General features: G+C 34.7%; 3 protein-coding genes, 1 non-coding gene and 3 pseudogenes across 9 annotated transcripts; 2 read left to right on the forward strand and 5 right to left on the reverse strand.

Annotated features, from left to right (window-relative positions):
- Positions 1–4238: 4238 nt before the first annotated feature.
- LOC123904801 lies at positions 4239–10111 on the reverse strand (annotated as a pseudogene).
- On the reverse strand, positions 6500–7211 carry LOC123911320 (annotated as a pseudogene).
- Positions 10112–17147: 7036 nt separating the features above from the next.
- LOC123911322 (putative pentatricopeptide repeat-containing protein At1g12700, mitochondrial) lies at positions 17148–31543 on the reverse strand. 5 transcript variants are annotated; one of them, XR_006810456.1, is made up of 3 exons: positions 29626–31543; positions 18843–19015; positions 17320–17446 (listed from the first exon to the last, which is right to left on the reverse strand). XR_006810456.1 is itself a non-coding variant. In XM_045962724.1 (2 exons), the coding sequence occupies exon 1, from the start codon at positions 31288–31290 to the stop codon at positions 29632–29634; it is 1659 nt and encodes a 552-aa protein (XP_045818680.1). In that variant the 5' UTR covers positions 31291–31543; the 3' UTR covers positions 17148–17446; positions 29626–29631. The 5 variants fall into 5 exon arrangements, 2 of the variants coding, with proteins under 2 accessions (XP_045818680.1, XP_045818679.1); XR_006810455.1 differs by having other exon boundaries at positions 17343–17446; positions 18815–19015; XR_006810454.1 differs by having other exon boundaries at positions 17343–17446; positions 18776–19015.
- Positions 31544–32386: 843 nt separating this feature from the next.
- LOC123909781 lies at positions 32387–34230 on the forward strand (annotated as a pseudogene).
- On the forward strand, positions 33087–33157 carry LOC123912036. The gene has a single exon (XR_006810894.1). It is a non-coding gene; the product is annotated as a small nucleolar RNA snoR60 (small nucleolar RNA).
- Positions 34231–50405: 16175 nt separating the features above from the next.
- LOC123904594 (protein DETOXIFICATION 34-like) lies at positions 50406–55851 on the reverse strand. 2 transcript variants are annotated; one of them, XM_045954237.1, is made up of 7 exons: positions 55499–55851; positions 54075–54700; positions 53895–53951; positions 52092–52330; positions 51874–51992; positions 51086–51172; positions 50406–50684 (listed from the first exon to the last, which is right to left on the reverse strand). In XM_045954237.1, the coding sequence occupies exons 1-7, from the start codon at positions 55757–55759 to the stop codon at positions 50637–50639; spliced, it is 1437 nt and encodes a 478-aa protein (XP_045810193.1). In that variant the 5' UTR covers positions 55760–55851; the 3' UTR covers positions 50406–50636. The 2 variants fall into 2 exon arrangements, with proteins under 2 accessions (XP_045810193.1, XP_045810194.1); XM_045954238.1 differs by having other exon boundaries at positions 50510–50684; positions 55488–55626.
- A 13223-nt stretch (positions 55852–69074) lies between these two features.
- LOC123909549 (scarecrow-like protein 8) lies at positions 69075–71317 on the reverse strand. Its single transcript, XM_045960409.1, has one exon. It carries the CDS (start codon positions 71128–71130, stop codon positions 69178–69180), a length of 1953 nt encoding a protein of 650 aa, XP_045816365.1. The 5' UTR covers positions 71131–71317; the 3' UTR covers positions 69075–69177.
- Positions 71318–72089: the final 772 nt, after the last annotated feature.

Below are 72089 nucleotides of genomic sequence, written 5' to 3' on the forward strand. Positions count from 1 at the left end.
CAAATTATTAGCAAGGTACAAAGAGGAAGACAATGAATTGCAACAATTCATCTGAAAATCCTGTGGAATTCGTACATCTTAATAAACCGGCTTTCTAGCATCACCTTTGTGAGTGAATGCAAGCTTGCTCCAGCAACCCTTTTTGACCAGGAAAATGACTTGATTTATGTTCCGCTACCCTTTCCGGCCAGGAAAATGAAAAACTGGTGTATGCCAATCTTGCTCTGGCAGTTGGAGTTTAAATGCATCTAATCCTAAAGTTGCAAGACAAAAAATGAACCAAATACCTCGCAACTAGCTAAAGGTGCAGCCTACTAAACACAAACCATTGTTTATGGGGTCTAATATTTGGACCTGGTCCTCTGCAGCATATGCAGAGATGGTAGATCAACTCTACCATAGCTGCTCCTAAGTAGATGAATGAACTGTAGAGGGTCTCCATTATCTACAAATTGCTTCATGTGTGTCAGCTATACTCTTTTATTTACATTGTAATTACCCTTCCATATTCTGCAATATAACAGTGTTACAACATCTTTCATTTCATTGAATTTATTAAATATAAATTGAACTCTGACAATGCCAGTGAAACACAATTGTTGTTACTAAGGAACAAAAAAAGTCAAACACAATTGTTGTTATAAATATCATTTTGAAACTACCAAAGTATAACTTTTAAATAAGATTAAAACAAATGTAATAGTGAGTCAATTGCACTAACCTTTTTCTTTATAACTAGGAAAAGAAATAAAGATTAGATGGTAGTTTTCAAATTCAAAATAACAAATTGTAACTTGAAAGCATCTCACCCAGTTTCGCTCTTATAAAAGAGCTCTAGCAATCATTTTACGATGAAGTTTCACTCACCGCCTTCTCATTTTTCAACAAAGCACGAATAAGAGTGAATGCAAGCTTGAAATGGGTTGAGTGAATGCAAGCTTGCTCCAGCAACCCTTTTTGACCGGGAAAATGACTTGATTTATGTTCCGCTACCCTTTCAGACCGGGAAAATGAAAAACTGGTGTATAAGATCCAGATAAACCACTTGTGCATCCTTAAGTTTTCCATTTCTTCATAGTCCATCAACAAGTACAGTGTATGTATACATATCTAGCTGAATTCCTTGGTAATTGATCTTCGCAAATAATTCAATCGCCTTGTGAAACTGATGGTTTTTGCACAATCAATCCAATATAGAAGTGCAGGTGATCTGATGGGTTTTATGTGAATAAAACTGTAATAAACGATAAAGAGGTTTGTATTACTCTGAAAAGAACGGAATACAAGCAAAGGAAAATAGAATGTGCTGATAGCTACGGCTATCAACCCTAAAAAGCGCTACGGCTTCCCAATCACAAAGTGTGACCCTAATTCTCTTTTTCTTACGCAAAATCAGAGATGATTCTCACCAATCCTAATACTCCTCTTATATAGTAACTAACTCTGATTCTATCCCTCACATAGCTGCCACCTCAGCATCTTTTATTAAATCTTTACCACGCTTCCTCCTGTAAACCCTCCACACTTTGGGCTTATTATCATTCACATCAAGGCCCACTTCAGCATCTCTAACAATTCCCTCCTCCTCAATAAAAGTCTTGTCCTCAAGACTGAAATCAGGGAACTGCCCTTTGAGAAACACATCGTCCTCCCAAGTAACATCATCATTGGGTTTGTTTTTCCATTTAACAAGACTCTGAGATACAGATACTCCGCCACGTGTGATAGTCCTAGCACCAATAACCTTTTCAGGATAATTATCATCATCAGGACCAATTTCTAACTCTTGTGGGAGTTCTCCCTGATTCCCTGCACAGAATAATCTCCAATGGCTTTTTTAAGTAGAGAGACATAGAAAACTGGATGAATACGAGATTGTGCAGGTAATTGTAACTTGTAAGCAACTTCTCCCATCTTAGCAATGATTTGAAAAGGCCCATAAAACCTCGCAGCCAACTTAGGATTAATTCTTCTTGCCACAGCACTTGTCTATGAGGTCTTAGCTTCAAAAAAACCCATTCTCCCACAGCAAACTGAACATCTCTTCTCTTAGAATCAGCATACTTCTTCATTTGTTGTTGTGCACGCAACAAATGACCCTTAAGCTGATTTAAGGTTTCATCCCTTTCGCTTAATTCTAAGTCGACAGCAGCTACCTTTGTTTCATTACTCAAAAACCTTAGTAAGCTAGGAGGTGATCTGCCATATACCACCTCAAAGGGTGCTTGCCGATAGATACATGGTACGTAGTGTTGTACCAATATTCTGCCCATGGAATCCAGTGAGACCAATTCCTTGGTTGCTCCGAAGCAAAACATCTCAAGTAACTCTCCAAGCATCTGTTCAAGACCTCAGTTTGACCATCCGTTTCCGGATGATAGGCAGAACTCATCTTCAGTTTGGTACCTTGTAACTTGAACAACTCCATCCAAAAATGACTAACAAATAAAGGATCTCTATCACTAATGATAGAACTTGGAATACCATGGAGCCTAACAATTTCTTTCACAAATAGTTCTGCTATAGATTTTGCAGTATAAGGATGCTTCAAAAGAATGAAATGACTATACTTCGACAGCCTGTCAACAAACACTAACACTGCTGTATAGCCCTTTGATTTAGGCAATCCCGTTATAAAGTCCAAGGACAAGTCTTCCCAAATGGCATTAGGAATGGGAAGAGGTTGTAAGAGACCTCCAGGCGTTGTAGCTGCATATTTTTGCCGCTGACAGATGTCACAAGATCTTACAAAATCCCTGACCTGTTTCTGCATGCCTATCCAGTAGAGATTTTCTGCTAACCTTATATAGGTCCTAAGGTACCCAGAATGACCTCCGGTAGGTGTATTGTGAAATTCTTGCTGCAATAAAGGAATTGAAGGAGACATTGGAGATAATACCAACCTACCATGATAAAATAAAGTATCCTGATGCACAGTATAACCAGGCTTAGCATCAGGTGAGATCAATAATTCAGCAACGAGCTTCTGAATATCTGAATCTTGATGAACTTCCTGCAACAGTTTCTGACCTTCTAACCATTTAGGATAAGATACAATAGCATTCAGCTCCCCATCTCCATAACATCTAGACAAGGCATCAGCAGCCTTATTGTCACCTCCTGGTTTGTAAAGAACATCAAATTGATACCCAAGCAATTTAGCAAGCCAACATTGTTGGTCAGGTGAGGAAATCCGTTGTTGAAGAAAATGTTTTAAACTCTTATGGTCCGTATAAACAGTGAATTGTTTACCCAAAAGATAGTGTCTCCAATGCTGAATAGCCAACACTAATGCCATAAGCTCTTTTCATAAACAGATTTTGACAAATTACTGTCACACAAAGCCTTGCTAAAATAGGCTATGGGTTGCCTATTTTGCATCAATACTGCACCAAGCCCCCTCCCAGCTGCATCACACTCCACTTCAAAAGGAAGAGAAAAATTGGGCAGAACTAACACGGGGGAAGTAGTCATGACGGTTTTGAGCTTGCTGAAAGCTTCAGCAGCTGCTGACCCCCATTTAAAATTGTAATTCTTTGTCATTTCAGTCAAAGGTTTGGCCAATTTACCATAATCTTTGATAAATTTCCTATAGTATCCTGTAAGACCCAAAAATCCACGTACACCCTTCACATTTTTGGGTTCAGGCCAATCCAATATACACTGAATCTTGTTAGGATCAACAGACACCCCTGCACCAGAAATTATGTGTCCTAAATAGTCAATTTCTTGACAACCAAACTTGCACTTAGATTGATTTGCAACAAAACTATTAGTCAACAGAATATGCAACACTTGCTTTAGATGAATTTCATGATCAGACAGATTGTTGCTAAAGACCAAAATGTCATAAAAAAATACCAATACGAATTTCCTCAAAAATGGTCTAAAAAGATCATTCATAGTAGCTTGAAACGTGGCTGGGGCGTTCATTAGCCCAAATGGCATCACTAAATACTCATAGTGTCCATTATGGGTCCTAAAAGCAGTTTTATGTATATCCTCATCAGCTACCCTGATTTGGTGATAACCAGAATTCAAATCAATTTTAGAAAAAATGGTGGCTCCATATAACTCATCAAGCAATTCTTCTACTACAGGAATAGGATACTTATCTGGTATTGTCGCCTTATTAAGAGCTCTATAATCCACACACATGCACCAACTTCCATCTTTTTTCTTAACCAATATGACAGGACTTGAAAAGGAACTCATACTAGGACGAATCACACCAGCTTCCAACAATTCAAACACTTGCCTTTCAATTTCTTCCTTTTGATGGTGAGGGTACCTATAAGGTCTCACATTAACAGGGATATCTGAGAATAATTTGATATGGTGCTCTTGTGTATGTGTTCTTGGAAAATGCTTTGAAACTGACTCAAAATAATCCTCAATCCGGCTTGATTTAATTCTGCTCCATTAACTTGCTGCTCATCTTTGGACCATTGCCACACTTCACCCCTCCTCTCATGTCTATCTTCAAGGAAACTATTGAGAAAACCTTGTTGTTCTTGGTTTCCTCCCAGACCTTGTAAAGCCACCATCTCATCGTTATGCCAAAATTGCATAGAAAGAGCCTTCCAATCTATCACAACCTTCCCAAGTGTACTCAACCAAGAGACTCCAAGTACTACATCCAGCCCTCCTAAATCCAAAACCAGTGCATCTACAACCACAATCATAGTTCCCAAGTTAATACTCACACCTTTGCACACTCCCTGAGAGATTACCTTGTGCCCATCTCCAAGCTTAATGTTCTTGGCAGAAATAGGAGTGACTTGCAAACCCAAAGCAGCAGTGATTTTGGGTGAAATAAAGTTGTGGCTAGCACCACTATCTACTAACACAACCACATCCACATCTTGTAGCCTGCCCTTAATCTTCATGGTTCGATACTCACCCATACTTCCTAACACTCCAATAATCTTGCACTCAGCATCTTCTTCTTCATCACTAGTTGGGACTTGAGCTTCCATAGACACAATTTCACCTTCCTCATTCAATTCCTCACCATCCCCCAAAATCAGGACCCTAATAGATCTTTCAGGGCATTTGTGAAGAGTCGGATGGAACTTACCACCGCATTTGAAACAAAGCCCTTTTGCTCTTCTCTCCTCCACCTCATCACTGTGCATACTCCGAACTCCCTTCCATCGCTCAAAATTATTGTTACGACGGTTGCTTTCCCTTTTATTCCCAATAGAAAGTAAAGACGAAGAAGAATTTTGTGCAGAACCTGTCGAACCCGTTTTCTGATTCGCGTTGGACTAACCCAAATTAGTGGGTCGGGTTAAATCCTTGGAATTGTAATTTGTCCCGCTACGATATTTGGGTTGAGAAGCCCAATCTTTTCAGCCCAATCCATCTTTAGTGAATGTCTTCTTCCCGTAATAACGTTCACCATTATCATCTTCTTCCCTCATCTCATCTTCGACGTCCCTGGCCATTCTCATCATCTGCATTCTCACTCATGAAATAACCCAAGTACTGCTCCTCAGGTAATCGCCCCACTTGCGATGATAGAAGCTCAAAAGCTTCCACATAATCTTCTACACTTCCGGTCTGTCGTAACGTCGATAACTCTTCGAACGGATTCTCTAAACGCTGACCGCCATAGCGCGCGATCAGGGCTTTCTTCAGCTTCTCCCAAGAGAGATTGTCCTCTGTTTCAAGCAGCAAGTTGAACCAATGAATCGTCGAACCCTCCATACTCAAACGTGAAAGCTTAACACGCATCTCATCAGGAGTGTTCTGTACATCAAAGTAGATCTCGGCCCTTGTGATCCATGCAACAGGATCGTCACCCTCAAAAACTGGTAGTTTCACCTTTTTACCAGCTAAGCGTGATTCGTTGTAAGATGAACCTCCAGTGGACGTTTCACTCTCTGCTGAGGTTTTCTGCTTTCCCAATTGCTTGCTCATCTCACTGATTGCAAGACTCTGGATCTGCATCTGCGCAACCAACGATTGCAGAGTAGTTTGCACTTCATCAACGCGTCCTTCTAATATGTCAACACGATCTCCCATTGTTGGTTTGTTTGACTTTATTGGCATCTACAATCAGAACAGTGTGGGTTTTGATCCGGCAGGTCGGACCAATTGATGGGTTTTATGTGAATAAAACTGTAATAAACGATAAAGAGGTTTGTATTACTCTGAAAAGAACGGAATACAAGCAAAGGAAAATAGAATGTGCTGATAGCAACGGCTATCAACCCTAAAAAGCGCTACGGCTTCCCAATCACAAAGTGTGACCCTAATTCTCTTTTTCTTACGCAAAATCAGAGATGATTCTCACCAATCCTAATACTCCTCTTATATAGTAACTAACTCTGATTCTATCCCTCACTAGCTGCCACCTCAGCATCTTTTATTAAATCTTTACCACGCTTCATCCTATAAACCCTCCACACTTTGGGCTTATTATCATTCACATCAAGGCCCACTTCAGCATCTCTAACATGATCACATCAGCAGGTTGGCGTCTATCATGCATCTCATCAAGAAGGTACCAAACATTAGAGATTATCCCCGATTTGCAAAGTCCATCAATAAGTGAATTGTATGTTACAATATCAGGAAACTTGTTTTTTAAATACATTTCTTTGAAGAGATTCATTGCTTCATCCACCATTTTATTCTTGCATAATCCATTCATCATGACAATGTAGCTACTAACACTAGGAACTACTCCCCTTTGAGCAAGAGTGTTGAACACATATTTGGCCATGTTCACTTCATTAACCAAGAAATACCCCTCCATTAAAGAATTATAAGTAACAACATCTGGTTTCACACCTTGTTTTATCATAACAGCTAAGACATTTGTAGCTTTTCTGACCTCTCCTTCCTTAGATAAACCATCAATCAGTATAGTAAAAGTAAGAACATCTGGGCTGATGTTTTTCAACAACATTTCATTTAACAAACCAACAGCTTCTTTGAATTGACCCACATTATAAAGGCCATATAGTAAATATGTGCAAGTGACAACATCAGGAGTAACAAAGTCAGGTTGAATTCCTTTAAATTCCATTTGATGAGAGAGGGAAATAGCAGTGTGAAAATGTTTGTTTTTAACAAGGGAACTTGAGATCTTACCGAATTCGAATATGGGTGGGGTAGGGTTGATACAGAGCATTCGATTGAACGAAGAAACAGCTTCATCAACAACAATATTGTGATTGTGATGTAATTGGGAATGAGCTGAGAGTAAAATCGGCGACGATTGAAATTGTTGTGAGTGGAAAGATCGATAGCACCGCCGACGCCGTAACTTAACACTGAAAATGACATTCTAACGGTTTTGAGTGAAGAATGAGATGCTGCGAGTGACTCAGGTTTCTGCTGCAACTTAGTTTTGGATTACAAGGAAATGAATGAATAATTGGGAGCGACTCAGGTTTATGCTGCAACTCAGTTTTCGATAAGAAGGAAATCAATGGGGGGATGGGTTTCATTTAGGTTAATGTTGCAACATTTAATCAACACATAACTAATACATTGAGTTCAAGTGGTTAATATGTAACTATTCTATTTTCAATCAAAATTGTTTAGTATTTATCAAACAAGAAAAATTGTTGCGGATAACTCTTTAGGGCATGTTTGATCCGTTAATAATACGAGATTAGGTAGGATAATTTTAGATTAGGTAGAATTTCAAGTCTCTCAAGACAAGTCAGGTTTGTTGGATGTTGGAGCAAGGATTTTAAACTACTGCAACATTGAAAGCTCAAAACTCGAAGAGAACTCAAACCTTGCAGTACACACTCGGGGACAGACTCAGGCTTATAACAACATGAAATGTGTAGTTCTTGTATGGAACTGAGAGTGTTGAGTTCATTTGGTAGTACCTTGAGTTCAACAAAATGTTTGATGGAAAGTATCTTGAGATTATACATCATATGCGGCAATTTCCGTCAGGAAAGATGGAAAATAGTTCTTATATTAACAGTTTCCCAACAAGCATAAACAATCTCAACAGATGGAAGGGATGACAATGCAAGCTTGGGCATACCCTTTATGATGAAGATTCATAAATATAAATCCTTGAAAAATATAAATTGAACACTAACAAATGACAAGGAATAAAAAAAATCCTTGAAAAATATGATGCAGATTCATAAAAAAATTGGGAAGAAAAGTATAGTTATTAAAGAATGAAAAAAATCTAACACAATTGTGTTAACAAATATCATAAAGAAATCACCAAAGTATAACTTTTAATTAAAATTGAAACAAATGTAATAGCGAGTCAATTGCACCAACCATCTTTTATAAATACGAAAAAGAAATAAAAATTAGATGGTTGTTTTCTAATTCAAAATAACAAATTGTAGCTTGCAAGCATCTCACCTAGTTCGACTCTTATAAAAGACCTCTAGCAATCATTTCACGATAAAGTTTCATCGCCTTCTCATTCTTTCCATTTTTGGACAAAGCATCAATAAGAGTTGTGTAAGTTATGCCGTCAGGGGTGCAACCATTATCTTCCATTTTTGACATTAAGGACAATGCTTCATCAATCAAGCCCTCTTTACAAAGCCCGTTAATCATAACAGTATACATCGTCACATCTAAATGGTAGCCTTTAATCAAAAGATCCTGATAAACCACTAGTGCATCCTTAAGTCTTCCATTTTTGCATAGTCCATCGACAAGTATAGTGTATGTATGCATATTTAGCTGAATTTGTTGGTCTTTGATCTTCGCCAATAATTCAATTGTCTTGTCAAACTGATGGTTTTTGCACAATGCATCCAATATAGAAGTGTAGGTGATCACATTAGCAGGATGGCCTCTATCATGCATCTCATCAACAAGATCCCAAGCATCAGGGATTCTCCCCGATTTGCAAAGCCCATCAATAAGTGAATTGTATGTTCTAGTATTAGGAGCTATGTTTTTTAAATGCATTTCTTTGACGAGATCCACGGCTTCATCCACCATTTTATTCTTGCATAAACCATTAATCATGACACTGTAGCTAACAACATCAGGAATCACTCCCCTTTGAGCAAATGTATTGAATACATATGTGGCCTTGTTCACTTCTTTAACCAAAAAATACCCGTCCATTAAAGAATTATAAGTAACAACATCTGGTTTCACACCTTGTTTTATCATAATAGCCAAGACATTTTTAGCTTTTCTCAAATCTCCTTCCTTAGATAAACCATCAATCAATATATTAAAAGTAACAACATCTGGGCTGATGTTTTTCAACAACATTTCATTTAACAAACCAACAGCTTCTTTGAATTGACACACAATGCAAAGACCATATATTAAAGTATTGCAAGTGACAACATTAGGATAAATATTCTTGACAATCATTTCAGAATATAAATGAAAAGCATCACTCACAAGCTTATCCTTGCAAAGACTATTAATGACTATACTGTACATTACCACGTTTGGTTTAACCATTAACTCTTCAATCCTTCTAAGCAACTGTAGGGCAGCTGTTGTTTGTCCTTTTTTACATAAGCCATCAATCAAGATTCCATAACTAATTTGATCAAGCTGAAATCCCTTTGATATAACATCGTCATGAAAATCCAAAGCTTTAATAACCTGACCACTAAGACACATGCCTTTCATAAGTGTATTTATTGTTATCGTATCAAGCTGATAACCTAGCTTGAGAATTTTTGCTAATACAGAAAATGCAAAATTGAGTTGACCAATGCGGCAGAAACAATTGAGTAAGATGCTCAAAGTAACAGAGTTAGGTTGAATTCCTTTAAACTCCATTTGATGAGAGAGGGAAATAGCAGTGTAAAACTGATTATTTTTAACAAGGGAAGTTAACATCTTATTGAATTTGACGATGGGTGGGGTAGGGTTGATACATAGCATTTGATTGAATGAAGAAATAGCATCATCAACAACGAGATTGTGACGTAATTGGGAATTGGAATGAGCTTGAGAGTAAAACCGTCGACGATTGAAATTGTGAATTGGAAAACAGAAATTGTTGGAAGGAAAGAGAGTGATAGCAGAAACAGCACCGTTACTTAACACTGAAAATGACATTTTAACGGTTGAGAGTGAAGAATGAGATGTTGCGTTGCGACGGTGGTAGTGATTCAATTATGGTTATGGCGAGTGCTTCCATGGACTGCTATTTCAAATGGTCCATCATGGACCATGACATTATAACATGAGCTCACGTAAAACCATCCGCATCTAATCAATCTGCCATAGCCCTCTCTCCAAATTTTTCACTTTTTGACTACTTCGCATTTACTTATTATTTTTATTTATTTTTTTCAAAATATATTTTGATCTTACAAACTATTCAATCTCGTACTATATATAAGAAACACATTGAGAAAAACATACATATCAATGAGACTTATTTATTTAATTAAAAATTCTAAAATGTTATGAGTTATTCCAAAACTAACTTTGGGAATATGTCTGTATAATTAATGCATAACATTGAAATATGTTACATTTTATAAAGAATAAATTTAAAGAGTATTTTTTATAAAATTTACAAAAAAATTCCAAAGTGTTCGTTATATATAGGATCGGAGGGAGTGATAACTTTCTAAATTTATTCCTTATTTAAGTTTTATTAATTTTTTAGTCCTTGAAAAATTATCTGCACTCAATTTTTGTTCTTACTATTAAAGGAGTGTGTAATTTTACTCAAAAACACTTAGATAAGATGACGCGGGTTTCTTCTATCTTAACCAATGTCCTGGGTTCGATCTCTAGCTTGGGCATGTAGCGGTGTTAAAACTCTTAGGAAGAGTTTGCTACCCATTTGGGTCCACAAGACTCGAGAGATTTGTCTCTGCAATTACGCGCAGATGATAACCGATTTACACCAAAGGAGTGAGTAATTTTAAATGATTTTTTTTTGCTTGTATGTTAAAAATATAATAAAAAAATGTTCAAGAAAAAACGAGCTTAAAATTTGATTTTTATGTCATAATTTTTGTTACTTTTATTTTTACTTTTACCTTTTAAAACATTCGCATTTAATTCTTCTCATGTTAAGAAAATCTAATTTTAATAAATAAATTTTATATGATACTTTAAAGATGTTTATAAAAAAAATATTCAAAAATTTAAGAGTTTAATGCTAATTAAACAAATTTAGTGTTAGCATGGACTAAAGCTATCTGGGGACTCATCTCCCTGTACCCCTAGTTTTTTTTTTATTTCCGTAATACCCCTGTTTTCAAAATAATTTCGGTAATACCCCTCTTTAGGGACAAAATCTGTCACGTGCAGGTACAGGCTGATGGCGGAATCAAGGCTGACGCCATGCATGCAGGAATGGCGGAAATGGCAGACCTGCCATGTGCAGGTGATGGCGGAAAAGAGGAATACGCCATTGACCAGACTTGTTTTCCGTGCCTACGTTAGACAGCAGGTTAATTTTTTGTTTTCAAAAAAATGTAACATCCATAGTGACATACATTTTCTTGTTTTTTGGATCAAAACATTTATATCCCTTCTGGGTTGGGGAGTATCCAACAAAAACATATTTTATAGCACGTGGTTCAAGTTTTCCAACATTCTTATGTTCATGTACAAAGGTTGTGCAACCAAAATTTTTTAATGTCAAATCATTTGAAACACGAGTATTAGGAAAACATTCTTTGAAAGTATCAATTGGAGTTTGAAAATTGAGAACTTTTGAAGGCATTCTGTTAATTAAATAGGCAGCAGTTAAAACCGCTTCACCCCACAAATAGTTTGGTACTTTACTTGAGAAAGTAAAGCTCTAGCTACCTCCAATAAATGTCTATTTTTTTCTTTCTGCAACTCCATTTTGTCGGGGAGTATTAGGACATGAACTTTGATGTATAATTCCATTTTCAAGAAATAAATCACTCAAATTAATGTTAAAATATTCTTTGTCATTATCACTTCCAAAGATTTGAATATTAGTTTGATATTGGTTTTGCACCATTGTACAAAAATCTTTTACAGCCTGACAAACATTAGATTTCCCCTTTAACAAGTACACCCAACATACCCTTGAATGGTCATCGATAAAGGTGATAAACCATTTCTTAAGAGATAGTGTACTTGTACGGTTAGGGCCCCAAACATCACTGTGAATAATAGAAAAAGGTTTTGTTGGTTTGTAAGGCTGTATTGCAAAATGGGAACGATGATGTTTTGCAAATTCACATGCTTCACATTTAAACAAAGAAATATCCTTATTACGAAATAACTTTGGAAACAGGTGTTTTAAATAGGGAAAACTAGGATTAGGGGTGCTCGCGGTTCGGTTTGGATCGGTTTTGAGGCAAAAACTCATCCGATCCAAAAATAAATTCATTTGCGGTTTGGTTCGGTTTTGGATGACAAATAAAAAAAATCCGATCCAATCCGATCCAATATTATGCGGTTTAATTTGGATCGGTTTTTGGATATCCAAATTATAAATTGTAATTTTTTTTAATAAATATAAATATTATAAAAATGCTACAAAATAATAGTTTGACATTTTTGACAAAATAAATATTAAGTTTGATGTAAAATATAACATATAATATATTGAAAATTAATATTTTGGAAAGACAATTATCAATTATATTCGAAACATATAAAAAGTAAAAAAAATTAAATTAAATTAAACTAACATATAGTATTAACAAAATTTAAAATAGATTAAATTAAACTAACATATAGTATTAACAAAATTTAAAATGAAAAAAAAAGGTTAATGCAATATATATTTATACTAATAAAAAGATAAATAAATATGAAAATATATATATATGCGGTTTGGTTCGGTTTGGATTGGTTTTAAGAAATCAATCCGAAATCCGATCCGATCCAGCAGTTTTCACAAAAGAACATCCAAACACATCCAAAAAACTTCGGTTTTTTGCGGTTTTCGGTTTTTTTGGATCGATTTTCGGTTTTTATTTGGATTGGTTTGGATTTGAGCACCCCTAACTAGGATGACCTAATCGTAAATGCCATAACATAATATTGTCATCATGATTATTCAAAACAGAAAAAGACTCAAAGCAGGAACTTATTGTTTCAGAAGGTAGTTGTGAGGCAGATCCAATGTCAAAGTAGTAGAGTCCTCCACTCTCTTCAGCGCTGCCAATCATCTTTCCCGAGTTCAAATCCTGAAAGACGCAATGAGATCGGAAAAAATTAGTTTGACAATTTATATCTTGGGCTAAGTTACTAACGGACGTTAGACTACATGACAAGTTTGGAACATGAAGGACATTTTTAAGAGTTAACATTGGAGACAACACAATTGACCCTTTGCCGACGATGGCTGAAAAGGAGCCATATGCGACTTTTAATTTTTGATTACCTGCACATGGACTATATGAAGAGAACAAAGTGGATTCACCTATCATGTGATCAGAGGCACCTGAATCTACTATCCAAGTATGATTGGGACTGACATGAAGAAAACAGAGTTACCTTTTGTTGCTACAGAGGAAGGAGTTTGAGACTCGAGGAGTTTGAACAGTTTCTCTAGTTGTTCCGTAGTGAATGGACCCTGAGTTAAAGTAGATTGTCGTCCTTGATCAGAATTACTGGCTTGGAATGCACGACCACCTTTCTTCTTCTTCTTCCAATTAGGAGTCCAGTTAGGAGGTTTGCCTTTGAGCTTCCAACAATCTTCATGTGTATGCCATTCGCGGTTGCAGTAATCACACCGAGGAACTTCGTCTGATTTTTTTTTCCTTCGTAGGGGTTTCTAGTTGCCAAAGCCGAGCCTTCAGATTTAGAGCTTCGAGGTGTCTTGCCTTGTCGTGCCTCCTCCCTTTTTATTTTTGCAAAAGTCTCACGAAGAGTTAGCAATGGAACCTTTCCCAAAACTCGACCTCTTACGTCATCAAGATCTTTATTCAGCCCAGCGAGAAACATGAACACACGATCATTCTCTTGCCTCTTTAGAAATAAAACACTATCTTCTGCGCATTTCCAATTGTCATCATAACAAAGATCCAACTCTTGCCACAAGGTCAACAACTCATTGTAATAAGTAGTTACATTCCGGTCACCTTGCTTAGCATGCCATAACTGTGACTTTAAACCAAAGATTTGAGAGGCGTTTTGGATATCAGAGTATGTTTCCTTAACAGCTTCCCACACATCCTTTGCGGAAGGCAAAAACATGTAAGGCTTGCCTATGCCAGTTTCCATAGTGCTTACTAACCAAGCAATAATCATGGAGTTTTCAGACTTCCATTGTTGGTGAAGTGGGTCTCCTTGTGCCGGTTCAGCGAATGCTCCTGTCAAACATCCAAGTTTTCCTTTGCCATCCAATACCAAGCGAACAGTTTGGGCCCATTGATTATAGTTATTCTCGTTCATCTTAGGAATATCGACGTTGAGGGAGGTACCCTCTTTGTCTTTGAAGCCTGTGTTGAAATCGTTGTCACCATAAACAGTTTTGTTCATGTTTCCGTTGTTTCCGCCATTACCGCTACTGTTAGCGATAAAGTCTGGTATCTTTCCGATGTCTGGTATCCCACCACCACGGCCACCACCGTCTCCGCGGCCAGCTCCGTCTACGCGGCCACCTCCTCCGTTTCCGCGGCCAGCACTTGGTGGTTGGCCATCGTTATTGACCGAGGATCCGGTATAGGCCTGGCCGAGGGAAGGCCACTTGTTGTAGTCGGCCATGAGAGACTAAACGGGTATGAGAATGGGTCGGGTAAAAGAACGGGTCGAACATATATTTTTTACAGTAGAACTCTAACCCTAACCTAGGTCTCGTGATACCATGTTAAAAAAATATGTGTGAATGCTTAATGATTTTATTCCTCGACTCAAGGCTGATATTTATAATAAAAGTACAACTGACTAGAAGGAAATAATGATATGTTTAGAATCTTCTAGAAATAACAAATTAGGGAACTAAATATATTCCAACATTATTGATACTATCATCCTTTAAATACATGAAAAACGTAACACAAAAAAACATAAACATAAATCAGAATTAAACTACCTTAATTTGTAACATACCCACTAATACTCATAATTCCTATAGTTAAAACTTGTAAGAATAGGAATCCTAAGAAACTCAATAAATTCTATTAAACTATAAGGGTCCGTTTGGTGCGCAGGATAAGAGACATGATAGGATAACTATATCATATCATGTCTCAATCCAGTGTTTGGTGACACAACAGGATATGATAAGTTAATCCTGAAGCTTATCCTATTCTGTTTCTCTAGTTAAAATCTTTATCCTGAATTTGAGCTGGGTTACCAGCAGGATAGGATAAGAAAAAAAAAATCGTTGATTTATTCTATAAAATATATTTTAAAATAAAAAATTGAAAATTAATAAAATAATCTGATAGTAAATTAATAATAAAATAATTAATTTTTAAATATATATGTGATTTTCTCACAAGGGTAATTTTGTAATTTATATAATCTAAAAAATCAAAATTCTCCTAAAATTACAATATTTTAAATTAAAATAATTATTAAAAAATTGCAAAATAAGAATATTAATTTAAATTTAATAACAACTTAAATATAATTCTTTTGCAATGGTAGTTTTATTATTTACATATATCATATATTTATTTAGCTTATCTAACATGTATAATTGAGTTATTTATTTGATCATGATTCATATAAAAAACTTAATTTGTTTATTTTCTCATGATTTGTATTTAAAATTTAAAGTTATTTGATTACTTTTTCTTTTTGTACAATTACTTATTTATATTTTTATTTATAAAATTCAAAGTATTACAATATAATTTTTAACAAATAACAATTGTTTTACGAGGGTAATTTTGTCATTTAAATATGTTATGTATCTTATCATATTGGTATGAACAAATATGTATTAAAAATATGATATTATAATTATCATGTTTGTTATCCTGTGTGCACCAAACACAGGATAGGATAACTGTTATCCTACTGATATTTTATCCTATCACTATCCTGTTGTATATCCTATTCTGTCACTATCCTATCCTGCGCACCAAACGGGCCCTAATAATAATAATAATAATATTGATTCAAATTTTCCACAGAACCCACAATGAAAATGCTCAATGTTGTCAAATGAGTTAGCCCCCTGATAATAGAAGGCATTGATGTTAATGACCAATACAGTTGAATCACGAGATGTCTGAGATCTTGTAGTTGTATCAATTGTTTCGGAAGACTAATTAGCTTGGCACAATGAACAAGTTTTAGTGTCACGTTTGTAAAGTTCTAAGTACCTCAAATGGATAAAATTCTTCAAGGCTGAAAGTTGAGAACAGTTCGTACTTAATACTCGGAGAGGTGATGGAAACACACATAAATTTGATTTAGGCGGATAAAATTGAAGAACAGACCGCAAGGATTCAACTCTTTTGAACGGAATCAAACTGTATTTGAATTGTGCATCAACATTAAAAAAACTAATATGATGAACTCTTTTTGGCATATTAGTTAAGCCAACAGTTTGTAAGGTGCCAGTTGTTGAATCACAGCACCAACTAAAGGGAGAACAATGGCCATTTTCAGGTGTATCAGAATTGGAATGTATTAAAATCTGGAGATGATATTAATTAATTCAGATTGCTAGATTCTAATTCCAGTAAAGTTCAAACAATGATTCTGATTCATGGTCACCATCAGAGGCAGAAGGTGGAGAAGAAGAAGGCCCTCTGTAATCTATACACTTCTTCAACAACTGATCCCCACACAGACCTTGGTTAACCTTAAATGAATTATCATGAAATGTAGCAAACTGCTCATTGTGAGATATAGGACATTGAGAGATTGTTGAAGGACAAATTAAGAAACTCCAAAAAAGTAAGTTGTGCCAACTGTTGGGGGAATGTGTCAAAATTGGAACCATGAAATCAGAAATGTATAGAGCAGGGAAATATAGGCCACGACAGGAGAATCAATTATGCATTAAGATGTTACTTTGTGATTGAAATTGTTGATGATATGGGTGCCAAGGCAAATTACTATATTTTGGAAAAATGGGAAGACTCTGGTGATTACACATCACAAGAATAAATTAAAGGAAGGGAGCATTACCTGGTGAGTACACATCACAATTTGATCATTAATTACTACAATGTGCGAGTATTCAGCAGTACCTCATATGGTTGCCACTATAGCAATATGGTAATAAAACATATAGACATCACAAAGTAAGGTTGGAGAGACAATAACAATCTTCATTAAAATTTAAAATGCACTATGGTAATAAAACATATAGATAAAATAAACCTCTTTAAGGAACAAGACAAAGAAACCTTTGTTCATTGTGCAAGTCTACAAAACTAGTATACAGGTGTTCACTGTGTTTGAATCAAAACTTACTAGGGAGGTAAGAATACATGTTCAACTATGAAGTGCTTCTTTCACTGTATCATCCGCTAATCATAAGTCATAAAGAGGTTTTGCACAGCGTCTAAGGGTCTCTACACATTTCCACTATAGCATCCGCAGTTAACTACAGAGTGGCCACAAATGTCAGTATGCCATTTTCTAGGTCATTACAACATAATAAATAAATCAAACTAGAATAATAGAAAAGTTCTGAAGTAGTGAAGTCAGAACACGACCATAGAATTTAGCACAGGAAATAAATTAGTTAAAAACCATTGTAGAATAGCACTACCAGATATCTTAAAAATCATTTAGTTTGAGAAATGGATACATTGGAATTCTCAGTATTACATCGCTACCTCAGATACAAGAAGCATGTTTTATCTCTACTATTAGGATACCCTGAAATCTACTAAGCACAAATCTATAACAAATTTTTAGCAAGGCACAAAGGAGAAGACAATGAATTTCAACAATTCATTGAAATGTATGGTCATACGTCTTAATAAACCAGCTTTCTAGCTTCATCTTTCAACAATTTTCCTCTCGGTTACAACCTCAAGTTTTGAAATGGGTTGAGTGTATGGAAGCTTGCTTCAGCAACCTTTTTCGACCAGAAAAATGACTTGATTTATGTCCCGCAACCCTTTCCGTCCGGGAAAATGAAAAACAGGTGTATGCAATCTTGCTCCATCAGTTGGAGTTTAAATGTATCTGTTGAAATCCGCAGATTTGTTTTCTGTCTTCAGAAGTCAGGTTCTGCCTCTGCACGAGGCGCAGGGAGGGCTGCGCGAGGCGCAGACGCGTGATGCAGTTATGCAGATTTTTTGTGAAAATATATTTTCTTGGAGGGCACTCTGACTTGGATTTGTTTTATTTTAAAACAGATTTGTTACTAGTTTTTTGGCATATATTTTTCTATAAATAGGGAGTGCTTTATTCATAGAAAAATAAGAGAACACCATGTGAGGAGTTACTGAATAAGGATTTGCCGCAACACCAAGGCTAGGGTTTTAGGGAGAAACAAGAGGGTTGTCTCTTGGTATAACTCTAGGGTTGGGCAAAGGGTTATTCAATTCACCTTGGGAAACACTTATCAAATTGAGTCTCTTGGCCACGGGAAGAGATTCGGGTTTTGGATAGAATTAGGATTAATTCTTGTAACCCAATTGGGAATTTCTTGTAAAGTTACTTATTTGATATAGTGGAACGGAGGGGCTGCTATCTTCCCCAGAGTAGGTCATTGTTGGACTGAGCTGGGTAAACAAACATTGTGTTCTTTCTTCTCCTTTATCTTCTTTATCGGTGTTGTTATTATTATTGCTTATTCCGCTTAATTATGGTTTCCGTTCTATTGCTCCACACATCAAGTTTTCATTGGTGTGATTTTATTGACGAATTCACAACACAGTATCTAATCTTAATGTTGGAAGACCAAAAATGAACCGAATACCTCGCAACTAGCTAAAGGTGCAGCCTATTAAACACAAACCATTGTTTATGAGGTCTAATATTTGGACCTGATCCTCTGTAGGATTTGTAGAGATGGTAGATCCAACTACACTTCCTTGCTCCCAGATCCAACAGCTCTACCATAGTTGCTCGACAGTAGAGGGTCTGCTTTATCTACAAATTGCTTCATGTGTGCCTGCTCTACTACTTTATTAATACATTGTAATTACCCTTCCATATTCTGCATTATAACAGTGTTACAACATCATTCATTTCATCCATTCTATTAAATATAAATTGAATTCTGACAATGACAATGAATGAAAAAAACTCCTTGAAAAATATGATGCGGATTCACAGAAAATTTGGAAGAAAAGGATAGTTACTGATGACGAATCGTCACACTCTCTAATCCGTGCCTATTTTAGCAACATTAGATGCATTTTAGTAGGTTTTTAGCAATAAATATAAGAGAAATCTAACCATAAGCTTGATTACTTGATTTGCAAGAAAACAGGAAAAATTGCAGGAAATGGAGGATTTTCACTACGCTGGGGGCGTAGCCCATCACGCGCCGCGTGATGGAGCTCACAGGGAGCCAAGATTTTTACTCTGATCACGCGCGGCGTGATGCCTTACCACGCGCGGCGTGAAGCTTTGTTGAAGATGAAGATTGCTCTCTGACTTGATCACGCGCCGCGTGATTCTGTTACCACGCGCGGCGTAGTTGATGGATTTGCAACCACGCGCGGCGTGATAGATCTGGCGCGCGGCGTGGTTGCGTTCTGCATATATAATTTCTGCATAATTCTGTTTTCTGGTGGGAAAATTCTGCAAATTTGATCTACATTCTGGGTTTTGAAACTTCAAGATTGGGATTCAAGACTCCGAAGGAAGCTCCAAGCACATCGATAGCATGGATTCACAAGCCATGACATTGAAGCTCGGACGCGGACAAAGGGAGATGAGGAGCTAAGTTCTTCGGAGGTAGGATCTAGGATAGCCTAGAATGTAGATAGACTTCATGTAATCTGCTATATGTGTAAGAAACTACTCTGTTATAGTGTTGATTTAATGCAATTCGATGTTTAATGCTTTATAATCCTTCATTAGTGTTGTAATGATTTCGAGTTAAGTCACGTGCGAGAGTATTGATTTAATTTCTGAACTGAATTGCATTAAGCGCTCGAGTGTCTCCGGTCGAGAGATTGAGGCATAGAGTGTAGCGAACGATTGACGCGCGTTAATATCATTCGTTGTAGGTAGCTTCCGCCCGAGAGATCGGGGGAGTATCGACAACGAATAGAGTGGATTTTGACAAGAGATTGCGATTCACTAATTTGTCGATCTAGTTGTTAACACTTGAGTAGATTCCTATGATATAGTAGATTGCATGTTGTTTAGCTATAGACTAGGCGATTCCGATGATTCTACCTCGTTTTTCCATTATATCAAAGCACGTTTTCTAGCAATTCATAACTCAACATACCCCCAATTTATGTGTATTTCTTGCATAATGTCTATGAGCACTATTCGACTAGTTTGATCACACAATCCCTGTGGATCGATATTTTTATTACTACGTGGTAATTCGTTCACTTGCGAAATAATCCATCAAGTTTTTGGCGCCGTTGCCGGGGATTGTGATTGATTCGACAAGGCGACAGTGTTCATATTTTCTGTGTTTTCTTTATTTTTCTGTTTTATATTTTTCTCCCGGAGCGTTCTACTTGTGTGTTTCATTGTGCATGCGGAGAACAGGTCCTCAAGAGCTGCAATTTGATCCAGAGATTGAAAAGACAGCTCGCGCAATTCGAAAGGCAACAAGGGAAGCTCAAGCTTCAAGGGGAACAGCTTTGCTAAGGGATACACCGGACTGTCAAGGACAGACTGCAGCAACAATGGAAGAAGAACAGATTCCACCGGTTCCTCAACCGCCAAGGCGTACCCTTGGTGATTATGGGAGGAGAGACAATGACGCGTTGGCAAATCAAGGCTTTCAGCCGGCGAATCCTGTCTCATTCGACATCAAGAACACGGTCCTCTCCGCCCTAAAGGAAAATCCGTATTCAGGATCGGAAGCTCAATGCCCGAATTTACACTTGTCTCACTTCTATGAAGCCTGCGACTATACCGATCCACCGGGGGTGAGCGAATCGGACAAAAGACTTAGGTTATTCAAGCATTCTCTCACCGGCCGTGCTAAAGATTGGTTGGACACAATACCCGCCGGAACTATTGAGACTTGGAGACAGCTGGAGCGGAAGTTCTTAGATCGTTACTTCCCTATTCATAAGTTCCTAGAAAGAAGGGCTGAAATTAGCAACTTCGAACAAGCGGATGGTGAAACGTTGTATGATGCTTGGGAGAGGTTCAAAGTTTGTCTTAAAAGGTGTCCGAATCACGGTTTCGATGGCCACAATCAGATGCAAATGTTTACCCAAGGTTTGAGGGCTCAAACGCGAATGATACTTGACGCATCAGCCGGTGGTTCGTTGAAGAACCGTGACGAAACTGAAGCAAGAGAATTGGTGGAAAGCATGGCTCAAAACGAGTATAGAGCTACTAATGATAGAGGAGCCAAGAAGAAAGGCGGAGTGTTGGAATTGGATACTCAAACAGCGCTATTGGCACAGCAAAAGCTCATGACTAGCCAAATGGAAGCAATGATGAAGCTGCTGTCCAATCCGCAAGTTCAATCTTCTCCAATAGGTAAAATTGACAATGTGCGCTGTGATTTTTGTTTGCAGGATCACCCAAATGGCGGATGCTTCCCGGAGGGTTCAGAGGAGGCTCGCTACCTAGCCAATTTCCGGAAGCCGTACAACAACAATAACAACGGTTCCGGGTGGGGGAACGGTATGCAAGGTCAAGGTGCACCGCAACAGCAGCAAAGGCCTCCATCAAGGATGGAAGAGACTCTAAACCAGTTCATGCTCATGACCCAAAGCAACTTTGAAGCGATGAAATCGAGTCAAGCAACCTCTAACAAGAATCATGAAGCTTCTATAAAGAATCTTGAGGTGCAAATGGGTCAGCTGTCAAGACAGTTTTCTATGTTGCAAAACCAAGGAGGTTTCGGTGGAAACACTCATGATAATCCGAAAAATGAAACTTGCAATGGAATCACTTTGAGGAGTAGAGAGATACCGGAAAGGCCAGCTGTGGAGAAGCCCTTGAAAAAGAAGGTCCATGAGGGAGAAGTTGAAAATAAGCAAGAGGTCGTAGTTGAAAATGAGAGACGTGAGGGAGAAGTAGAAAATGAAAATATGTCTAAGGAAGTTGAGATTAGTGAGGATGAAGTAGAAGAAGTTGAAAAACAGAGGGAGATAAAAGAAAAAGAGAGTAAGAAGGTTGAGAAAGGTAAAGGAGTTGATGAATCGCCATATGCTAGGATGCCTTTTCCTAGGAGAAAGAAAGTTAAGAATCTTGAGCGAGAGAAGGAGTTCAAAAAGTTCATGAAGGTGTTGAACAAGCTTGAGATGGCTATACCATTGGTTGAGGCATTGGAGCAAATGCCGAGTTATGCAAAGTTTTTGAAGGAGCTGCTCACAAAGAAAAGAAAACCATTAGATGATGAAATGGTAAGTATGACGGAAGAATGCAGCGCCATCATTCAGCGGAAGCTACCTCAGAAAAAGAAAGATCCGGGGAGCTTTACAATCCCTTGTTCCATTGGGGATCTTACTATTGGACAGGCTTTGTGTGACTTGGGTGCTAGTGTAAATTTGATGCCGTTATCAATCATGAAGAAGATACCGGGGGCTGTAGCAAAGCCGACAAAGATGAGTCTCTCTCTGGCAGATAGGTCCGTCGTGTATCCGGAAGGGATCTTACATGATGTTCTAGTTCGAGTCGGCGGATTTGTGTTTCCAGCGGACTTTGTTGTCTTAGACATGGAGGAAGACAAGAATTGGGAACCATTGCTGTTAGGAAGACCATTCTTAGCTACCGGACGCGCCCTTATCGATGTGGAGTTGGGAGAACTAATGTTCCGGACTGACGGTGAACAAATCCTCTTTAATGTGTTTGAAGCTATGAAACAACACGACGATGACACTCAATGTTTCAGAATTGAATTGGTTGACGAGGTCATTGAAGATATCTTTAAGGTTCAACACTCCTCCTCCACTCTTGAAAAGGTGTTAGTTAACTCATTGGATAATGTGGAAGACGAATGGGAGCGAGAAATTGAGTTATGTCTTAGCAATTTGAATGCTAATCGGATAGATGAAAGTCCTAAGTTTGAAAACCTCCTTGAAGTGAATGATAAGGATCAAAGGGAAGAAGAGAGGAAAGTTCCCGAACTGAAGCAACTCCCTTCACATCTGAAGTATGTGTTCTTAAGTGACGATGCTTCGTTTCCAGCCATCATTAGCAGCAAACTCACTCATTTGGAAGAGGAGAAACTGTTGAGAGTTTTGAAGTCCAACAAAGCCGCAATGGGGTGGACTATCTCCGATCTGAAAGGAATAAGTCCCACTTTTTGCATGCATAAAATCAAGTTGGAAGCTGAGTTTAAACCAGTTGTGCAGCCTCAACGAAGACTCAATCCTACCATGAAGGAAGTTGTGAAGAAAGAGGTGCTGAAACTATTGGAGGCCGGCATGATATACCCTATCTCCGATAGTGCTTGGGTATCTCCGGTGCATGTGGTTCCGAAAAAGGGGGGGATGACTGTGGTGAAAAACGATAAGAATGAGCTTATTCCATCTCGGACTGTTACGGGATGGCGTATGTGCATTGACTATCGCCGACTTAACACCGCTACTAGGAAGGATCACTTTCCCTTGCCATTCATGGATCAGATGTTGGAACGGTTAGCGGGGCAGGAGTTCTACTGCTTTCTTGATGGTTACTCCGGTTACAATCAGATCACCGTCGATCCGGAAGATCAAGAAAAAACTGCATTCACTTGTCCTTTTGGGGTGTTCGCATATCGAAGAATGCCATTTGGGTTATGTAATGCCCCAGCGACGTTTCAAAGATGTATGCTTGCCATCTTCTCCGATATGATGGAGGATACTATGGAGGTATTTATGGATGACTTTTCGGTTTTCGGTAAGTCTTTCGATTTTTGCCTTTCTAATTTGAATGATGTGCTGAAAAGATGTATAAGTACCAATTTGGTTTTAAATTGGGAAAAATGTCACTTCATGGTAAGAGAAGGAATTGTTCTCGGCCACAAAATCTCCTCAAAGGGGATTGAAGTAGACCAAGCCAAAATTGAGGTAATCAAAGAGCTACCTCCACCGTTAAATGTAAAGGGGGTAAGGAGTTTTCTCGGACATGCCGGGTTCTACCGGCGGTTCATTAAGGATTTTTCAAAAATTGCAAAACCCTTATCATCCTTACTAGTCAAAGATACGGTGTTTCTTTTTGATGAGGCTTGTGTGACTGCGTTTAATTGTCTTAAAACTAAGTTGGTCACTGCTCCCGTGATCGTTGCGCCACAATGGGACCTCCCTTTTGAATTGATGTGCGATGCAAGTGATTACGCGGTTGGTGCAGTCCTAGGCCAACACCATAACAAACTTTTCCATGTGATATACTACTCTAGCAAGGTCCTTAATGAGAATCAAATTAACTACACCACAACGGAGAAGGAATTGCTAGCAGTGGTGTTCGCTTTGGAAAAGTTTCGTTCCTATCTAATTGGGTCAAAAGTGATTGTTTTTACAGATCATTCAGCTTTGAAGTACTTATTGACAAAGGGCGATTCCAAGCCGCGATTGTTGCGATGGATGTTGCTCTTGCAGGAGTTTGATTTGGAAATTCGAGACAAGAAGGGGGTAGAGAATGTGGTGGCTGACCACCTCTCAAGGCTAAGCAACCTGGATGTTACTAATAAGGAAGAAGCTATTAAGTGTGAATTCCCGGATGAAAAACTACTTGAAATCTCCGAGTTTCCATGGTTCGGTGACATTGCCAACCTCAAGGCTAGTGGATTCATTCCGGAAGAAATGACGGCACAACAGAAGAAGAAGCTCTTCGCGGACTCGCGACATTATTTCTGGGATGATCCATTTTTGTTCAAGATGAGCAATGATGGCATGATTCGTCGATGTGTGGCTGATAGTGAGATCCGAGGTATTATGTGGCATTGCCATAACTCACCTTGTGGAGGGCATCATAGTGGCCCAAGAACAGCCGCGAAGGTTTTACAATGTGGATTCTTTTGGCCAACGATCTTTCAAGATTGTATGGAGTTTGTAAAAGCTTGTGATGCGTGTCAAAGATCGGGGAGTGTTTCTAAAAGAGATGAAATGCCTCAGCATGGGCTAACTGAAGTCGAACCATTTGATGTATGGGGGATCGATTTCATGGGGCCATTTCCGTCGTCCCAATCTAATGTGCACATTTTGGTTTGTGTGGATTATGTTACAAAGTGGGTCGAAGCTACAGCCTGCCAAGCCAATGATTCAGCCACTGTGGTGCGGTTTCTCAAAAAGAACATATTTACAAGGTTTGGGGTTCCAAGGATCTTAATTAGTGATGGTGGGAAGCACTTCATTAATCAGCATCTTGAAAATTTGTTGAGAAAGTATAATGTTAAGCACAAGGTTGCTACTCCTTATCATCCTCAAACTTCCGGACAAGTTGAAGTGTCCAATCGCCAATTGAAACAGATTCTTGAGAAGACGGTTTCCTCCTCTAGGAAGGATTGGTCACTCAAACTCGATGATGCGTTATGGGCATACCGTACTGCATTTAAAACCCACCTCGGTTTTTCCCCGTATCAGTTGGTTTATGGAAAAGCATGTCATTTACCCGTAGAGCTTGAGCATAAAGCATACTGGGCTGTTAAGCAACTGAACATGGATGCCACTCTCGCCGGTAGAGCTCGGTTGTTGAAACTCAATGAGTTAGAAGAATGGCGCGAAAGGGCATATGAGAATGCGGTACTATACAAGGCAAGGACTAAACGCTATCATGATGCGAAATTAATTCCAAAAGAGTTTCACGAAGGACAGTTGGTGTTGCTGTTTAACTCCCGTTTCAAGTTATTCCCCGGTAAACTCAAGTCCAAGTGGTCTGGTCCTTTTGTAGTTAAGGAAGTGTTTCCACATGGGGCAGTGGAAATTTTCAAATCAGGGGAGGAGAATCAGAGTTTTAAGGTGAATGGTCAAAGGTTGAAAGTTTATCGTGGTGGAGAGCTCGTTCGGCACAATGTGGCCCTTTTCTTCCACGACCCCTAGGGGCATGGAACGTCAAGCATCGGGACGTTAAACAAGCGCTGGTTGGGAGGCAACCCAACGATTTCTTATGATTAGTTGTTTTGTTTTGCAATATGTTGGTAGGTGCGCAGCAGTCAGCAGCAAACAGAGCGAAAACAGAGGACTGTTAAAGTGAACTACGCTGGGGGCGTAGTGCAATCACGCGCGGCGTAGTGTAAGTTGAGGAGAAGGGTGCCTCTGGAGTAGCGATCACGCGCGGCGTGAAGGCTTCCTACGCGCGGCGTGATGATGGATGTGGATTAGTGAGCTCCCTGACTAGTGATCACGCGCGGCATGGTATCTTTTCACGCGCCGCGTGAACAAGGCAGAGAGGAAAGTGGTTTTGCTAAAGTGATCACGCGCCGCGTGAGGAGAGCTACGCGCGGCGTGATCAAGTCAACTTGACCGTTTGATTTTGGTCAACATGACCGTTGGATTTTGGGGGCCATAGAGAAATTTTGAAATAGATCACGCGCGGCGTGGAGTAAGTCACGCGCGGCGTCATCAGGTGACTCTGTTCTGATTATTTAAACTCTCACGTTCTAGCTAAAGACTCACCATTCATCAAGGTTCAGATTCATCTGCTTGGTTTTAGGCTTCAGATCTATCAATTTCACTAAAGTCTTAAGTGCGATGTGAAGCCTAAAATCAGTGCAAGTGAATTCAGTAACCTTCATTTCATTAAATCAATCTCATGAGGGTTTTCGCAGGTATTAAGATTTTGCACTTTTGTTGGTAAGAAGTTTCAAAAACTGTGAAGTAAGGGCTTCTCTGCGTTAGGATGTTCTACTGCTGCTGCTACTATTCTACTACTCTACCACTCTATCTTTCCTTAATTGTCTTTTACTTTCGTTGGTTTGTAATAATATTTGATGTTGCTTGGATAGTGGCTGGATATTTTATTTGTGTACTCTGAATTTGAATCTTCTCTTGTTTAATGGTGGAATGGTTTTTACTTTTAGAGTTTGTTTCAATACTTTGGCATGTTCTTTCTAGTTACTTGAGTATCAATTACTTGATTTTCTCCGTGTGTGATTTGTGAAACTTGCAGTGCAATAGCTTGTTGCACTCATGTGATCAAGAGGCAAAGGACGGGAACGCACACTTTTTGACCGGCTCTTTGATTCGACCCAACCGTGAGGTATTGAGCCAAACACTTCTCATCCTTTCTATGTGTGATATCCACTCGTGTATTGTCTCTCGATTTTGCTTGTCGTCTCTTTAGTTGATTGGTAATTTTGTCGCACACACGAGGCATGTTGTTTTGGTACCTTTGAGCCTTTCTATCCACCCTTACATATATATCATTTGCTTAACCAATTTGAGCTGAAAGAAAATATGTTATTTTTGCAAAACCTTAAGAAATTTTTGAAAAAAAAAGGAATGACTTTCTTGGAGGTTAGGCACCTAATTAGTGGTTGATGCGCAATGCTCACCACTAAGTTTGGGGTTGCTCTTTGGAATTAGCAAACAATGAAGTTTGGGGTGAGGGTACTAGAGAACTTACAAAAAGTTTTTAGAGAACTTACAAAAAGTTTTTGGTTGAAAAAATTGAAAATTAATTTTTCAAAGATTCAAGGCTTTAGAGAAAGATATGTTGAAAAGAAATGAAAAAATGAAAAAAGAGATGAAATGTGAAAAAAATAGAAAAGAAATGCAAAAAGAAGTGATAGCCTTGAGTACAAAGAGAATTGCAAACTTTGTTTGATGATGTGAAAAAAGTTCTCTAGTCCACTATAGTTCAAAAGAAAAGGGTTGGTTTATGAATTTTTGACCTTAGGGGGATCTAACTCCAAGTTTTTCTACTACTTATCCAAAAATGTCACCATCCACCCTAGCCAAGCCACGTTATAACCCTAAAAGACCTCTAATGTGTGTGCACAAAGTGAACCGAATGAATTCTTAGACTACTTGCAAAATTATTGTTGACTTGCATTGATGTGTTGATTTGAGTGAATTACCCATATTGAAGAGTGCATGTGAGTAGTGTGATGAAATCATAAGAGCCGTGGTCGAAAAGTGTGAACTACTTGAAAATGTCTTGCGAGAACGGTTGTGCAATTGAGCATTGTTTGCAGGTGGATCATTGATCATCAGGTGAGTCTCACGTATGTATGATTCGAGTAAATTTAAGGAAAATGCCAAGGTCTTGACACAAAAGCTTGAGGTAAAAGTTGTTTCCTTGAGGACAAGGAAAGGTTTAAGTTTGGGGTTGTGATGACGAATCGTCACACTCTCTAATCCGTGCCTATTTTAGCAACATTAGATGCATTTTAGTAGGTTTTTAGCAATAAATATAAGAGAAATCTAACCATAAGCTTGATTACTTGATTTGCAAGAAAACAGAAAAAATTGCAGGGAATGGAGGATTTTCACTACGCTGGGGGCGTAGCCCATCACGCGCCGCGTGATGGAGCTCACAGAGAGCCAAGATTTTTACTCTGATCACGCGCGGCGTGATGCCTTACCACGCGCGGCGTGAAGCTTTGTTGAAGATGAAGATTGCTCTCTGACTTGATCACGCGCCGCGTGATTCTGTTACCACGCGCGGCGTAGTTGATGGATTTGCAACCACGCGCGGCGTGATAGATCTGGCGCGCGGCGTGGTTGCGTTCTGTATATATAATTTCTGCATAATTCTGTTTTCTGGTGGGAAAATTCTGCAAATTTGATCTACATTCTGGGTTTTGAAACTTCAAGATTGGGATTCAAGACTCCGAAGGAAGCTCCAAGCACATCGATAGCATGGATTCACAAGCCATGACATTGAAGCTCGGACGCGGACAAAGGGAGATGAGGAGCTAAGTTCTTCGGAGGTAGGATCTAGGATAGCCTAGAATGTAGATAGACTTCATGTAATCTGCTATATGTGTAAGAAACTACTCTGTTATAGTGTTGATTTAATGCAATTCGATGTTTAATGCTTTATAATCCTTCATTAGTGTTGTAATGATTTCGAGTTAAGTCACGTGCGAGAGTATTGATTTAATTTCTGAACTGAATTGCATTAAGCGCTCGAGTGTCTCCGGTCGAGAGATTGAGGCATAGAGTGTAGCGAACGATTGACGCGCGTTAATATCATTCGTTGTAGGTAGCTTCCGCCCGAGAGATCGGGGGAGTATCGACAACGAATAGAGTGGATTTTGACAAGAGATTGCGATTCACTAATTTGTGGATCTAGTTGTTAACACTTGAGTAGATTCCTATGATATAGTAGATTGCATGTTGTTTAGCTATAGACTAGGCGATTCCGATGATTCTACCTCGTTTTTCCATTATATCAAAGCACGTTTTCTAGCAATTCATAACTCAACATACCCCCAATTTATGTGTATTTCTTGCATAATGTCTATGAGCACTATTCGACTAGTTTGATCACACAATCCCTGTGGATCGATATTTTTATTACTACGTGGTAATTCGTTCACTTGCGAAATAATCCATCAGTTACAAACACAATTGTTGTTACAAATATCATAATGAAACAACCAAAGTATAACTTTTAATTAAAATTAAAACAAATGTAATAGTGAGCCAATTGCACCGACCATCTTTTATAAATATGAAAAGAAATAAAAGTTAGATGGTCATTTTTTAATTCAAAATAACAAATTGTAGCTTTAAAGCATCTCACCTAGTTTTATTCATATGAAAGACCTCTAACAATCATTTCACGATGAAGTTTCACCGCCTTCTCATTCTTGCCATTTTTTGACAGAGCATGAATAAGAGTTGTGTAAGTTATGCCATTAGGGGTGCAACCGTTATCTTCCATTTTTGACATTAAGAACAATGCTTCATCAAGAAAGCCCTCTTTACAAAGCCCATCAATCATAACAGTATACATCGTCACATCTAAATGGTAGCCTTTAATCAAAAGATCTTGATAAACCTCTAGTGCATCCATAAGTCTTCCATTTTTGCATAGTGCATCGACAAGTATAGTGTATGTATACATATTTAGCTGAATTCCTTGGTCTTTGATCTTCGCCAATAATTCAATTGCCTTGTCAAACTGATGGTTTTTGCACAATGCATCCAATATAGAAGTGTAAGTGATCGCATTAGCAGGATGGCCTCTATCATGCATCTCATCAAGAAAATACCAAACATTAGAGATTCTCCCCGATTTGCAAAGCCCATCAATAAGCGAACTGTATGTTATAGTATCAGGAGAGATGTTTTTTAAATACATTTCTTTGAAGAGATTCATGGCTTCATCCAACATTTTATTCTTGCATAATCCATTAATCATGACATTGTAGGTACAAATATTAGGTTTCACTTCCGTTTGAGCAATAGTGTTGAATACATATGTGGCCTCGTTCACTTCTTTAACCAAAAAATACCCATCTATTAAAGAAGTATAAGTAACAACATCTGGTTTCACACCTTGTTTTATCATAACAGCTAAGACATTTTTAGCTTTTCTCAACTCTCCTTCCTTAGATAAACCACCAATCAGTATATTAAAAGTAAGAACATTTGGGCTGATGTTTTTCAACAACATTTTATTTAACAAACCAATAGCTTCTTTGAATTGACGCACAATGCAAAGGCCGTATATTAAATTAGTGTAAGTGACAACATCAGGATAAATATTCTTGACAATCATTTCAGAATATAAATGAAGGGCATCACTCACAAGTTCATCCTTGGAAAGTCTATGAATGACTATGTTGTACATTACCATGTCCGGTTTAACCATTAACGCTTCAATCTTTCTAAGCAACCGGAGGGCAGCTGTTGTTTCTCCTCTTTTACATAAGCCATCAATCAAGATTCCATAACTAACTTGATTAAGCTGAAATCCCTTTGATATAATGTCGTCATGAAAATCCAAAGCTTTATTAACCTGACCACTAAGACACATGCCTTTCATAAGTGTAGTCATTGTTACCGTATTAGGCTGATAACCTAGCTTGAGAATTTTTGCTAATACAGAAAATGCAAAATTGAGTTGACTAAGGTGGCAGAAACAATTGAGCAAGATGTTCAAAGTAACAAAGTTAGGTTGAATTCCATTGAGCTCCATTTGATGAGAGAGTGAAATAGCAGTGTGAAACTGCTTGTTTCTAACAAGGGAAGTTAACATCTTACCGAGTTCGAAGACGGATGATGGGATAGGGTTGACATCGAGAATTCTATTGAATGAAGAATCAGCATCAACAAGATTGTGATTTTGATGAAATTGGGAATTGGAATGAGCATGAGAGTAAAATCGGCGACGATTGAAATTGTTGGAAGGAGAAAGAGTGATAGCAGAAGCAGCACCGTTACTTAACACTGAAAATGACATTCTAACGGTTGAGATGCCGGGACTGTGGGTTTTTTGTAACAAAATCAACTCAGTTTTGGATTAGAAGGAAATGAATGAATGAATGATTGGCAGCGAGTCAGGTTTATAGTGCAACTCAGTTTCGGATAAGGAGGAGATGAGTGAAGGATGGGAGGCGATTTACGTTTATGCTTCAACTCAGTTTTGGATTATATCTAATTTTGATTTTCACTTTCTCTAAGAATGGGATGAAAAGTTAGGCTCTGTAGATAGATACTCCCGCCTCCAAAATTCTCTTTTGCACAATATTTATTTAGGAGTAGTTTTTTTGGTTTAATTTAATGTAATATTTTTATTAAAATTTTTAAAATGACTTTTTAATTTGTATTGGAACTTTACAATTATGTTCAAAAAATTAGAACAATTAATAAGAGTACTTTTGAAAGAATATACATCATCAGAAAATCCACTGTCAAAAAAATTAATAATAATAATAATAATAATAAACCCACGGTCAAAAAAATTAAATTCTTTGATTAATGGACTTTTTTATGGACTTTTATCAAAAAAAAAAACCTATTTTGACCTATAAAATACCTTTTTCTGCAGCATAAACCCTTTTTGTCACTGTTAGTCAATTCACTTTACTTTTATAAACCCTTTTTGTCGCCGTTAGTTCCCATCTCTTTGGAATCTCTTCAACATGTCTCCTCCTCGAGGTATCACAAAACTCTACTAACCTTTCTCTGATCATACACACTTCTTAATTATTTGTTTATTTATTTTGAATACAAGAGTACCCTTTTGTTTATTTTCCAATATATCAATTGAGTTTGTTAAATTATTAGTTAATTCAAAAGAAATTTTGGATTTTGGACTCTTTGATGATGTTTTTGTTGTATTTCACTCCTTAAAATCAAGGGCTTAAATATGATTTTTGTCCCTGCATGTATGCCTCGTTTTGGATTAATTAATTAACTATGTTTTTATAGTAATAGGCTCAAATGAATGATTTTTACTGTTTTTTAATGAAGTGTGTAGTGTTTGAATAATGTGTATAGTAGTGCACTAGCTGGTTTTTCTTGTTGGATTTGTGAAGGTCGTGGTGGTTCTGGACGAGGAGGTGACAGAGGCGGTCGAGGCAATGGTGGAGGTCGAGGCTTTGGTGGTGGAAGAGGAGGAGATTTTAAACCTCGTGGTAAGGTTAGAGGTGTAGGAGGAAGAGGACCCCGTGGAAGACCAATGAATCGTTGTCATGGTAGTGTCAAAAGTGGAATGAAAGGAGGAAGCAAGGTTGTTCTTGAGCCTCATAGACATGAAGGTATTTTCCGTCCCTGTTAGGGATAGTAAAGGAGATGCTCTCGTTACTAAGAATCTTGTTCCTGGTGAAGCTGTTTACAATGAGAAGAGAGTTAATGTGCACGTAATTTTATTTCTCCTCTCTTTAGCAGTTTATGGTTTTAATTTATTTAGAACTTCTTATATATGAGTATAGTTGTAGTTATATGGAATCTTGTAGTTTTAAGTTTTAACATATCTTGCAACGTCTTAGGTTAATTGGAATATTCTGTTCTGTTTATGTAGACTGGAGTTGTGTATGCATGCAGTAGAATTCTCCCACGAAAGTGGACGTGATTTGGTAAATATGGCGAAGAAACGTACTAATGTTATTCCCATTATTGAAGATGCTAGACATCCAGAAAAGTATAAAGAGTTAGTTGGCATTGTAGATGTCATATTTTCTGATGTTGCTCAGCCTGATCAGGTTTGGTTTAAGTTTTCGCTAATTTATCATAAAGGAGGATGTTACAATATCAGTGCATATGATGAGTTGCTCGGATTCCCCTTCAAGACTTCTTGAATGATGTAGACCCGAGATACTGATGCACATAAAAAAATTTGTTTGTTTTTCTTTTTCTATATTTCTAAATTGTGTTGTTATTTTTTATTTATACTGAAGAAAAGTTTTGAAAAATACACTGCTACCAAAATAGTAGTGGGTTGAACCTTGATGTATTAGAAGAGTATTGCAGGCAAGAATTTTAGGGCTAAATGCTTCTTATTATCTTAAAGCTGGAGGGCATTTTGTTATATCCATCAAGGTTTGTTCAGAAACCAAATTTGAAATCACTTTTATCACAATAATTTATTAGCTCAAGAATTCCTTAGTGGCTGTTTAGTTTTGCCAAAGTTATCACAAATTTGATGACTTTTATCATAACTATATCGCTTTTCAACATGTTTCTTGTTTACTTTTCTGTTGGAAACATTAATATTGAAAACAAAATTGTTTTTCTATTTTTTTCCTTCTACATATGTATTTCAAATACAATAAAAAAGATCATATTCAAATAAATACACTAGAATTTTCTATAAGGCTTAGCTTATTGGCAATGTCGATATTGCTAGGCTGAACGGCTGAACCTGTGTTATCAAATATTTGCCGTTGTGGATATTGAGGCGGGTTTTGGCTCTCTCCCATTGCGAATTTCGGCCGATATTGATGGCAGGATTTAAGGCTCTCCGCCATTTTCCATCGAACACTGGGTTGGACACCTTCAATTGGATTCGAATTCTAGGCCTCACACAGTTGTGTGTGATTTTCATCTAAAATCAAGCTGACTCGATTTATTTTGTTGTATGATAGGCAAATTGCATAGATTCGACAATACCTGCAGATGCAGTGTTCCACAGTGAAGTGAACAAGTTGAGGGCAGATCAATTTAAGCCATTTGAGCAAGGTACTATTGAACCATTTGAGACGGACCATGCTTTTGTTGTAGGTGGATACAGAATGCCTACGAAGAAAAACGACTCTGAATAGCTTGTTTTTGCGAAGGCATGTACTATTTACCAATATATGGCATGCCAATAACTTAGGATTTAATTATGTTTCTCTTTGATTAAACTATATATACTCGGTGATATATTTATTCGTTAGAAGTTTTTGTCCTAGAATGCGTTGCTTCTAAACGATAAACTATGTGATTTATATATTTGCTGCCAATGCAAGTGATTAGACTAAAGTTATATGTGAACATGACTTGGTCATTTAAGTACAACACCCTTTGACACCACACCAAGGGATAAGAGCTGATTACTGGCTATGACTTGGTGAAAAGAATCTATGAGAGAAGGTTCTCAAACCATGTTCCAACCGACTTTAGGTGGACGCGCAGAGCCAATGAGTCTTTAAGTAAGTGGGCGTTAAGCGTAACGAGTCTAAGGGTGGGATAAAGCTTGAAAGGAATTGATGGACAGCTCAAATTTGTGAAATTCAAAGTAGGGAGTTGTATTCGAATGCTTTCACAACCCCAATGTCATATTTTGTGTGTCTAAGTAATACAAACTCATAAATTTCAGCTCAAATTTGTGAAATTTAAAGAAAGGAGTTGTATTTGAATGCTTCATTTTCATGCCCTGAAACTTGAAAGTGAATTCTGAACTTCATTTTAAATCACATCCTTTTTAACGTTGTTAGAGCTCCATATTCGCATGCGATCAGCTGTTTGTTCTACCTGCAATCATTTTCCATAAATTACACACAAAATTCTAACAAATACTTTAACATTGATTTTTTCTTAAAAAATACTTAAGCATTGCACAACTAAAGTGATTTGATTTGTTGATTAAAATAAAAACTAAAGTGATTAATTTGTCAATTTTATTATACAACTTTAATACGTGGATCTAAAATTTATATAACATCAACAATTTTACAAAGGGTTGAAATATTAACAGGTTTGTAGGATAGAATTAATAAAAATCAATAAACTCCACTACAAAAACTTGGACTTGGATTTTTATTAAAAAACAAAATAAACATAATTACCTCTTTGGTCCAGTTTGTCTTATAAATAATGACTACAAGGACTAAAATCTGAAGAACACTGCCACACATTGTGCCTCCCCAGAGACCCTAATGCCACAAAGATGTAATTTTTCAAGATAGGAAAATTGATAAGATAGAATGACAAATTTAAATGTAACTATTCTAATTATAATTAAGCAGCCAAATCAGTAACCTATTAAAACTTGTCTCCATGAGCTTAGCTCAGTCGGTAGAGACATCGCAAGATTCAGGATTCGAACTCCAAACACTCCACCTATCCACCTCAAGGGTGGAATTTATAGCCACCAGGCTATCTAACCAAAATAATAAACCTATCTATTTGAGGCAGCCACCATATTATTTATGAACTGCGACAAATAGTGCTGAGTATGGGGAAATGTAAATATTAAAAAGAAAAAAACTAAAGTCTATTATAAAAATAATGTTTTTAAAATGTGGCACGTCTTATCTAATAACCCGATTTTATAAGGATGAATTCAAACTCAGAATAAAAATAGTTTAGGAAATATATATTTTCTAGAGCAATAATAATATTTATACCTTAACTCCTAAATGCTGGTTGAAACCAAGGAAAAGTCCAATAGGGAGTCCAACAATGTAAAAACATGCCAAGTTTATGTAACCAACCATAACTTGCCATCCACATCCAACTACCAAACCTATATGAATGTCCTCACAATTAGAAGTTATAATTAAAATTGAAATATATATAATGGTTCAATAATGTAGCACTCATGATGAGAATGAGATTAAAGTGTAAATCACCTGATATAGTTTGTGAAACACTATTGAGAACCATGGTTATACCAAGAAGATATGCTAATTCACTTGCAGCATGAATCATATCCTCACTCTTGGTAAAGATCATAGGAAAATCTTGTTTACTCAAGAAAATAACAGTCATGAAAATAATTCCAAGGAGAAGAGTCTGAGATATTGTCACCAAGAAAGAGTATTTGGCTGCTCTTGGATGTGACATGCCAAGTGTATTAGAGATTCGAACACTTGCAATGCATCAGATATCAATCAATAATCAGCATTGAAAACACACACACACACACACATATATATATATATATATATATATATATATATATATATATATATATATATATATATATATATATGGTAAAATATATTATTTTCTAATATATATATATATATATATTTTTGAATAAAAGTAATATGTACATATGTTGGTTTTTTTATTTTTTACTTTTAAATTTGGGAATGATGAATTATTAAGAAATAAAATAACAATAATAATTATTTTACAACTGTTTTTGAAGAAATTTAAAGTGTCTATTAAAATTATAAGACCAAATTCTAATAAGCTGACACTTCATAAACAACATTTAAAATGTATATATTGAGATAATATTTCACCAAATTTAAAGTTCCCTCATAGAGTAATGGATTTAGTTAATAGTCACTCACCATAGTGCTGTACTTGTTCCAAGAAGAAGCATGATGTTCCAACCCTGAATATTAAGGCTAAACATGCATATAAATTATAAAGTTAAAATATATGAAGAAAACCAAAAACATCCAGAACAGTTTAAAAGTAGCATTGCTAAATAAAAGTGTAAGTATGTATGAAAAGGTCCATAATTCTGTCAACTTTTACTACTCATATTAGTCCTTGGTTTTCTAGGGGGTTCTTAAATAGATTTATGACTTTATGAATATTTTAAAAAGGGCGGAGCAGTTTTCAAACAAACCCGTATTTTAGGACTGGCCCTCACTCTTTGTACATCTGTTTTGTATGGGGTTTGTTTTTATGGTTAGCTAACGAAATTTCGGTCGTTTTGAAGCCAATTTCATGAATTTTGGAGCAGTATTTAGTTTAGGAGACGCATCTGAAGTTCAGGGTCTGATGCAGAATTTTGGGCCACAGGTTTGAAGCGTTGTGGCTGCAAATTCCGTTATTCGGCAAGCTTCGAAGATGTTGTTAACACGTTTCAAACGTCATGTTCAGGTGGGTTCCTTTAAGTAAACTTTCACTTGATAGACTAGTTTCCCCAAATTACCATCTTTGCATGACAACATAGGTTTAAATTAGGATTTTAGGAATTAGTCGTTAATTGGATTAATTGACTATTTGATTTAACTCCATACATGTCTGAAATGTTAGAAGTTCATGGAATCTAATGCAAATACATTATTTACAACCTGTTTTGGGAAGTTTCTGTCTTACAAATTATGCAGGAAATTCGTGTATGAATCAGTTCATAAGAGTATGAATCGGTGCATAGGCCTCCCTGGCTCGAACAAATGCACGTCTGGAACCTTATGAGTAGGTGCATACATTCTGCGAATCTGTGCATAAAGCTCCAGGATGCAGTTTTTATAAAACTGGGACCCTATGAATCGATACATGCTACACGAACTAATTCATGCACGAGGAACATAGTTATGCATTGATACATGAGTAGTATGCACCAGTACCTATTTTTGCTAAAATCTTGATTTAAAGACACCGGTGCATGCCTTCTTGAACTGATGCATACTGATACAAATTATATATTTTCAAAGTAATTAGATTCCATGGTTTCATAACTTTCGTACATGTATTAAAATTTGTAGACATAGGAATTGAATCATGATATTCAGGATAGTTAGAATTGCCCCGGGAAGGTCTTCTTTTCTTTGGGTAGGAAAACAATCAGGTTCAGGATTAGATACCAGGATTATGAATTATTTATCAGTATTTATCTAGATGCTTGGTCATTAGTACCAATGTCAGGTTGCTTGGTCACTGAGGCTTAGTAGTCTCATCCCACGCCTTTCAATTTTTTTTAGACAAGTTAACCGGAGCAAGGACCAGGCAGGAACTGATGATCGAGGCCGAGCTTGGATTATCGGATTAGAAGACTTTCGTCTTCTTCTTTGTTTTTATGTTAATCTGTTAAGTTAGAATTTAATTCTCTTCCGCTGTATTTGTACCGAATTATCACGTTATTCTTGTGATATCTTGTAATTCAATCAATTTATTCTGTAATTTTAATGTACTCAAATTCAATTATTAATATCTCGACTAAATATTCTAGACAATTTAGTTGGGGTGTTACAAATATAGAGACTAATTACTTGATAGTAAGTGGTTAAATATAGAGACCAAGTTGTCAGTTTAACAAAGTCAGATACCTTTTTAAATTATATATTTAAAAAGTTATTTGAGAGTGCCCTACATAGTCATGGACTAATTTGGTGCTGCACTCAAATAATTTTAAAAAGGTATCTAGCGGCAAAGCTCACACATAAAGTGGTGAGAAGTAAAGAATTGCATATTCAAATCTGCGCCCCAACATATTAAATGTTCATGCAACCTTTTACCATTTGAGCTAAAAAGAAAAGAGTACACCACTAAATTTGTCCCAGGCTTTCTAGGGCACTCTCAAATAGATCCCTGAATTTATGAATATTTTAAAAAGTCTATGATTCTGCCAACTTTTACGTATATTAGTCCATCTCAGAGTCTGATAGAGACTAAATTAGCAGTTGACACTTTAACAAAATCAGATACTTTTTTAAAATATTTATAAAGTTATTTGAGAATGCCCTACATAGTCATGGACTAATTTGGTGCTGCACTCAAAATGAAAATGTGGTATATTTGTAGGTATCCATACCAAATTTTTTATAAACCAAAAACTTATTCATCATGATCTTACCAAATTGAATAGGAACCAAGAGCAATGACAGGATTATCAAGGTGACCAGCTAGAAGCATAATGCAAACAGAATACCATTGTTCCAAACAGATCATTACAGATGAACCAAGACTTAGTTTAGTAAATTCCCATAATTCCTTAAATGCCTTCATAGATAACCCATTCCATCCTTCTTTGCACCAACCAATGGCATAAATTACTAATGCAATAGAATATAACCATCCTGAGATATTACTTGCCATGGCTAAGCCAGTCATTCCCCAATGAAATACATTGATGAAGATGTAAAGTAAACCATTTTGTGTAAGCAATGCCACCATTGATATGTACATAATAACATTAACTTTGCTTTGTGCTTGAAGAAATTTCTTGATGGGTAAATTGATAGCATAGGAAAACATGTAGGGAATTATTAGTATAGAAAATTTGCCAGTTAGATCAGCTATTTCTTTTTCTTCGCCAAGAAATTTTAAGATTGGAGTTGCATATATATGAATAGGTAAAAGGAGTATGCAAGTGGTGAAGAGTATAATCCAAGATCTTTGAAGATAAATACCAGCATTTTGAAATTGTCCTGCACCATAGGCTTGGCCACATAATGTTGCTAGTGCATTTGACATACCAAACTGCAATTTTACATTTGAAATTTAGTTAGTTATATATCTTTTTTATAAACCGATGACACTGGTTAATTTGTTTGAAGACGAAAGAATTTGTTAACTGCAAAAATCGAACTCTGGACTTCCTTCGTAGACAAATTCATCACATATTATTGATTGTTGGGGAGTTTGGGGAGCACTAGGAGTAACAACGGATCAATACTCCTAGACAACAAGGGTGGAAGACACTACATTTCTATCTAACATCTTAAAACATTACATATATTACACCACCAGGAAAACTTTTGATAACAAAAATTAACAACAGACCAATGCTCTTTTACCACTCGAGAAGGGGACACCGCATCTCAACTTAAAATCTTAAGACATTAGGTAAATAAGTCACTTCTCTTATATATCAAACGTTTTACCTATTGATACCCGATGTGATGAGACTAACTGCTCACACTTGAATCCAACAATCTCACCCACAAGTGTGAATCTCCTGTATTCTATACTTAATTCAAACACCAGGATGCAACTCTCACTCTCCCACCAAGCCGAATCGGGGCTCTGATACCACTTGTTGGGGTTTCTGGAAGAGTGTCGAGAGCAACAACATTTGCTCCAGAGGCATAAGAGAGAGAGACACCACATTTCCATCTAAAACTTTAAGACATTAAGTATATGAGTTATCTATATTTCATATCCAATATTTTGCCCACACCGTGCACACATAGATTAATCACTCAAAGTAGAGTATAACATAACATGCAGTAAAGATCTCCCTTAAGAGTTTAAATACCGCTGCAATCTCTAAGTTGGTTTGGAACCCAAGACCTCTGATTAAGCTAAGAGACTCGTACCATCTGCCTACATTTACTCTTTCTTGTTAATTTTCTTTACATAGTGTTTGGTTGGAGGGATCACAATGAAGGAAATAGAAGGGGATCAAAATTTCTCATGAGACAATTTTAACTCAGTTTCAATATTAATGGCAAGGAAAGATAGGTTAGTAATAATAAGGCCAAATATATTTAGAGGTCATTTAAGTTTTTTGTTTGCAACAGATGAGTCTTTTAAGTTTTCTAGGCAACAAATAGATCATTTAAGTTTATAATTTATTGCATTATTACCTTTTAAGTTATTCTCCGTTACAAAAGCGCTCAAGTAACTTAGTGATGTAGGAGTGAACACTGTATTTTGGCTTCCTGGCTTCCAAATAACAAGGAGCAGCATTCAATGCCAACTCACTAAGTTAATAGTTATGTCAACGCTTTTGTAACGGGGTTGGAAAGGTAACGGTGCAATAAATTTGAAATTTAAAAGACCTATTTATTACTTAAAAATCTTAAAGGACATATTTGTTGCCTAAAACACTTAACGGATCAATCTGTTACAAACTCCGATCAATGTTAAGTTATTGAGAAAGTTAAGTTATTAACTAACCAGCAAGGAGAAATAGATAGAATTGATGACACTTTGATAAACAGAGAAAGTAGAAAGCTCAATGTCTCCAAGATGACCAGCATAGATTGAAGATGAAGAGTTATTTAGATACTGAAACAGTGAACACAAAGCCACTGGAAATGCTATCTTCCATATCTTCTCTGTCTCACTCCACAAAACATATTTAATATCCTTCAAATTTTTCACTGCCAAGTAATCACTTTCTGAATTAAAGCTTTTGATCAACAATGGTGTTTCCATATCAAAATCAAACACACAAATTTGTTATGAACTTCTAAATCAAACACAAATGTGACATGTAGTATATTGTGTAAGACTTTGTTTTGTTCTTATGCTAATAATAGCTGTCACACCGATAAAATCATAAAAGCAAAGTGGGACTAATAAAGTCTTGTTCTTTAATATACGTTGCATTGCACATATATAGTAATAAGTTTGATCATGAATGTTAGCCATATATATTGTCTTATTTCTTGAGATGTGCCACATAAATTTATTAATTAATAAATATAACTTGAATATGTGATGTGATAAAAAAAAATTGGTTTACAAAAAAAAAATAAAATTAAGTGACACTTCAAATAATTTTACCAAGTTAGATATTGATCTCCTTAAGCATGTAGTTAGAGGTTTGATTTCTGACTTATGCGTAGCGAGAAAATTCGATTGGAAGAGGAAAATCCACCCGTGTGCCCTATAGATTCCCAGACGAAGATCAGTCAACGCTAACAGTGATGGAAACTTCATGCCAATATAATGGTAAAAAAATGAATTAACTTATTTTTTAGGTTATAAAAAATAGTTTATATAAATAAATAAATTTTTATGTTAATTTTAAGTTCTTGCTGATTAAATTGTTGCAGTTATTAGGTGGGTTACAATTGCACACATCTTTGGTGCATTTTGAAGCTCTAGAGTGTGTTTGGATGGAGGAATTTTTTAAGGTAAAGTAATGTTTTGAGGGAATTCAAACGATTTGAGGTGAATTCCATTGTTTGGATGATAATTTGAAGAATTTTTTAAAGGCAAATGCTAACATGTGCCCAAAGGGCACATTTTAAGATGCATTTAATGAACTAATATCCTACTTAATTTATTTCAAAAATAGCAATAATCAACTTTATTAATTAAAAGATATAGTCCACTATATTTATTACCTATTTAAAAGAATTGAAAATGCAAAATATGATATGCTGCCAAATTTGATTTATGATCACGCGCATGGTAATACGACCATAATTATATGCATCCAATTTTTTCTTGGTTTGTTAACAATCGGGCTTATAGTACTCCAGGTAATACTTGATTTATGCTAACTTGTGTTTTTTGTTTTTTTTTCGGTGAACAAAATCGAGTATTATAATATTATGTTGTAATGGTAACGATTGTTAGTACTATTTTAGCTTTTAAATTGCTAATATATTTTAGAATTTTATAATACTTCCTATAATTTGTTTTCACTTAAAAAGAAAAGTTTTGTAGCAAAAAAAGTATTTGGCAAGTATTTTTTTTTTTTAATTAGGCAAGTATTATATTTTGTCTATGCAATTTTCTTAAAAGGGTAATAAATATAGTGAACCATGTTTTTTAATTAATAAAATTGATTATTGTTATTTTTGAAGTAAATTAAATGGGATATTAGTTAATTAAATGCACCTTAAAATGTGCCCTTAGGGCACATGTTAGCAGAACCCTTTTTTAAATGATGAAAATTTATGAAGTATTTTGTTCAAGTTAAATTTAGAGAATTTCAAAAGGACACCTAAAACCAAAGAATTTGAAATTTTTTCTTCTCTATAAACTTTTAAAAAATAATAATTGATCGTAACACCTAAAATTAGCCGAAACACCTAAAATCAACGATAAACGCTAAATCGGCTGAAAATACAAAAAATCGGCAGAAAAAACTTAAAATCGGCCAAAAGCCCAAAAATCAACTATAAACCCTAAAATTGGCCGAAAACCCAAAAAATCGGCAGAAAAACCTAAAATCGACCAAAATTCCAAAAATTGACTATAAACCCAAAATATTGGCCAAAATCGCAAAATTTGACTTTAAACCCTAAAATCGGCCAATTTTATGATTTTTGGCCGATTTTCGGTTTTCAGCCGATTTTATGGTTTATAGTCGATTATAGTCGATTTATGGTTTTTGACCGATTTTTTGTTTTTCTGCCGATTTTTCGGTTTTTCGGCCGATTTAATGGTTGATAGTGATTTTAGGTTTTTGTCGGTTTTATGGTTTTGGCCGATTTTAAGTTTTTCGGCCGATTTTTTCGGCCAATTTTTGGGATTTAGGGTCAATTTTATTAAAATAAATAAAATTAAATGAAGAAAATTCAATTACATTACCCAAACAAAGAATTTTACAATTGATGGAATTTGAACACTTTTTCCAAACACCGGAATTTGAAAATCATGGGAATTCAATTGAATCAATTGAATTGCCTAGTATTTAAAATCCATTGAATTTCTAGAATCTCTTATTGAATTTCTAGAATCTCTCATCCAAACACACTCCTATGTGTGGTGGTTGATAGCACTTCATCTCACTTAGGGACAGATGATGTGGAATTATCTAAATTAAGTGAATGATCTATTTATCATGAGTCGTTGCAAAACTAACCATTGTGAGGTTTACTCATTGTACTCTATCTACTTCGTACTTTCTTGACATTCACAATTGTATGATTTGAGCTGACAACATTTGACTGTAATAATTCATTTGAGTTGGTTTGGTGGTATTGACTTGGGACCTGAGAGTGTGTTCTTCCTTAAAGACTCAGGTTCGATTCTCTCCAGTGTCAATTTGGATAAGCTGATTTAGCTTCTTAAAAAAAAAATATTTGATCGTAATTCGCCACTTATTTACATTAAATGATGAATTCCTACTCTAGTAAATACTACTTAACAAAAAAACTAAAGAGATGTAACATTTAGGGTAATGAATAAGTTTTGCTCACCCGTACTTCCGATCACCTAATATGTATAAAGAAAAATATCGCGGACACATAATTTGACATCCGACATGTGTATAAACAAACATATATACAATTCATATATGATTCGAATTCCAAACATTTTAAATCACATCCGTTTTAAGGTTGTTGTTAGTGCTCCACAGATTCCCATAATTCCTTAAATAAATGCCTTCCAAGATAATCCATTCCATCCTTCTTTGCACCAACCAATAGCATAAATTACTAATGCAATAGAAAATATCCATCCTGAGATTGAGATATTACTTGTCATGGCTAAACCAATTATACCAAAATCAAATACATTGATGAAGATGTAAAGTAGATCATTTTGTATTAGCAATGCCACCATTGATATGTACATAATAACATTAACTTTGCTTTGTGCTTGAAGAAATTTCTTGAGGGGTAAATTGATAGCATAGGAAAACATGTTGCGAATTATTATAATAGAAAATTTGCCAGTTAGATCAGCTATTTCTTGTTCTTGGCCAAGAAATTTTAAGATTGGAGTTGCATATATATGAATAGGCAAAAGGATTATGCAAGTGGTGAAGAGTATAATCCATGATCTTTGAAGATAAATACCAGCATTTTGAAATTGTCCTGAACCATAAGCTTGGCCACATAGTGTTGCTAGTGCATTTGACCTACCAAACTGCAATTTTACATTTGAAATTTAGTTAGTTATATAGCTTTTTATAAACCAATGACACTGGTTAATTTGTTTGAAGTAGAGAGAATTTGTTAACAGCAAAAATCGATCTCTGGAACTCCATCGTAGACCATTTTATCACATTGTACTGAGGGAATTTTCCAGTGCCCAGTGGACCGCCGAGTACCTTGAGAATTGGGCCGCACCCTTAAAGATGGACTCAAGGTGAACATCCAACAGCTAGCGCCGGCTTAGGCCCCATGGATCCACGTGCTTCACTCGCCCGAACGAGACGGAATCCTAGGGAGAACGGGTCTCGCCTAGGACCCAGTTAAAATTTCTGAATAGGAATTCAGTGAGACATAGCGTCGAACACATAGAAGACTGAAATGAAAAAAGACCTTCTTCTGTTACATCTCCAAAGGAAGAGAAAGCATCTTTGAGAGATTTTTCATCAACTAAACATGATAGACCTCCTACAAAGAGCTTGTTAGAGGAAGGTGATGATAATGGTGAGGAAGAAGAATTGAAGAAACTTCATCGAGAGTGAAGAATACATCGCGCCACCGTATTCTTCGCTCTCACTGACTTCTCACTCTCCAGAACAATGAAAGGATTAATAAATAACCAGGACAGGACTGAGAACAATGATATCAAACTCGTTGTTTGTTCCTTTCATTCAATCAAATGATCTGTCGTTAGTTTGGATTAATAAATTAAGAAAAGATATTAGAGTGAAATAAACAAGTACCACATCGATTAACATGAAAAGTGTGTGAGTGTTTATATTTGAGGGATGAGAATATTGAGATACCGGGCTTGGTTACGCAAGCCTGTTACCCAAGTGGGGGTATTAAAGTAGCGGGAATTATTGACAATCGGATGAACAGTTGAACGCTTATAAAGTTAGCAGCAGGGCTTTATAGGGAAGTTTCAAGACACATATGGGTTAAATTTAATTTGCCTGCATTTGTAGGGAAGTTTAAAGTTTCCGATGACACTTGGAGTTAATTAACTGTGTTAATTATACTGGCTTAACAGAGCAGTTCTTGTCTATTACACATGCCTAAGCAACTAAAGTGGTTCTATTCGATAATGATAATTAGACCGTTACTTTTTTCATTTTTGTGCGTTAATTGGGAGGTGGTTTATAAATGTTGGATGATTAATTAAAAAAACGCTTATAAAGTTAGCAGCAGGGCTTTGTTTAGTGTTTTGACCAAACAATAAACCCTATATATATTACCTGAGCATCTCTAGCGTAGGCAATATATAAAATGATATAAGAGATCTTAATGACGTATCCAACGGCGTTTATCGAACTAATTTAAACGCCTTCTGTCAATAGAAAACCGTAATATAACCAAAGCGTACATGAAAATAATGCTACCAAGTACAGTAGCGACCGTAAGCTTTTTGTGCTCCTTCTTCCATATATTCTTATAAATGTCGGTTTGCAATATATATATTTGCAGCAAATTTTATTATTATAATGTTCATATATTAAATGAATTTAATTTATATGCACCGTCAGTGTAAATTTTTTTTACACGTGCGTCCAATAATATACCGACACATCATGTACTATATTTAAAAACACATGATGTGTCATATTCATTAAATGATGCCGCAAAGCATCATTGGATGTATGTGTAAGAAATCTTTATACTGACGGTGCACAACAATTAAACTCTTATTAAATTGATAAATTCAAAATATATTGTAATATAATTTAACATATATATTATAATTATTAAAATTACTTATATCGAGCCAAAAATACTTCGAAAGAAATAAAATTCCTTACACAACAAAAGTAATATGTTACTAATAATTAGTAAAAAAAAATAAAAATAACCGGTGAATAGTAAAGATACAGTGTTAAATTTATCAATAAAATGCTTCAGATTCATTAGATTTCTTCAATTAGTTTTTTTCGTTCTTCATCTATAGATGTATTACTTAAACATACTTAAATTTAGTAAGGAAATTTTAAAATTTAGTTATAATAATTATTTAATTTATTTATTTTAACACACGCACGCACGCACACGGGAGTGCACGCACGCACATACACACATTAAGTAAAAAAATAAAATTGGTGTCCCTCAAATTTTGATGCCCTATGCCGTCGCTCTTCTCGAACACCCTTCAGAATCCTCCCGGTGGATGTTAAATGTATTTCTAATTAATTTTGTTTTTTGACGCATTCTATTCATTAATTAATGTCCCAACAAATTGTGAGTTACATATTAGAAATAAAATATAGGGGTGGTAGTTTTAAATGCATATGACATATAACACCAACTATAGCTTAGAAAAAAGGAAAATAATATGCAATCAAAGCTAGACTCTTCAATTATTTGTATTCTAAGTTTATCTAAAAATTATTTGTATTCTAAGTTTGTTACAAATTATTAAGATGTTTTTAATTTGTTTTTAATTACAGTGATTAACCCTCATATTGCTTATGGCAATGAACATATCGTGTCTTGGTACTCAGATGGATTTGTACTTCTGTGTCCATTGTCGTTTTTGCAGCACCTCTCAACGTTATGGTAAGTTAATTACCTTTATACTTTACTATTACTATTTTTTTTTAATTGTTAATCCGTTGCATGATTCATTAATAACATGTGTCTAGGTCCAAGTCATTCGAACTAAGAGTGTAAGATCCATGCCACATGCACTTACAATTTGTCTTATAGTGAGCATGACGGTATGGTTTTTCTACGCGATTTTGCCAGGAGATATGAACATCAATGTAAGTATAAAATAAATTAAACTAATTGCTTTATATATTAATTATAATACATATATATTGATTAAATTTTTTTCCCAGCTCCTCAATGTGATCGGACTCGCACTGAGAACTATTCAGGTTCTCTTGTACAACTACTATTCACGGACTGGTAGGAAAACCGACGTTGAGAGAACTGTTGTCCAGGAGGATTTGAGAGGAGGCGGGGAGAATTTAATAGGCAGTGTTCCTGTCATTGAGCAGGTGGAGGTAGCGACTGAAAGCTTTTTGTGCTCTTCTTCTATATATTCTAATAAATGTCGATCTGCAATATATATTTGCAGTGATTTTTTTAATCATAATTTTCATATATTAAATTGATAAATTCAAAATATATTGTAATATAATTTAACACACACACACAACAAAAGTAATATGTTACTAATAATTAGTAAAAAAAAAAAATACGGTGAAGAGTAAAGATACAATGTTAAATTTATCAATCAAATGCTTCAGATTCATTAGATTAATTCAATTAGTTTTCTTCATTCTTCATCTATAGATATACTGTATTACTTAAACAGACTTAAATTTAGTAAAGATATTTTAAAATTTAGTTATAATAATTATTTAATTTATTTATTTTAACACATGCATGCACGCACGCACACTGGAGCGCACGCACGCACACGTACACACTAAAAAATAAAAGGGTAAATAGGTTTTTTACCCCGTGCAAAGTATGCGAGTTTTGGTTTACCCGTGCAAATTTGTTTTCTTGGATTACCCCCTGTAATGTGAAGATTTCCTTGTTTACCCCCTGATGGAAAATGTTGACTAAGATTCCACAAAAATGATGACGTGGCATGGTCAGTCGGGGGGTAAACCAAAACTCACCAACATTACAGGGGGCAAAAGGACAGAATCTTAAGTCAACATTTTTCATGAGGGGGTAAATCATAGAATCTTCACATTACATGGGGGTAATCCAATATTATTATTTTTTTTTTTTGCAGGGGTAAACCAAAATTCGCCTACTTTGCGTGGGATAAAAATCTATTTAGCCTTAAATATGTTACACCACCAGGAAAACTTTCGATAACCAAAATTAATAACAGGCCAATGCTCTTGTACCAGAGAGGGAAAAACCACATCTCAACTTATAAAATCTTAAGACATTAGGTACATAAGTTACTTCTCTTATATATCGAACATTTTACCTATTCATATCCGATGTGAGAGTAACTGCTCACATATCCTATATACTTAAATCCAAATACTAGGGTGCTACTCTCACCCTCCGACCAAGCCGAACCGGGGCTCTAATACCACTTGTTGGGGAGTCTGGGGAATGTTGGGAGCAATAATAGGTCAGAGTCGCAAGAAAGGGAGACGCCACATTTTTTCATCTAAAACTTATATTAAGTATACGAGTCACCTCTCTTTTGTATTATTTTGCCCACAACATGCGCACATAGACTAATCACTCAAAGCATGTATGAAATAACACACAGTAAAGATCTCCTTAAGAGTTTTAACCCAAGACCTCTGATTAAGCTATTAGAGGCTCGTACCATCTGCCTACATTTACTCTTTCTTGTTAATTTTCTTTACTTAGTGTTTGGTTGGAGAGATCACAATGAATGAAATAGAAGGGGAGCAAACTTTCCCTTCTTCCAACATGTACATAGTGCAAAAAAGCTTTGAATGAATGAAAGGGATGAGTAAAGGTATTAACTAACCAGCAAGGAGAAATAGATAGAATTGATGAAACTTTGATAAACAGAGAAAGTAGAAAGCTCAATGTCTCCAAGATGATCAGCATAGATTGAATTTGAAGAGTTATTGGGATACTGAAACAGTGAACACAATGCCACTGGAAATGCTATATCTTCCATATCTTCACTGTCACACCACACAAAACATATTTAATATCCTTCAAATTTTTCACTGCCAAATAATAGCTTTCTATATCAAACACACAAATTTGATATGGAAACACAAATTTGTTCTGAACTTCGAAATCAAACACAAATGTGACATGTAGTAATATATTGTGTAAGACTGTTTTGAATCATAAAGGCAAAGTGGGACTAATAAAGTTTTGTTCTTTATTATACGTTGCATTGCACATATAAGTTTGATCATGAATGTTAGCCATGAATATTGTTGTCAATTATTTCTTGAGATGTCTCACATTAATTATTAATAAATATAACTTGAATATGTAATGTGATAAAAAAGTTTCTTAAGTGACACTTCAAAATGTCTAGTTTTGAATGTGTAACGTGTGCGGTGGTCTTAGATTTATAGTGGTATATAGGTACAATTTTTTTTGTTACAAAGTTAAACAAAAAAGAAAGAAAAATAGGCAAAAGAAAAGAAAAAAGAAGAGTATTATTCCTTAAGAAAAAAAGTTTCAGCCGCGTCGATTCTTAGAAGATCAAGAATTTTTTTTGGAGGAGAAGCATGAATAAACATATCAGTATCTGAGGAGGCTCCAAGTTTTGCGAAGAAATTTGTGCATTAATTTCTCTCTCTACGGCTGTGACAAAGAGATACATTATTGTGAGAAAACAACTCATTTATCATGGATCAACACTGTGTGGACATTATACTTGATATTGAAACTAGTGATGAGGTTATACAGTGTAAGAGCATCCACAATGGAGCACTTCATTTTTGAGTACTTAAATGGTCTCACATAGACACATCATCAATTTATTATTTTTTTAATAATAGTACCTAATAGGTACTCAACCCCTCCAATGGAGCATTTCTTAAAAAGTTCTAAAATGGGTGCCATCAATAACTCCACATCATTAAAATTTGAAATTTAATTTAAAATAATATTGCCAAATTAATTTTTTTGAATATATTAAATAAAGTGAGTCTCATAAAAAGAAGAGAGAGAGTTCTTATATTAGAAGTGGTACCTATTAGGTACTAAAATGTGTTGTGCTCCAATGGTAGTACCTAATAAGTACCATGAGTACCTAATAGGTACTACACCATCGGAGATGGTCTAAGTAGCAAACAAGCTCATTGATTTCCATGTCTTTAGCCAATGAGAATCCTATGTAGATATCATAAAGTTCAGCAAGCATTAGCATAAAAATTTAGCTTATTTTTGAGGTTATAAAAAATAATTTATATAAACAAATAAATTTTTACGTTAATTTAGAAGTTTTCATTAGTAGATATTGTATAAATTGTATTTTTTTAAGCTTATAAATAATACATAAAATTTTATTTATTTGTATTTCACACATTTAAAACATCTTCCTTAATTTCATATCATTTGTGTATTAAGTATTAGAGTTTAATGGACATACATCATTTGTGTAAAATAGTTTTATACTGACAACCAATAAATCACGTCCGTTTTAAGGTCGTTGTTACTTGTTAGTGCTCCAAGTTCGCATGCGATCAGCAGTTTGCTCTACCTGCAACAATCATATATATATATATATATTCCAGAAATTACACTAAAAAATGCTAGCAAATACTTCAACAAAAAAAAAAAAACTTAAAACGATCATTGTTGTAAAGAGAAGAAATTATAAATGAAAGAAAGAAAATAATAATTTTATAAAGAAAGAGAATAATAATTTTACAGAGTTGACAGGTAAAATATATAAATCACTGCTGGGATATATAAAATTAATAAAAATCACTGCTGGGATAATTTATATGCAAATCATTCAATAATTTTAGACCAGATTTTACTTATCTCGTGGCCGAAGTCTGAATCATCAAGCCACCACTCTCTGAAGAACTATGGGTTAATACCAAAAATAAAACTTGGACTTTGGTGTTTATTAAGAAAAGATCAAAACATGATTACCTCCTTAGTCCAATTGGTCTTATAAATAATGACTGCAAGGACTAAAATCTGAAGAACACTGCCACACATTGTGCCTCCCCAGAGACCCTAATGCCACAAAGATGTAAATTTTCAAGGGAAATCATAACATGATATAAGCTGGACATCAAAGCTATAGTACTATTTATTCCAAGCAAAGTAAAGGTAGATTGACAAACTTTAATGTAAAAATTCTAAACATAAGCACTTTTTTTATGCCTACTTGGCAACGATTCATAAATATATATTGTACACCAAAATTATTAATTTCTTAAAGTTTTAACTCAACATTCTTAATATTCATTCGAGACTCCTGAAAGTGATATGTCTTATTTCATCTAAATGTTTCTTTTGTAGGTTTTGAAAAAAATCCAAATCTCACATTGAAAAAGAAACAATTTCAACATTTAAAAAGAGTAAGCGATATCTTCACCTTAATTACAATCTAGTTTTGAAAAAATGAGTCAGGTTTAATGCAAAATCCTATCCTATATATTATAGTATGAGAGTATATTGATTCAGGGTCAACCACCATATATTATTCACGCATGCCTAATAGAGTAATAGTATGTAGCGTTTAGTTGTAAATATTAGTGAAAATTCAAGTATCGATCACATTGAAAATAGAAAAGATCTAAAAGAGGTTTTACATAGTCACACTCTTCACATTATTAACCGATTTTATAAGATGAGAAAGACATAATGCAAAAAAATAAAACTATTGAATAATTTAGGGAAGAAACATTTTCTAGATCAAGAAAATTTTATACCTTGACCCCTAAATGCTGGTTGAAACCAAGGAAAATTCCAATAGGGAGTCCAACAATGTAATAACATGCCAAGTTTATGTAACCAACCATAACTTGCCATCCACAACCAATGACCACACCTATATAAATGTCCTCAAAAAAATTTTAAAAAAAAAGTTATTAAAATGTAAATAAATTAAACTTTTTAATTCCAGTCACCAAAGCAAGTAATTAATCACCTGATATAGTTTGTGCAACACTATTGAGAATCATGGTTATACCAAGAAGGTATGCCAATTCACTAGCAGCATGTATCATATCCTCACTCTTTGTAAAGATCATAGGAAATTCTTGTTTACTCAAGAAAATTACAGTCATGAAAATGATTCCAAGGAGAAGAGACTGAAACATTGTCACCAAGAAAGAGTATTTGGCTGCTCTTGGATGTGACATGCCAAGTGTATTTGAGACACGAACACTTGCAAGGCATTAAAGTCAACAAATAATCAATGTAAACAATGAAAAAAGATATAGAAAAATATAGGTCAAATGCATCTGAGGTCATTTAAGTTTTGTGTTTATAGATATGTCAGTAAGTCTTTTAGGTAACAAATATGTTCTTTAAATTTTTTAAGTTTTTAATTTCGAAGACTTATTTGTTACCTAAAATCTTAAAGATCTATATATGACAAACGCGAAACTTAAATGATCCCTGAATGTATTTGGCCAAAAATATATAATCATTTTAAAAGAAAAATTATATTTTGGAGAATAAAAGTTTAGTTGAGTCTTAGAGTTCACCAGAAAAAGGACAAGCTTCAATATTTAATGAGTGCTTAAATAGGAACTAAGATTATTAGGGACAAACCTTTGTTGGTATTTTGAATAAACAATAGTCTATATATATTGACCTAATATTTCACCAAATTTCAAGTACCCATAAAGTCAATCTCAAAGGATCTTACTTTGGTCCTATTTTTGTTATTCTGTCCGATTTTTATAAAAGTCTAATATGATATTAGAGTCTATCCAATATTCATTAGCCCACATGCTATCAAGTATTTGTTATTGGGTCACTCAAGTCATGCTCGTCCTACATTGATTGAGATATGGTCTGAACATAAGTGTTATAAGTAGAAGAAGTCGTCACCTTATTACAAGTCGATTTTGTAAAGATGAGTGATAGAGACTTGAATGTGAAAGTGGGCTTTGACTTTGGGCCCAAGACTAAGGTGTGGAAAGGAAGAGCGAAAGGAAATGAAAGGATGATGAGGTGGATGTTTTCTCTCCCCACCCCCCGTGATTCTTTTATACCCCCCAATATTCCGATTTTGTCCTTGCAAAAAACTTCGGTTCGCAGAAACCGAATTTTTTCTAGTACAAATTCAGAGTAAATTTCGGTTTTCAAGGCAAAAAAAACTTCGGTTTCTATAAACCAAAGTTTTTTGCAAGGGTAAAATTGGAAATTCAGGGGGTATAAAAGAATCACGGGGGGTGGGGAGAGAAAACATCGATGAGGTGGCATGGGTGCATGGAGAGCATGAGGACTTACTCCACTATATAAAGAGTTTTATGAAGACCGAATAATTTAGCTAGAATTTCAGTTGAAATTTGTGGGATCACTTAGTAGACTTTCTCTCTGCTAGTTTGTTATTTCCTTATTTTCATTACTCTTTTGTAATTGTTTTCTTCCATTAATACAACTAAGAGCTTACATCCATATCATTATTCATTTCATTGCTGTTTCATTACAAAATCACGCTCACACACCCATCAATGAGTTAGGCTTAATTAATATAAAAAACCTAATAGAAACCTTTGTTGACAATGTTTCAAAAATCAGACAGAACCGATTGAATTGGGAATCGGCCAATTCATCGAACGATTTGATCCAAATTATACCACAATCTGGTGGAACCAGATTCAACTACAATTGAACCTTAATCCCAAGGTCTCACCGATTCAATCTCGTATCCGATTTTTAAAACATTGCCAACAAACTACAACTTCAACCATAATGTGTTCAGTTTATAGTCACTCACCTTACTGCTGAACTTACTCCAAGAAGCAGCATCAAGTTCCAACCCTGAATATTAAGGCTAAAAACATAAAAGTAAAAAATATGAAAAATAAAAATAGAAAAAAAAATCAAGAAACCAAGAAAATTTAAATGTATCAGAGACAAATAAATATGAAAAAATTATTTATCATCTTAATCTTACCAAATTGAAAAGGAACCAACAGCAATGACAGGATTATCAAGGTGACCAGCAAGAAGCATAATGCAAGCAGAATACCATTGTTCTAAACATATCATTACAGATGAACCAAGACTTAGTTTAGTAAATTCCCATAATTCCTTAAATGCCTTCAAAGATAATCCATTCCAACCTTCTTTACACCAACCAATTGCATAAATTACTAATGCAACAGAAAATATCCATCCTGAGATATTACTTGCCATGGCTAAACCAATTATTCCAAAATCAAATACATTGATGAATATATAAAGTAGACCATTTTGTATTAACAATGTCACAACTGATATGTACATAATCACATTAACTTTGCTTTGTGCTTGAAGAAATTTCATAAGGGGTAAATTGATAGCATAGGAAAACATGTAGGGAATTACGAGAATAGCATATTTGCCTGCTAGATCGGTTATTTCTTTTTCTTGGCCAAAAAATTTTAAGATTGGAGTTGCATATAGTTGAATTGGCAAGAGGAGTATGCAAGTTGTTAAGAGTACTATCCATGATCTTTGAAGATAAATTCCAGCATTTCGAAATTGTCCTGCGCCATAAGCTTGACCACATAGTGTTGCTAGTGCATTTGACATGCCATACTGCAATGTTACATGTGAAATTTAGTTTATAATGGATGACAGGAAGATGTAATTGTGCCATAAAAATGAATGACAGGACTCTATAAGGTTGATAATCCCTTTATTCTCTTCTCATCTCTATTGAACTAAGTAGACCTATATTTTTTTGGTAAACAAAAAGTATCTCCATTCGGGCTTTAGCCCCTTTGTATTCCCAAAAAAAAAAAAAGTATCTCTATTCACAACTGTGAAAACCAATCTCTTTGAGGTAACTGAGATGCACTGGGCACACTGGGTTGGATTGACACATTGAGCTAAGAGTAACCAAGCAAGTGAGGTTGAACGCCATATTTTCACCAAAGAGATTAAATCGACACATGGAGCTAAAAACAAACATACAAGTGAGATTGGTGACCACATCTTCACTCAAAATCTTAAGGCACTGTGTTTATGGATCCTCTCACTTATACATTGTTCAACACCAACTCTTCCATCTAACGTGAGACTTTAAATGGTCCTACAAATAATTCTAGAATTTTCCAAATGTACCTATAATGATCTAATCGCCATAATTTTGACAAAAACTATATTCTAGAGCTCAACAATCACAGTGTCACTCTGATCTTGTGAAACTCACTTCATGATCCTATCACTCACTACTCACTGTTATTCCAAACATAACTTAGAAACACTTTCCCTTCCTCCAACAAAAACATAGTACAATTACTAACAATTTAATTTAATGAAAAATCAATAGAAAAGACAAATCAATTTGGATAAATAAAAGTGACATAAGCAAGGTACGTACTAATTACTAACCAGCATAGAGAAATAAATAGAATTGATGACACTTTGATAAACAGAGAAAGAAGAGAGTTCAATATCTCCAAGATGACCAGCATAAATTGAAGTTGAAGAGTTGTTGAGATTTTGAAACAGTAAAGAAAGTGCCACTGGAAGTGCTATCTTCCATATCTTCACTGTTTCATTCCACAAAACATATTTAACATCTTTCAAGCTTTTCACTGCCAAATAATCACTTTCTGAATTAAAGCTTTTAATTATCAATGGTGTTTCCATGTCTGTTAGATTCTACTCCCCAAAATGGATTCGAACTTCAAATTATTTAACGTGCGAGTCTAACCACAAAATTATTACACACAAAAAATCATGCTAACGACCGACAAAAAACTATTGCTAGTAACTTGCAAAATATCACGATGACATGTGCCCTTTTCAAATAGTAACCGACAGAACTTGACAACACTGTTTGATCTCCTAAAACATAAAGGACTGGACAGGACAACCCAAGTTGTACTGTGTTTGATTGTAAAACTGTTTTGGGGACTGGACAAACTGGGAGGCAAGGACAGGACAAAAACAGAAATTTTTGTCCCTAACTAAACCACAGCAAAAATTTTTGTCCCAAGTACAATTCTTCTAAAATACCAAAATATCATTTTATTCACCAAATAGTGTTGAGACAAAAAAAATGTTCAATATATAAAAGTTTGTTCTGTGTTGTTCTGTCATGTGCTGTGCTGTTCTGTCTTGTGCTGTTCTGTCTAGTACTTTTCCTTTAACAAATCAAACGCACATATTTGGAATACTTCTTGTATAGTGATTTTGGGCATAATTAGTTTCTTTTTATGGAGCTTGTAATTCATGTATTTTTATTTACAAGCCTTTAAACTTTGCTAATTTAAGTTTTCTACAAATTTACTTTTAAAAGAATCTTTTACCTTACTTGTTTGACAAGTTTCATGCATTTAGTGTGTTTAATCTGCTAAAAAATAGGGGACTGGACTGGACAACTTTTATTGTATCCTATTTGATTTGAAACTGGTTATGAGACTGGACAAATTAGGTAGCAAGGGACAGGACAAAAACAAGATTTTTTGTCCCTCACTGAACCGCAGGACAACTTTTTGTCCACAGTACAACTATAAAATATACGAAAATACTCATTTTATTTTCGAATATAAAAATATTATCGCCCTATATCTCTCCGTTACAGTTTTGTCCTGTCCTGTATTATCTTGTTCTATTCTGTACCGTTCTGTCCAATTTTTGCTATTTTACGAATCAAACGCACCCTTAATGCTTTGAACATCATAAATTCTTGAGTAAAAATGATGAACATTAATAACTTTCTAGAAAACAATGCACAAAATATTTTCCAGGATTCACTAGTTGATCCTTCAAGTAATTAAATTTAAACATGCGCTTGTTTATCAAATTTCACGGTAAACAACAAGTCGATTTTGTGAGGTTGAGTTAGGCTCAATCTAAAATAATATCAGAGCGGAGAAACAATCTTCGTAATAGAGGTCGGGGTTCCGACAGAGGCAGGAGTAGTGGACGTAGTGCTGTACACAGTGGTGGACGCAGTGCTCAGAACCCCAATGGCAATAACCTCATCCTTGGCTACAATGGCAACAAAATCCTTATGGGCCTCCTCCTCCATGTCCTTATCCCTTCTATGAAAATTTCTTTTTAGGCCCCTTATATTGCTTTTTGGCTCCTCAAACTGACAAAATTACCCCTAAGACATTTTGGAACATAGGATACGAACTCGATTAATGTGGGAATGTAGGTTCCGAAGTGAGATTTTTTTTGTTTTCTTTTACATTTCGAATCTTAAGCTCTGAATTTAAATTTGTATCTTTTTTTATCATTATAGTTGTTGACAGGGACGAAGCTAGAAGGGGGACCAACATAGCCCACGGTCCCCTTAAATATTTTTGAATATCTTTTTATACTACTATACGATATTATATTATTGGCTTAATTTCTCTTTTGGTCTCTATTTTATTAAACTCCGAAAAATGGTCCCTTTTTTTATTCAAATTTTTGGCTCTGTTTTTATACTTGGTCTATATTTGATCCCAGCATATGTTTTTCCAACTAAAAATAGTAGTTTTGTACCCAAAAAAATGATTTATTGCCCCCAATAATGAATTCAATAAAAAAAATCTTTTTTGAGATTAGAACTCGCTTTTAATGTTGTAAAAAGTCGCAATTTTTATGGCAAAGTGCATAAATTAAGACCAAAATTACAATACATATAAAAATAAAGGCAAAAAAGTTTGACTTCAAAAAAATAGTCTATAAAATGTGATACACAATATTTAAAAAATGGTTATATATTATTGTTAAAATATAAGTGAAACTATTGTGTTATTTAAAGTGACGGACCAAAACTCAAGAAAAATTGAAATATGGGGCCCAAAATATTGGTTTTTAAAATAAGGAGATCAAAATTTCAAAAAATTGAAAATAGAGGATCAAAATTGTATTTAAGCCGAATATTTATTATTTTTCTCACTAATAGTATCCGGCTCACTAGACCGTTTAATTTGATCTGGAGGTCAGTTCTGACATTAAGTGGTTCCAGCTCCCTCTCAAGCGCAATTGTGAGGATCGAACAGTGGTTCTTCCTACCAAATTCAGCATCAATCACCACTAAACCAACTAATTGTTGGTATTTATTTATAGTCCGTAGGGAAAAAGATAATCAAGTAATTATTCAATTAATTGTTAAGATGGTTTTGGTTTTGAAATAGACTAATCTTTTTTATGTATGTATAAAGTAGGGCGAAGGCTAGCATGAGAGAGCAAATCATGTCTCTCACCGGTAGAAACTTACTTTCAACCATAGGATGTGCTGAAAATTAGTAAACGGCTTAGATGAAGTACAGTAAACTTATTTCTACAGTACAATAGCAAATTTAATTTTTTACTTTTACTTAAATCATCTATTTCACTTAAATTAAATAACAGTTTTTATAAAAAATTTAAAATAAAGAAATATATGATATGTTTTTACATTTACCAACTGAAAATACTTAAATGATTCGTTTTTGTTTTTTTAAATCTGCCAAAAAACAAAAATGAGGGAAACAGGAAGAAGATGAACTCAGTAAACCCAGATCTCATCATCATCTCTATGAAGTCCAACTTTGAAAAAGCTTAATTCCAAATTTCAAAAAGCTTCAGAAACGTTTTTTTTTTCTTTTTCTTTTTCTCTACAAGACAAATAAAACACTTCATGGATTATTATTTTTTGACAAATAAAACACTTCATGAATTTAATTTAAGGAGAAATTGATTTTGCGCCTTCTGCAATTTGCCCCTTCACACTTGGCTGCAACAAGGCTTCACATAGAAAAGTGATTTTGCTGCGATGATGATGATATATGAGATTTGGGTTTACAGAGAAAGTGATGTTGGATTTGGATTTTGCTGAAAGTGATTTTGGATAATAAGACACAAAGATGATGATGTCAAAAAAAAAAAAAAAAAAAAGAAGATGATGATGAAAAAAAATAATTACTTAAAAAAAAAAACAGGAGCAACCTGTAATAGCCGGTAAAAATAACTCTTCACCAGTGGGAGACATGTTGCAGTGACCCACACTAGAATCCGCCATAAAGTAGTACTAATAAACTAATCTTCAGTGTGGCCCTTGCACCATGCATAAGGCCAAATAAGAATATTACGCAAGAATCTTCTCAAGTCCCACTAAATTTTCTCTTCTCCCGCAAGTCAAATGAGCTTTTTTATCATATAATTAAAGAAACAAGTACCTTTTAGAAGACCAATTCCTTTTCAAAATTTCAAAGCGTTTCTCTCCTTCCATTGATTTTATTTCTATAGGTTTTTTTTCTTGACGAATTTTCTATAGTTGAAAGTTTACTTTTTATTTTTTTCTTGGCTTTTAGGGTGAGGGCCCTATCAAGTCTCTCACCGGTGTACGGTGTACCACTTAACTTAACCGTTAGATTAGTCAAGTGTATATTATACAATTAGATATTACCACACTGGATCAAAGCATTTCTTACATTCATGAAACTTCAACCGAGATTAAAACCCAAAAGAAAAACACACAAACACAACCAGACTTTGTTCATTAGAAAATCAGTAAGTAAATAGGGAGTTTTGTGATTCGAAAGAAATGGATTTTGGGAGATAAACTCCACATTTTAACACCTTCAATCTTATTTCAATTTCTCATGCCAAGAGATATAAGAGCCCTAAAACAATTTCACCATTTAAGTGCTTCGCAATTTCTTTTTTATTACATCCACTCTTTTTTTAATCAGAATTTTATACATTTGATGATGAAATTGAAGATAAAAACATGACAATATTACTGGTACAAGTGTTTTGAAACTTTGAAACTATTGGCAGTTATTGTCCTCATATTAAATTTTCAGTTGTGTTTTGTTTTGAAATTTTTTCAATGTAAAATCCATGATGATTGGAAATTTGATGTTAAAAATCATTTTCCTGCATATTTTGAGTTAGAGCGTGGACATAAATGAGGAAGATGATGGGGAATGATTGCATGTCACAATGAGTAAACGCTCTCAATTTTATTTCCAACAAATCTGAACCGTCCATTTTATCTCCCGTGAAGTATACTATTAAAATATCACTCACACCCCTCTATTAATACAGGACTTTATTGACTATTCATAGAAATTAAGAAAGTTGGAAGTGATAATAAATTTATTGATGGTGAAAGTTGTTTTTGCAAGTTTATATATCCTTTTTTTTTACACAAAGTTTATATATCCTTTATTTATTAAGCGATAAAATTTATTTATGTTATTATCATAATATCTATTGTAAATTGTAGAAAAAGAGATAAAATAATTAGGATATATTAGTAAAGAAATAATTAATGTGGTTGAAAATTTAAATAGAAATCTTAGAAATAAAGAGGGATAAAAAATTATGAGCGTTATATTTAAGGACGGAAGTAGTAAGAGAGTAGGAGAGTAGAGTAAAAAGAATGGGGAAGGATGGGGATGGAGAAAATCCAGTGTTTATATTTGTCTTCAATTTTTTTATTGATTGAACCACTTGTAAAAAAAATGCACGAGTTGATTGAAAAGTAAGGACTAAAAACATTGACGAAAAAACTTTAAGGATTAAAAAGTGTGAAAAAAATTTCAAAAACTAAAATGAAAATTCTGAGAAACTATAGTGACAAAAAACATATTTAATCTATCTTTTTTTTTGAAGAAGCTAAATTACTCCACCCAAATTGGCGCCAGAGAGAATCGAACCTCAGACCTCAAGAGGAGCACACTCTCGGGTCCCAAGTCAATACCAATGCACCAACCCAAGTGGGTTTATTTAATTTAATCTATCTTTTAAAGATGAAATATCATATTTAAAACTAAAATTCACATTTTTTTGACTTCAAAAGTCGCAACTATTAGGACAAAAAACTTAAATTATAAACCAAAATTACAACAAATATAAAAATAGATAACCAAAAAATTCGAATTCAAAAGTGCAATTAAATCTAAAAAAAATAGTCTGTTAAGATTCAATTGGAAAAAAAATTAATAGGGGAGGATTCCTTCTAAAAAAACACTTAGGCCATGTTTGGATTAATTTATTTTTTAGCTTAATTATGCAAACAGCCTATGTAATTTTTATGTATTATTATAAATTTGTCAAGGTAGTTTATGATAAAATAACTTATAAAAATACTATTTTCACTAGTGTGAACTTATAAAATAGCATATAACCTAATTTATATTGCATAAGCTGTTTGCAAAAGCTAAAAATAAGCTAATCCGAACGGATCATTAATATATAATTAAGCCAAATGAAATATAAAAAATAAAAAAAAAAAAAAAAAATACTAACCTACCTATGCTTGAGCCGTTGGTTTTATTGACCTTGGCAATATGAATCACATCACATGCATACAATTTCCCTATTTTCTTTCTAAACACGCGACATCAAATTGAAAGCTGGAAATGGAGTGTGGATTTCGTGTGGTGTGGTAGGCGCGTATAATTCCCTCTCTCTATTTCTGCGCGTTGGGGTCTATGCGTCGGCACAGGTGTAACTGTGTAACCAACCCCGTTACATGGGAACTGATTCTGGTTATTGCAGTACCAAACATGAGTTTCTTTTGATGTCTACTCTATCCCGCCACAAATATAAGTAAAAGTACATTTTTTAGATTTATTGAATATCAGGTGTATCTGGTCTATATTATAGTCCAGATATATCAATTACTCAATAAATCTAAAAAATATAATTTTACTTATAATTGTGGCTAGAGGAAGTATATTTCTCGTGTATTAGTAGTAAATGTTATAAAAATAAAAAATTTAGAAAAATTTGAAACCACAGTCTACAATTTAAGTTGCGGATGAGGTTTGTGGTCAAATCTTCGGCACTAATTAAAGTTATATCAAGGGATCAATTTTGATTGGCCCTTTGTAAGATCATGACATGACATTAACTAATATTTCTATAAATTGCTCTCCCTTTCTCTTCTATTCGTAATTCACTTCTCTTCTTTTTTCTTTTGATTTTTTTTTCTTTCATTTTAGTTTGTGTATTTTTGTTAGTTTTTGTAATTTTGTACGTATACGACTGTATAGTTTATCGTCGGTCACTCATATTATTTCTATCGGTGTTCTTTAGTCACCATGGTTGAAAATAATATGAAAATCGATGAAAAAAATTTTGTAACTGAATTGAAAACAATATAACTAACTAAAATGAGAGTGTCACCCAAATGGGGACTTTTCATACACAAATGGGATTGTCGTATGTTACTAAAATAGTAGGTGGTAGTAGCTAAGGGACAGGCAGCATGATCGAAAGTAAAATTTGGGCATTCTAAATGCAAACATGCATACGACGGTGTCATGTTCTTCTCCATTAAGTTGATAAACGTTGGCAGGAGGAACCTACTCTTCTTTATGGTCTTTATTGTTAATTTAATTAAATTTGATGTAATTTTCACCTCGTTTAATTTTCCTCGGAGGAAGATTCAATTCATCTTCGTTGTTATATTAATTTTGAAGTTGAAACACTTGACAAATTGTTTTAATTTCGAATCTCACCAGTGTCGCGTCTAGCTTGATTTCTTTGTAATGTACTGAAAGAAAATAGAGAACATGGTTCTTACATGTCATCGTTTTAAAGTTTCATGTTGGTAAACAAGACGCTTCTGTCTCAATAGAACGACGGACGACGATACTCACTCATCGGTCACCCTTCTTGCATCATAGCAGTTAAGACGACCATTGAGTTGGTTCGGCTGGTGCATAAGATCATCCAATGTAACATAAACATGAATCTCGAAAAGATTCGGTCTTCCGTTGTTGCAGTAGACTGCAAAAATCTCCATTTTCCTAAGTTGTGAATGACTGAAAAATGAAACAAATCGTCGGGTGCGTGAACATAGATGGTGATCAGTTTTATTGGTGTTTGATAGCAGTCAAATGGTTAAGAACGGCGATCAAGTTCCTCTGCTGCAAGTTGTTCACACCCATTGTAAGTAGCAATCATCGCCACCAGAATTTGCAATTGCAACAAGATTCGATTCTTGAACCTGAATTCATGGAGAATAAAGATTGCGTTATTGTAATTGCAGCAAGAACCTGAATTCTTGGACCTGAATGTATAAATAACTTTACTCTCAAAAGTAACTTACTACCAAATTCAATGGGAATCTTGGTGTTTTATTACTATAATTTAAGTAACTGACTAGCTATGTGAGAAGAAATGTGATATTCTTTTAGGCTTTAGCAACTGTGCATGGAAGAGTTAGGGCCCATGTCAAAAAGAAATATGTTTTCAATTTTCAACAAAGTTTAGACCTTTAGACCCACACCAATAATGCTAGATAGAAAATCCTTTTAAAAGATACATCCAAGGAAAATTTTGATTCCTAAAAAGGATTTAAAAAATGCTTCCTCCGACCTTAATTATAAGCAAATTTCAATACATTGAATAACTAATGTATCTAATCTAAAAAGTAGACTAGATACATTAGTTATTCAATGTATCTAAAAAGTGACATTTATTTATAATTAAGGTCGAAGAGGTACCAATAAATCTTTTCCCTTTAGTGTTCATAAATACTATAAATAAAATTTCATGTGTTGAATAACGGGGTATTGGTAAATGAGAAAGTCATAGTGAACTTTTAGGAGGAATTGAGGAGGAGAGAATATTTGAGTTAAGTGCCATGTTTTTTTCACTTGTTTGTTTGTTTGTATTTTTTTTCTTTTTTTTTTTCACCTGCTTGTTTGTTTTTTATTACAGGCTCTAAGGAATAGTTCTATATACATCAAGAGATAATTCTACGAATCGAGTTCCTCAGCAGTCGAATAAGTTGAATTCACACATTTAGTACATTGGTATTCATTATATTGAGTTTGGACGATTCACATTTAAAGCTATGTAATCATAAGTAAATAAATTATCATATTTTTTAAGGAGATTGAACGGTCACTAATGTCGCAAATGCATAAATGCATTATTTTGTTGATTGCAATTGATCCAATTTCTAATTCTATGCACTTCAAAAGAGAGTTTTACACACTTCTTCAATTCCAACTACTTAAAATTATATCTTAAACCGAAGAATCATCTTATTATTCTAAAATAAAAGCATTGTGATTTAAAATAGTGTAAGATATTTTCTTGGTATCCATTGTCTATCATAAGGTGGGTATATTCTAGGTGAAACAAAGTAGGGAGAGGGGGGCCAGGCCACACAAAGATGAAATATAATTGAATCATATAGTGACATTTATTCATTTTGTAGCCAAAAGAAAAAATTGACATTTACTGTATTTGGTTTAAAAGGGTGACAAAAATAATCATTTATGTGCATATTGAAAAGAAATAAATAAGGCATCCATCATTTGTAGACACTTTACAACTAGAAACTTTACTGTCTATGCTGACTGCTAGGCGAAATCTAAGGCAACAAAATTAACGTGCCACTATTAAATGGTATCAACTAACATGTGCTTGTGTGACATTCTATCCTATCTACTCCATCTTAATATACCTTTCTTTTGGTTTTCTTTTTCTTTTCATCACTGCTTATTGGACTGTTTAATCTGATTTGATAGTAAGTTCTGACATAAAATGGTTTTAGTTCCATGTTGATCGCAGTTGTAGGGTATTAAATGTTGATCACCACTAAACCAACTAATAATTGGTAACTCATACGTTGCGTGTAATTAAGATAGGCTGAATATGAGTTCATAATTAAATATGAGTTTTATCTTAAAAGTAGATTTTATAATGTTGAGTTAAGCCCAATTTTAAGTACTCGACTACTTATCATTTATGTTTACGCATCAAACTTAATTGTGTTGAGGGTAAATGTGTGTATTAAGATGCTTACATTGGACATTAAATTGCATAAATAGCTAGAGACAATTTTTATATTATAAACTGATTTTATAAGTAGGATCCGTTTGTTTCAATTCCTAATTCTAAGATTCTTTAGTTATCTTTGGACTTAATTTAATTTTCATTCATTGTACAATTTCAATGGTTCAAGTTTTAATTGTTTTTCAAAATAAAAAGTTTTAATCGTTGTGTCAAAAAAAAATTATTAACTGTGCTCCTTAGAGAAAAGTTTTAGTTAGAACTTATAGCATTCTGCATTACAATTCCATTTATATATTAACCGTTTAATTTCTTATTTCAATAGCTTACATGACGAAGTTGTATCTTAGTTGACACTAACTTAATGTCAAGCAAACGCAACTTGCCAAGTTAGCTTAAATGAGCATCAACTATACTCCCATTGGCTACATAGCACATGCATTAAAAATAAGACAACAAGTAGGATGTTTGATGCACTTAATTTGGACAATTAAATATAAGGATGGAACATGAAATTACTTTAAAATAACATAAAAATCAAATTTAAGGATTGAAATTGTAACAATTGTATTTATGGGCAAAAACAAAAAAGAAATTGTACAATTGCGGTATACATGCTATTATATTAAAATTAACGTTTGCTAAGTTTTTATAACGGTTCAAAGAATTATAACGGTTCATCCTATTCATTACCTCAACAGACAAGAGAGTTAAGGTCGACGCATGACCGTTGTTTTAACGGCTCGTCGTCATTCCTTTAACAGTTCTTAGATATGCTAACCACGTCTCAGTGGAAGTTATGCAATTATTTATCCTTATACCTCTTTACTCACATTTTCTATTTTGGTAACTTGAACGTTAGAGTATTTGCAAGTGTCATCCCCTTCTTTGCTACAATAGAATGCTACTAACTCAGAGTATTTGTATTCACTATTAATTCACTATTAATGAAAGGCATATGTATTCCATTTTATTATAAAATATAAAATAATAATAAAAATAGTAGAATATAAAAAATAATAATAATTCCTTCCAATAAAATAATAACAACAATAATAATAATTTTGAAATTTGTTATAAAATATTTTAAAATCTATTATTATTTTAATTTATATTTGAAAAAAAAGAACTTTTATAAAAAAACTTGCACGAAAATAATATATTAATTTTAAAATAAGGGAATTTTTAATCAAATATGAATTGTTTATAAAATATATTAATTTAATTATTAATTATTGTAATAATAACATTTAATATCAAATGCATGAGGATTGAGAATGAATAAGATGAGGAGAGAGAAAAAGACAAATAACTTTGGCTTTATTCATATTATAGATGTCAAATGTGTGTTAGAAATAGAAAGTAGCATAATTGTTTTTAGGCGGGTTCTAATGTGCATGAGTGGCCCAAATGTTGCACCATGCATAAGTTGCAAATATTATTATAACGAATACGAATTTTACAAAATTAATCGTTGGATTAAAAGTTTATATCATATAAATCATCCATAATTTTTTTAAGGAAATCAAAAATCATTTTATATGTTATTGAACCCATCAAAATTAACGGTTTATGGATTTTAATTTAATACCGTTAATCTTGATGAGTTTCAATAACATATCAAATAATTTTTAATTTTTTTTAAGAAATTATGGATGATCTATATAATATAAACTTTCAATCGGATTTTATAAAATTTGTATTCATTATAATAGTTTTCGCAACTTGTGCATCATGAAAGACTTGGTGAAATCTTCCATGTTAACCAAAACCTTGTTTTTATACTTATGCTAATAAACCAAGTGGTGCATTTGAATATTGCAGAAAATTTTAGAATTATATAATAATATGACGACTTGTGTTGGGTTGGGTCCCTAATAATACGGCCAAAAGGAAGAACCAACATGACTTTTTGAAGAACACTGAACACGAACAAGTTAAGACATTGTTCAGTTCACCATCAAGTGCAATAAACAACATCCTACAAATAGTAACTTACCTTTTGCATCTGTTTCACATCTTTTGGACTTGTTTTACCTACCATAAAACCAGGCAGTGAATTTTAAGTTTTTATATAAAATAAAATATTTTGATTTACACATTCTAAACTATAATTTCTTAGACAGCCTCCAAGACATTTGACACACTAGGGAGTAGGAGTTAGAGTTAGCAGCACAATCTGGGTAGTATGTATGAGGTCTTAGATTTGATTGTCAGTTCTATCGTAAACAAAAAAAAATCAAATTTTGTAAATCTTTTTAATTATATGGTCAAGAAATTATACACGTTAAGGCTATGTATTGCCTGTGCACGTTAGTGTACCTTTTCAGCAGACAGACGTATTGCCCATGCACATTAGTGTACCTTTTCAATAGACAACAGAAAATATATAATCAAAACCCGAATCACCTTAAGATTATTTTAACGGCCTCAATGTGGTTTGTCCTAATTCTCATTGAATTTTATTTATAAAAGTACATATGTTTGAAGACAAATGTACACTTTATTTCTAATAAATTTCCCACTATGTTTAATCATGATGCATACTAGCAAAATCTCTCACCACTATATCAAACTATTTTTTTTACGCATCCACCGTATCAAACCTAATGACTTTAATCAAATACTTTAACATTAGAGTGATTGTAAATATATCATCTCATTTGTAGTTTGTAGCGCTCTAATACCTTTCGCTACCATATGCTTCCACTATGGATCATATACCTAAATTAAAAGAAAAAATCAAATGAATCAAATCCACAAATTCATATCTCATTTGGCAAATATCATAGCGTGTGTTTGGTTCTGCGGCGGAGAGAATTGATTTTGGCAGAATTGATTCTGTAAAATTGATTCTGGCCAAAATTGATTTTAAGCTGAAGTGGTTTATGTTTGGATATATTCATGAAAAAGTGAGTTGAACAAAAAAATTGAGTGTAAAAATCAATTCTAGAATCAGAAGCTACGATTTCTAGCTTCAAGTAGAATCAATTCTGGAGGCAGAATCAATTCTACTTTTGAAAAACCAAACAAGTCAGAATCAATTCTACACGTCCAGAATCAATTCTGGATGCTCCAGAATTGAAACCAAACATACACATAGTCTATTAATTATTTTATGGTACAAATGTACAATGTGTTAGGCATTATAAATCAATTTTCTTTATATTTTTTTCTTACCATTTTAGGTTTAAAAGATCTCTAGTATGAACCACAAAATACATATTCAATCACTTGCATCAAAGAATTGCAGACAAATAACAACATTATTTTTGAAGACTTTACAAATTTGGAAGCAAAATTCAATATTAGGGAAGTTCCAACTCCAGGAAAAACCCCAAAATCGCATACCATAGAGTGTGGAGCCCTCATTTGTCGGTATTGTAAGGGCAAACCAATGCATACAAGCTAGAGCTATATCTACCAAACTTCAACCAACTCTTTTCACACACCCAACTGAATATATTAATTATATAAAAAATAATAACATATCAACCTACATTCATTTCTTTTATATGACATTTATTTTCCTATAAAAAAATTATTTAATTGAGTTGGAAATGAGATACCTAAAATACTAGAAATTCTTAAATTCTCAAAGAACATTTATAGTATCTACATATTATCCATCAATAAAACTGAATCGTTATAAATTGAATAGGTTATAAGTCGAGTATTAATATTCGGATGTAATGAAATTGAGTAACCTGTTAAGGACTTATATGCACCCGTAACTAATTTAAGAATAGGATAGGAAATGGAATTGATTATGCACAACATGGCAATCAAGATGAAAACTTTGTACCGATATACCTAAATACCTGCGTGTGATTGAACTTGCGTTTTGTTTATCATTCTCACTTCCTAATAAAATTGACCTATAAAATAGAGAAACTACACGAATTTGAGCATTTTATGGACATGCGTTGGAAAGAAATCTCACCATGGTTCCAAACAAGTGCTTAATTTGAACAAAAACTATATACACCAATGATAAAATTTTCAACTTATAGCAACTAATACATTGAGAAAACCTAAAAAATTAAGTTACCAACTTTCATTGGAATCAAATACATTATTATTATATATTTTCGTTTGGTAGAATCAAGAGTGATGATGGAAGGTAGGAAGGATGGGTTCTACTTGGAATTTTCTATAGCAACATTTTTTTCATGATATATTATTTATCAAATTCTATTCTCTATGCTTTTCCATTATGTCTCGATAACGTTACAATATAGTAACAATATAATAATATATTAATATTCATGGAACCAAATTAAAAAAATATAATAAAACAAAGAATAAAAAAGTAAGAGAAGTTAACGCCAAGCAGAAGCAACGGTGAGTGTTCTTCCCATCCAACCAAAGCAAATCCCACCGTTCTCTTCTTTCACACTGAGTCCCGTGTTAACTCGGTTGTTATTACTCACAGCGAGTCGCGATTTTATTGACTCAACAACGTTTTGACTCATTGGTTTCAACATAAACCCCGCCATACTCATCCTTGCGCGCCATTTTCCAAAAACCTCAAACCGTTCAACCCGATCCCTACCTTCACAAGCCACCGAATTACATAATTTCCGACTCAGTCCTTCTTCAATCTTGACTCGGTCCGAGTTATCTTTTCCTAAATCAGACTCAACAGAATCATACAAGGCAGAATAATAAGACCATGACTCAGCAACTCGTGCCAAAAACGGCGCCGTATTACAATTCATTTCTTGCTCCGCAATTGTAACCACTCGCGGCGCGAGTTTCTTCACGCGCCTCAAAAGCTCGTCGCGTGGATTCTCGGTTGAAACGCTTTCATCTGGAATTCGATTCAGCTTAAACGCGAAATTCACAATAAGCGTTTCTTCCGAGTCACAACCTAATAACTCACGAGTCAACTCGTTCATTTTTCTCTGAGAAACGGTTGCAATACGAAATTCGAAACCGATTTTTAACTTCTCCGCTTGACGACTCAACATTTCACCCACCGCTTTAACTCTCTCGTCGCCGCCGTTCTCCGCCACAGCAACTACCTTCAACGTGAAACCCGATGCAGTAGAAACCGAAACCTCACGCGCTTTAAGCGCGTGAAGAAGATTAACGTATTGTTTCCCCTGACCAATTTCAAAATCCACCACACAGAAACCTTTTCCGTTACCGTTTTCTTCAAATGCTGCTTCCATTATTACGAGATTCGCAGCCATGAAACTAACCTTGAAACAATCCGAGTTTTCAAGCAACAACTGAGTCGACTCAGCATGTCCTCTACTGAACAATTCCGCAACAACCGGTGGATTTTCAACCGGATTCAACCTCGATTTCAAAGCCGAAACCATGCAATTAGTTAACCGTTGATCCGAATTCATCAAATTCGGATTCAAATTCTGAACTAAACGTGTTAAGATCTCTAAAGCGACGTCGTTTTTACCTTCTGAAATAGCGTTTGCAGCTTCAATTAGCGTTTGTTTGGAACAAACAGAAGCAGGTGAAGCAGCTGAAGAAGAAGTTGATGACGTGGTAGACGAAGTAGGCGATGAAGAAACCTGTTTCTGGGCCTGAATAGGCCCAGGCCCATTACAAGGCCCGGTACCAGGCCCAATTAGATTCTGATATGTCTCTGACCATTCACTTGTTGTTATAACAGAAGCTTCACCATCATCGTCGTTATCTTCTAGAAGCTGTTTTTCTAATTCTTGAAGAAGCGTGTGATCGTTGTTGATCTTTTTTTCTTCTACCGGTTCAACGGTTTGATTTTGATTTTGAACCCGGTTTATTACTTGAGTTAAATTCGAGGTGGTTCTGTAGTGATGAAAATTTGGGTTCATTTGTAAAGGAACACCTAAACGGTGCGTTTGGTAGATGTTGTTAAAAGGGTTTTGTTGTAATTCAGGAAGTGAAAAAGATGAAGGAGAATTGTTTTGAAACTGAAAATTTGTTGTTGTTCTTGGTTTTACAGAACGAAGTAAAAGATTTGAGAGAACATGGTTATTGTGATTGTTGTTGTTAAGGTTAAGATTGTTGTTGTTGATGTTGTAGGTTTGGTTTTGTTGTGTTTGAAATTCAGCTAAGGTGCGTTTTCCGATGAAGCGTTGTTGAGGGATCTGTGAAGAAGGATCTAGAAAAATTGGAGGAAGTGGTTGTTGTTGTTGTTGGGTTCGGTAGAGAGAGAGATTATGATGGAGATTATTGGTGGTTGTGAGGTTGTTGATGGTGTTTGTTGATCTGCCGGAGAAATATTCCGACGATCCATTACCACCGGCATTGAATCCCGGCGATGACATTGCTTTTGTGTTTGGTGATTTGAGGAATATCGGCGAAGAAATTAAGGAAAGAAGAAACAGTTAAAAGGTTTTGTTTTCGGAGAAACGCATGAGACACATTATAGAGAGAGAGAGAGAGAGAGAGAGAGAGAGAGAGTGGTGCTTCTTTATGGGGGTTGAATTGATTCTGGTGAATATAACGGAGGAAAGTTATGATTTTTTTCCTTTTTCATTTATTCATTTATTTTATTTTGTTGCTACTATCTCCGTCCAAAAATATAAGAACTGGTTTGACTACTGCATGCATGCTAACACATAATTTTGATCATTAATATTTTTAATTGTCTATTAATAAAAATTATAAAAACTTAATATTTTCAAAATACTCATCAAAACAAATCAAATTTTTCTGGAACTTATGTAATATATTTTTTAAATATTAAATTATTTTATAGTATTAAAATCAAATTTCTACCTTATGGACATAATTTATTTTGTATGAACATTACATTTAAATACTTGTACTCCAACTTATTTATCTTTGACATAAGTTCTCAAACTCCAACCATCTGCATATATAATATAATCTCTTTATCAACTAAGCTAAACTCACGGGACTAGATCATTTATTTATTAACACACATAAATTACTTTTTATTAAAATGATATTGAATGGTTGTCTCTAGCACCTTTTGAAGGCAAGTTACATAAGATAACTTTATACTTTATAGTATATTTTTATTATCAAAATTAAAAATAAAAACCTCCAAATTTCCATAAACCACATGGAACAAATTCTCTTGGCATAATCAAATATGAGTAGACATTGAGTTTAAATGGTTAATGAGTTTCCCCTAGAATTTAAATAAAAAAAATATAAATAACGTAATGCAAATAAATAAAATAATGGACTTTGATGTAGTTTTGCCTATTATTTTTATGATTGTTTCTAAATTTAATATGTTTTGACATATATTTGT

This window comes from Trifolium pratense, linkage group LG2 (genome assembly GCF_020283565.1).
Source record: "Trifolium pratense cultivar HEN17-A07 linkage group LG2, ARS_RC_1.1, whole genome shotgun sequence".
In the NCBI taxonomy this organism is placed as follows: Eukaryota; Viridiplantae; Streptophyta; class Magnoliopsida; order Fabales; family Fabaceae; genus Trifolium; species Trifolium pratense.

Coding starts and splice junctions, on each gene's coding strand:
- LOC123911322 (XM_045962724.1), bottom strand. CDS start 31,290: ATGTCATTTTCAGTGTTAAGTAACGGTGCTGCTTCTGCTATCACTCTT.
- LOC123904594 (XM_045954237.1), bottom strand. CDS start 55,759: ATGGAAACACCATTGATAATTAAAAGCTTTAATTCAGAAAGTGATTAT. Junction 54,701..55,498: donor CTATTTATTTCTCTATGCTG/GTTAGTAATTAG, acceptor GTAACATTGCAG/TATGGCATGTCAAATGCACT. Junction 50,685..51,085: donor AGACCAATTGGACTAAGGAG/GTAATCATGTTT, acceptor TGATTGTTGCAG/GTAGAGCAAACTGCTGATCG.
- LOC123909549 (XM_045960409.1), bottom strand. CDS start 71,130: ATGTCATCGCCGGGATTCAATGCCGGTGGTAATGGATCGTCGGAATAT.